The sequence below is a fragment of the Lactuca sativa genome, chromosome 4, assembly GCF_002870075.4.
Source record: "Lactuca sativa cultivar Salinas chromosome 4, Lsat_Salinas_v11, whole genome shotgun sequence".
Taxonomy (NCBI): Eukaryota; Viridiplantae; Streptophyta; class Magnoliopsida; order Asterales; family Asteraceae; genus Lactuca; species Lactuca sativa.
In genome coordinates this window covers 319,715,450-319,787,538 of record NC_056626.2, presented here as the reverse complement: position 1 = coordinate 319,787,538, position 72,089 = coordinate 319,715,450, and positions in this window count along the sequence as shown.

Here is a 72,089-nt window from a genome sequence, read left to right as displayed (position 1 = left end):
CTCCTTTTGAAGATTCTCCAGTGGCTTTCTCTTTTCCCTTATCACCATTCTTTTTGTGTTCTTCGAGAGTCTGTCGAATAACACCGGTAAGTTTACCCAAGATTCGCTCCTCGCGAGGAGATACTGGAGTATTCAATTCCTCGGGTTGAGTACCTCCACCAACCTCAGGGGAATGGCTACTAACCAGTTCAGCCATTGCTCTGCAATACGGAGTAACATTGTATTTTAGAATATTAGGGTTTATTATAACCTAATACTTTTACTTATATATGTCCTATGGTTTGTATCCCTAAACTTACAATGATTAAGTTCATATATTGAGCTTCCAATAGTTTAAGTCTAAATACCAATCTGTGGAATTTAGCTCAATCAAACTACTGCTCTCATACTATAATTGAAAGACCCTCACATTCGTATTTATGAAAGACCCAAACTTTCATACTTGACAATATAGTTACTCCAAAACATGCTACTTACATATTCATAAAAACAATATTTTACATTGATAAAGAGGTTACAAACTACTGGATACAAACCGACTATTTTAAAGTGTTATATATTACATAACTTCCCAGGATTCTATAGTTTTATACATATGCGAGTGCAAAATACAATAGTTTCAAACTATTCTTAAGCTTCTATCAATACAATAGTTCAAACTATTCAAAAATCTTCTACCAGTATATAACTATACTGGATGCTTGTCTCCTGCAATTTGTTAAACATTGAGAGGGTAAGAGGTGACGCTTAGTGAGTTCAATAATAGATACAATATAGCTTTATGCCATATATATACTTCAATATGGCAGAAGCAAAGAGGAACAAGGAACAACAAGGGCATATGTGAATCATGGGACAAACTTTCCATAACAATCATTGATTTGATTCAATGATATACAATCAATGAGACATAACAATTTCCATAATTGATATACATCAATAAAGCTTTGGCCCAAATGGCACAAAAAAACATACAACTTCGGATTTAACATTTTGGTAGATTTTAGGCTTATAGCCCTGTCTAACCTTCTGCCAATACCATAGAATAGAAATCATTCTCTTACGGAGACATGTTCTACATAGCCAGAGGCTACATACCAGTACCAACGTGAATCTAAGTCCTTTCACTGATCACATGGTCAAAGGTATTGCTTTGCTATTAAAAATAGTGAATAAAAATAACACGGGAAAGTAACCCGGAATAATAACACTAAAAAGCACGTGGCACATATAACACATAACATACAATTATTTCTATATATTAAACTCACCGTGAAATAACCGGGGGCTAAAATATTAATTTGGGCAGCACTTCGGCTCTAAATATCACTTTCTTCGTTGAAAACCGGGAGTTTTCTTGAAAACCAAGCGCTGCGAAGGTGGAGCTTCAAAACCGAAAAGATAAATTTTTCGGGCTTCTCGTGAGTCTCGGGGCGTGTTTCAGGCTTTGGAATCAGTACCGGGGCTTTGGGGGAAGTGGAAGTATAAAAAATAAAAGTTTAGAGGTAAAAAGTGGCAAATTTCTAGCATTTACCCGGGAGGTCTCGCACCCTTATATAGGGCCGAGGTTCGGATCCGAAGCGAGGGGAAGAGGGAAGGTGGATGCGAGGCTCGGACCAGCTAGCAACAGGGCGAGGCCCGGACAGACAGGTGCTCGCTTCGCATTGATCGGATGGCGCGGGTCGGAACAGCAGGCTCGCAGACGGCAGCTTCGGATTGGACCCAACTTCGGTCCAATGGGTAGGCTCCACGTTGGTGCGAGGGTCATCCGAGGGGTGTCTCATGCGAAGGTGTCCGAAGCTTCGTGGACCTCGGACTTGGTCCAATCAGAAGGCGACAAAGCAACCTCAGTCCTATCAGAAGGCGACACGTGGAGGCTGTATGCGAGGGATGACGTGGCAGCACTATTCATGCGAAATTTCTCGAAAAATGTGCCAAATCTTGTAAAATCCATAACTTTCTCATACGGGCTCCGTTTTTGATGTTCTTTATATGCACGCGTAGGTAGAATTCTGTTCTACAACTTTCGTTTAGACTTCGTCGGCTAATTTTGAATTTAATTTTTATATTATTATTTTTAACAGACCGGGACAGGAAAATCCGGTAAAAATTCATAACTTCTTCATCCGACCTCCGTTTACGTCAGACTTTTTACCGTTGTACTACCAATGACGATACCTTCAATTCTCGTTTAGGTTGTGTCGGCTAAAAATCACTCGATCTAAAATTTGAGTTTATAGCTGTCTACTGCTAAGCTGAAACTTCGAAAAATTATAACTTCCTCATACGAAGTCAGATTTTGGCGTTCTTTTAATCGAACTTATCGGTTTAACGAATACTATGACTTTCATTTAGATTACTAAGGCTAAAAAGTAGTTTATCAAAAACTCATTTTTTACGTCATTCGGCGTCGTGCCGGTTTTGTCGCGAATCTTCGATTGGTCATAACTTCTTCGTTATAACTCGGATTTCGATGAGGTTTTCGCCTAAATTTTTCTAACGAGATTATCTACAACTCTCAATAATAAAATTTTACTTATTCAAAATTTTATATTTTCATTAAATTTCACTATTTGACATTTGATTGGAATCTCAAAAGACTTCCAATACTTTCTAAATGATTCTAAGCATAGTTTTACTTCAGTTCTAGTAAAAACTACATGTTAGAACTCAACATTCAAATTCACATAATATTTCATAATATTATTTACTTAAAACATGATTTCAAAACGTGTATGTTACATTTTCCCCGATAGACTGAACGCGCTACAACTTGGTGAATTGATGAGAAAAATCGACGAGTTGAGTTGGAGTTTTCTCGATTTTCTAAGAACAAGAGGAACTCGACGACCCACATAGGTGCACTCGACGAGTTCAGTCAACATGGACTGTTGACTTGAGCGTTGACCTTCGTTGACTTTTAGGGTTGGTCAACTGTGGACCTTGGAGACCATGAAGGGGTAAAATGGTCTTTTCACCCTTTTTGAGATTTAATGGAGGAGTTAGCTTAGCATCTCGAAGTGGTTTTTATGAATTGCTTAGTAGAGATAATTATATTATGTAGGCGGAGTCTAGACTGTTCGTGGGGTACTAGATCTAATTGCTTACTTTCGAGGTGAGTCTTCTCATTATACTTACCTGAGTGGTAATATTGTGAGACTGGAGGGTCTTATGTGCTTACATTGAGTATGTGATATCATGCATTAGTCTCTGTGATTTATGTTGTATATTATTTTGTGCTTTATTGGTCAGGACCGGAGTGTCCAACCTGAGTTGTGAGACCGGAGGGTCCTCACTGAGACACATGGATTGGAGGGTCCTTATTAAGACATAGCCATGAGAGTCTAATTATTTTTATGTGGTATTTTGGAGAACTCACTAAGCTTCGTGCTTACCATGTTGTGTGTTATGTGTTTCAGGTACTTCTCAGGATCGCGGGAAGGCGTCGGCTTGATTGTACACACCTGTTCGAGATTTTGTTTGAGGATTCTGGGATATTATTAGTTGTTTTGTTGATTTGTGGTTTCTGACAAATGATACATTGTGGTTTTGAGAAAATATGATATCGAGTCTTATGTGATTTAAAAACGAAAATTTTGTTTGAAAATTTACGTCGTTACAAGTTGGTATTTGAGCCTTGGTTTGAGGGATTCAGATGTACTCTTGGGTATGTCTGGACTCAAGTTGAGGATTTGAGAAATTTTTTCTAAAATGAAATGATCTTCTAAAACGAGTAAGAGTTTTAAAGAGAAAACGAGGCGGAGCAGTGTGTACAATCAGCCAGAGCCCGAACGGTGATTTCCCAAAATACCATTATTGTTTATATTATGAGATATTAGAGTTGCATGCTAGAGGATGGGCTAGGTACTTACGAAATTAGGGTTAGAGTTACCTAATTCATGATGCCTTAGTCTAGGGTATGTTATTGATTGATCTTATGGGCTATTTGCTCTGTGTGTGTACTGAGTAAGGAGAAACATAGCAAGAATCTTTTAGAGAGAGTTCTAAGTAATCTAGGAGAGATACCTAGATGAGCATTGAGAAATCTACCGAGAGAGTAGTTTGATATTCGTGAGGGATAAAGTAATGTGAATTAGGATCCTAGGAGGACGACTTAGGACGACCATAGACTGGTGTGGAAGGTAGTATTGGGCCCGTACTATTGAAAACACCGGATCTGTATGCGACTCAAGTAAGAATCTTAGGATGCTATGGAGCATGTAGGGGTGGGTAATAGAGTGTGTGAGTGTTTGAGCTAGCCTCTGATGATTTTGTGTTTGCATTTCAGAGACACTATGGTGATTACCTGCAACAACCCTAGGAGTAGTGATACCAGTGACGAGGAGATCCGCAGGATCATTCATGAGGAGGTGACCTCAACTATGAGAGAGGATATACCAGATTTTTTTGGGTATATTAAGACCACACTCATTGAGACTTTTGATGAGCAATACGCTGTTGTCACCGAGGCTGCTGCTGCTGCAGACACCGCAGCTTTAGCTGCTGCGAGGCCACAAGGAGGTGACTCGTTGTTGTTCTGTGAGTTCAGAAACACAAAGCCACCATAGTTTGATGGGACATAGGATCTGATCGTTGCTATGAGATGGATCTCCGACATTGAGGTATGTTTTTATACTTGTTCATTTCTAGAGCATTTGAGAGTTCGATTCGCGCTGAACCAGTTTTGCTTGGAAGCGAAGGACTGGTGGAAGTTTGTGACGACTGATTTTACCCCTGCAGATCATGCTGCAGTGACTTGGCAGAGGTTCACCAAGTTATTCAGAGATGAGTATGTTCCTAAGGTGGAAAAGGATCGTTTGGTATAGGAGTTTCTATCTCTCAAGTAGAAGACATAGTCAGTGATAGAGATTACGAGGATGTTTCATGAGAGGGCGTTGTTCTGCCTTGAGCATGTGTCCACTGAGTAGGCACGTATGAGCCGATACTTAAGCATACTGAGGTGGGATATTCGGGAGTTCATGGAAAACTCTTCATATTAGACATTGGCTGAGCTACAGACCAATGCTAGGAGGAGGGAGATTGAGCTAGAGTTTCAGACTAGAGAAGAGGAGGAGTCTTAATATAGAGACAAGAGACCAGTACAGTCGTAGCCGACAACCAAGCGGGCTAAGCCCGCTGATACGAGAGCTGGGGGGCTAGAAGGGTCGCACTTGTGGCAAGTGCGGAAAGAGTCATGAGGGATCTTGCTGATCAGGGATTTGCTACAAATGTGGCAAGCCAGGGCACATGGCGAAGGATTACCCCCAAGGGATATGCGGTTTGCTTTCATTGCAACCAGACCGGCCATCAGAAGTCCGAATATCCTCAGATCACTCAGGGATCAGCCCAGACTTCTACTCCTACTGCTTTGCGTGTTAGTGATGGACAGTCGGTGAAGGCCGAGGCTCTGAGGGCTCGTGGGAGAGCTTTCCAGTTGACCGCGAAGGAGGTCCACGCAACACTTGACGTTGTTGCTGGTACGTATCTTTTCACTTATGTTATTTTGAGATTTGTTTATGCTTATATTGTGTTGTATGTGGGTACTTTTCTTATGAGTTATGTGCCTGCTTTGGTGCTATTTGACTCGAGTGCGAGTCGATCTTTCGTGTCTTTATCCTTTAGTCGTCACATTAATGTCAGACGCGAGGCGTTAAGTCGACCACTGAGGGTTTCTATAGCTGACGAGCGTGCAGTTTTTGCCACCGATGTATTCCAGGGATGTGTATTAGAAATTTTTGGTGTGGAGTTCCCGATAGATCTGGTGCCAATAGCGATGGGTGATGTCTGTGTCATAGTGGGCATGGACTGGTTGAGCCAGTTTGGAGCCGTGACTGACTGTGAGCATCAAATGGTGACCATACGAGACCTTAGTGGGGGAGTGCTTACTGTGTATGGCGAAGGGACCAAATCTGGATCAACTTTCTGTTCTGCTGCCAGGGTGAGACAAAGTTTACAGCAGGGATGTATGGGCTTTCTAGCATATGTGATGGATATGAAATTTGCCACCAAGAGGCCAAGTTATATCTCCTATGTTCCAGCTGTGTGTGGTTTCCTAGATGTTTTCCCCGAGGAGTTACCGGGTGTCCCTCCCAAGAGGCAGGTGGAGTTCCGGATCGATTTGATTCTGGGTGCAGTGCCTATTGCCAAGGCACCCTATCGCCTTGCGCCGCCCGAGATGCAGGAGTTATCCTCGCAGCTCCAGGAGCTGCTGGGGAAGGGTTTTATTAGACCGAGTAACTCTCCGTGGGGAGCGCCAATCCTTTTTGTCAAGAAGAAGGATGGTTCACACCGGATGTGTATCGACTACTGGGAGTTGAACAAGCTGACGGTCAAGAACCATTATCCACTACCAAGGATCAACGATTTATTCGATCAGTTACAGGGGGCGTCTTGGTTTTCCAAGATTGATTTGAGATTTGGGTATCATCATATGAGAGTCTGTGAGGATGATATTTAGAAGAAAACTTTCCGCACTTGTTACGGGCACTACGAGTTTGTGGTGATGCCTTTCGGACTCACCAACGCACTGGCGGCGTTCATGGATCTAATGAACCGGGTGTACAAGCCCATGTTGGACCGGTCGGTGATCGTGTTCATCTAAGACATTTTGGTATACTCGAGGTCCAGGGAGCAGTACGAGGAGCATCTTCGGGAGATTCTTAGAGTATTGAGGATGGAGAGTCTTTATGCCAAATTCTCCAAGTGTGATTTCTGGTTATGAGAGGTCCGGTTCTTAGGACACCTCGTTAACCAAAATGGGATTTTGGTCGACTTGACCAAGATTGAGGCAGTTATGTGATGGGAGGTGCCGAGGTCCCCATCCGAGATCAGGAGTTTTCTTGCCCTGACAGGCTACTACTGAAGATTTATTATGTATTTCTCCAAAATTTCCGTTCCTTTTACCAGATTGACCAGGAATGGTGTTACTTTTGATTGGGGGCCCGAGCAGCACACTCGAATTCGAGATTCTTCGCCGGAGATTGTGCAAGGCTCTAGTGTTAGCCATTCCCTGGGAGTGGAGGACTTCGTAATTTACTGTGATGCCTCTATATCAGGGATGAGTACGGTGTTGATGCAAAGGGGACACGTGATAGCATATGCATCGAGGCATTTGTCATTGTTATTGGACGAGCTAACATATAATGTTAAGAACATAACTATTTGAAATTAAAGATGTAATATAATGTCGAATTTTAGGAATTAGCTATGCAATTTCACCTTCTTGTATATATAAATTTTGACTATCTCATAACAATTTTCAAAATTATAGTTTTGCTAACCTAAATGATTCTTTAGGTTTTTGTTTGAAAAATGTAGTTAGCAAACCTACAAGTGTTTCATAGTCCTATTACGAAGCACCTTTACAATTAATTTTTTTAACCAAAAAATCTAATTTATTTGTACAAACTACTCTTAATTTCATCATTTATGTTTCAAATGAGATTTAAATCCTTAACCTGAAAAGAAAAGACAACACCTAACACCTAATACCGTTTGATTAAAAAAATATTATAATTATTAAGTAGATTCAGCTGGATTATTATTATTATTATTATTATTATTCCATTTAATTTAAATTTCAAATGAATCGAATATTTGCCAAATCACGAATAGCCACCCCAAAGGACTTTCCCTCCATGTGCCATGTGTTAGACATCGGCCAAACTTTAGGTCTTAGACGGGACCCAACTAACCCACTTCAATTCACACATTTATGTGTGGCAGATGATTTTAGATTCTTGTCCACTTATTTTTTGTCATAACCAATTTTTCTTTTAATAATAATATATTTTTTATTCTAAGCTTTATAAGCACTATAGGCTTCTTAAGCTATACATATACATATAAATATCATATTTACATGTAAAATCCATAATAATATATATTGTATTCAATCGTAAATATGTTAAATAGGCCACGTAAACCTTCAACAAATGAACATGTCTCTGATACAACCATAAGTCCATAACAACGTATTCCGTCTTCCACTAGAGAGTGTTTACTCTCGATTATATTCATATAAGATCAGTCTACTAATATATCGTTCTTTGTCACTAATCTGTCATTATTCATCACAATCCATTGCCAGCCATTGTTAATCCGAAATTTTAGGGGTTTATTTTTTTACTTTTCACATAGAGACTTCAAAATCAACATAAAACAACTCGAATAAATATAAATTAGTAATATCAAATATTTCTAATATAAACAACCCAACAAAGCATATACATATGATATTATATCTCAATTGTGATTTGTTAAATACACATGTATCAATAGACAAAACATATGTACATGACAATATAACTCCAACGATGGTTGTTGTTTTCGTATTGCTTGTTGACCACTATTATTAACAAATATGGGACTAAGTACTCCCGTATTGTTTTGTGTTCCTCTTATGCATCGATGGGGGCGTTTGTAGAAATGCAATATTATGAGAGTTTCTTTTATGTATTAATTTTGATATTTCTTTAGTTTTTTTAACCTAACTATCACCCAACCTATATATCTTATATGATAACAATCATCAACTAACATAAATCCATCAAAAGTGAAAATTGAATAATGAATGATAGTTTAAATGGAAGATGAGTGAAGAGTGATGCGTCTTTTATAATTTGGTAAAATTTAGGTAAAAAGTTCAAAAAAATAAAATTACATAATGTATTATCTTAAATCAACTATTTCTTTTTATTAAATAAATGCTAACCAACACAACATGTGTGGGTATGTAAAATAATATGTAATCATTTAGGTTATCTCTATAGAAGTTATAATATTTTTATTATAATAAAATAATAGTTTTATTTTCCTTTTCATATGTGTCATCATATTAGGCTTTATAATTAATGCATATTTTATTTTTTTTTTGTCATGTATCGCTTTATTATGTCTCTTAATTACTGCATGCTACTTGTCAATCTATTGATTTTTCATTTCAAATTTTAAATTTTAAATTTTTCATTCTAATTACATTAAATTAATAACATTAGAATAAAAAGTAAAATAAAATTAACACAAATTATAATGTGATATAATTTTACATATTTATTTAAAGCAATGATTATAATTTTATATAACTAAAAAAATCTCTTAATTAATATTTTATTTAAAATAAGTGACTGATAATTTTGAATTTTATTATTAAAATTTAATTAATTTTGTTATCATGGTTCCTACGGGTTATAAACTAATTTGTTAATAATATGATTATCTTTAGAAACGCCAAGACTTTGATTAGATTATCAAGGAAAAAAAAACAAGAAACCAGGTGAAATGGCAAAACTGGACAAAAAAAAATGGTTTTTCCAAAACTTCACCCAGTGTCCTATCATTTTCTGTAAAAAAAAAAAAATAGGGTTTCTTTTCGTTAATTAGACCAAAATTTTATGAATATTCTAATAATAACCAAGAGAAGAAAAGACAATGTTTGAATTTAAGAAAAGGGGAAGAAAATAATGGTGGTAACAAGTTAGTGGTGAATCCACAGTAAAGATACAAACTTTAAAATGAACTAACTTAATGTGATAAAAATAATAAGTAAATAATTAGAATATATAGCCGATAGACAAATATGCATTTTCTATCATTTTTTTAAAAGCGATTCATTATATTCTTTGAAATATTACTTTGCATTTAGGGTTTTTGTTTGATATTGATGTGTTTTTAAATTCACCAAAAACTTTAAGTTCACAATCCTACCTAATTTTACCGGTTAAAATATAATTAAGCAGTGTACCTAGTCACATAGTAGTATAGTATAGTAAGTAAGAAGTCAAACACATGGAACATAATTTCTAAACAGAAAATAAATTATATTAATTCAACTAAAAAAAATAACTTTAAATAAGGGTTTTTATAGATTTTTGCAAGTTTAGAAAAACTTAAATCAAACAATCAATTATTAACACTTAAAATAAAACGAGTAACTAGAAAACGATTTTTAATCAAAGATAAAATATACTTTCGTTTAGCTTCGAATCATCTATTTTCCCATGGTTGATTTCTTAGATAATATATTAACTATTTTGGTTACCAGTTTATCAGTTACTAGTTATCATGATATGATTCTTTGTATTTACCATTTCATGAACTATTATGTAATGGTCAAACACAAATGGTCACTAAATTGATATTAATGTTAATTGGACTATGAATCATAAATTTATGAATTACCTATCTATGATCAATACAAGCAATATAAACACATATTATGAATTACTATCGCTCTCTAGCACAATTAAAACAACTAACTTTTACCACCTAATTCTAGGATTTATTCAAGGGAAAACCTCAGAAAACCCCAACATATTTTCATCAAATGTTTAAAAAAACCACTATATTATTTTTTAGTGCAATAAAACCCTTACATTTTCGGAAATTCTTATTTAAGGCTTTCTGATCTTAGAAAAACCTAATATATTTTCATGAAAGGATTAAAAAAACCATTATATTATTTTTTTAGTGCATTTAAACGCTTATATTTTTTTAATTTTTTTAATCTAAAAAATTGTAACAATCAAAATGTTGAGAATCGATTACCTATCATTTTCGGCTATCTAGGATATACCGAGCTCGATGTCTTAAATGATACATTTTAAAAAATATAAGGGTTTTAACGTACAAATAAATAATATAGTGGTTTTTTTTTAAGATTTTGATAAAAATATGTTGGGTTTTATAAAGTTTTCTCTTTATTCAATCACTAGATCTAGCAATTCAATAATCATAAACAACTAAACAACAAGTTTATACAACAAGAGTTATCATCTAATTACAAAAAACTTGTTGGAAAAGTAATAAAGACCGAAACTTTAACATGATAAAATGACGATTTATCAAACATAAGTTAAAACCAACTTCATAAATTCATAAAAGAGCGAAATCAACACATAGTATTACGCTTCTTCTACATTAAACAATTTCATAATATCAAGAAAAAATTTATTGTTTACTTAAATCTAACAAAAAGTTAAACAAACATAGTATATATATATATATATATATATATATATATATATATATATATATATATATATATATATATATAGGTTATTCTATTCAAAGTAATTATTGTGTTATTGAATTAAATATAATTGAAAATATCATCTTAATTAATTACAAAGGTAATTTAGTCAATTAAAATAGATTTAATAAAGGAAAATTGTATTTTTTTAAGGGATCATAGATTCTATTAATTTTAAAAATCCGATTTTACATATTATAATTTTTTTAATTCGGACATTCTGAAAGAATATGTTTATGAGTATATTCAAAAATAAAAATATTCTTGAATCATAAATAACAAAAAACTTCTTGAACCTATTTCTTGATCATGAATTTAAAAACTTCTTGTAGAATAACAAATCCTTGAACAATCAATTGAATAATAAAAATAAAAAATACATTATTTCTTATAGAATATGGGTAACAATTGTTAAGAATTACATCAAAATCTAACAACAACTAATACATTCTTAAAAAATAATGTGATCCGTAAAGCATCAACTTCTATGATTCCAACAGAATTAGAATTCATGATTCCATTCCAACAGAATTGGAATTCATGATTTCATTCCAATAGAATTGGTATCTCACCAATATCAACCATCGAATCATCTATAAAAACAAACTTGATACCTTTTTAGAATTTAACCTTGTCAAGATCCTGCACGTCCACATAAATGAAGTGTTAAATCAAAAAGAATGTAACAAATTAAAGAAACTAGAGATGAATGAAGAAACAAATTCAAGTTACCAAGAGTTCAAGAAACTAGAGATGAATGAAGGGTTGTAGTCTTGTTGCAGTTGCAATGTATGAAAACAAGAAGTTGAACAAAAATCAAAATCTTGGAACTTCAACTGTATGTATGGTAAAGCTTTCAACTTATGAGAAATTGAATTAATCTTAATGGATTCATGAAAAACCTGCCATGGTAGGTTACCCACGTAGATCTTGAAAGAAGTCCCCACCACTCGTTTTTCTGGTTGTGAACCTCTTGGTGCAACCTTATTTATAGTAAGAGCCCTTCCATTCAAATCATGTTTTTGTTCATAACAAATATTACAGATTAATGTGAATATGTAGTAATTAAGATGGATAGATGGAGAAGAAGATTAAGTTTACATAGCCATTGAACTTCTCCACAGCTTTCTCAGCTTCTTCTACTGTGCTCATTGTCACAAACCCCAATCCTCTACTTTGTTCTGTATCCCTGTTGTATATAACCTAAAACCAGACATCAAATCGGCCATTGTAAACACACGATGCAACATACAAAATTAATTAAGAAATTACTGAAAAGTAAATCGATTAATACCTCGGCGATATCTACTACTCCGGCAGAATTGAAGAGATAAGCCAATTTCTCGCTGTCAAAATCGTAGGGTAAGTTACCGACAAAAAGCTTTGCCTCTTCAGGTGGTTCTGAATATGATTCTGCTTCCTCTTCTTCTTCTTCGTTAGTTGCATCTTCTTCATGTACTGGTTCAGTTTCTTGTGTCAATTGTTGTAACCAATCTGAGGTGTTGGTCACGAATTGGAGTGACCAATCGAGAAATCGGGATTTTGATCTTGGCTCTGGGTAGAAGTCAATTGGAAAATTGAAACCCTAAAATTATTGTCTATAAATATATGTGATTAATATCAAATTACCATAATTATAGGATATTATTTGTGGAAACTAATTATCAAATTACCTATTTACCCTTATTTATTAATTTAATTATTTATTTTTATTTTAAAATTTGATTGACCCACATTTATGTATACAATAACATAATAATTACTTTAAACAAATGAACCTAGCTCTCTCTCTCTCTCTCTATATATATATATATATATATATATATATATATATATATATATATATATATATATATATATACACACACACACGATATTAGGTCATAAAACCAGACATTTATTGAAAAATGATGACATTAATCGTTTCATAATGAACATTTCAGACATAAGAATAGAAATTTCTTTGACAAAAATAAAATAAAATAAGAACCACAAAATTTAAAGATCAAATATGAAATGGGAGATTGACAAAAAAAGTTTAAAAAAAAAAACTCATTTTAATGGTTAGTTTACTTAATTTCTCTATTTATCTTGGTTTGTTTTTTATTTACGAAATAAAAATAAGAATTGAACTTCTGTAAACTATAGAGCATGTTAGAACGAGTAGGTTGTTGGTGATTTTATATCACTAATATTATTTAAGTTTAATGGGGTTAATTTGTTGATCAATGTCACTTTGACAATTATTGAACAAATCGGTATGGGGTGGGAGTGCACATTTGTTTAATTTTGTTTTTTGTTGAAAGTATACTGCTATTTAGGGGCGAAGACCCTAAACCTACGGGGGTCCGGGGGCAGCATCCCTGGGAGCGGGGTCCAAGGGGCGGCAGCCCCTGGCGGGGTCCAAGGGGCGGAGTTTTTTATATATGTTATGTTACTATATTAAAATTGAATCAGAAATCTGGATTTTTGATAAATGTACCCAATTTTGTGATCCATATTTTAGACCCGGATTTAAGGTTGTTTATGACCGTTTGTGGACAGTTTTAGGACATAAAACTGTCATGTGGCAGTTTTAAGACAGGAAGTTTTTTCTGTTATATGATCATATCCGAATCTGTGGTTGGTATACTTCTTCTTCATAACATCAAAATATTATCTCTTCTGTTTTCTCTCAATTCTGAGTCTTATCCGATTAAAGATTGGGAGTACCACCCAAATACTTTAATCTGAAAGTGAAAGCCACAATTCTCTGAATTTACAAGTTTTCTATACCCCAATTCTAACATAGGTGACACGTTAGAGTATTGTACCTAAGACAACCGATCATCAAATATTTTAGGATATTTTTCGAAATGATTTTTAGACTTCACTATCTATTCAAAATTCGAAAAAAATATATATATATAATAAAAAAACTCGGATTCCTTTTGTTGTTGTGGACATATTAGCTATTTTAACATTTATTTAATGCATTTTAGTTGTATGATGCATCATAGTGTTATAATAGATATAGGATCCATATGGATAAATGTTTTTCTGTTAGTGAAAATGGTTTCAACATTTCATTAGTGAAAATGCTCTTCAACATGTTCGATAATCATGTGTTCAAAAAATTAGGGTAAACATGTTTTTTGTTTGATTTGTGCTTTACCATATGCAAAACTCGATACTTTATATTGTTGTTGGTCATAGTGTTGCGTTATTTCTATTATTTTTTGACTTTGATAAAGCAGTTTGAATATCATGTTGGCTTTAGATTGTGAAATACATGCTAGATTTTTGAAATCGTTAGTATAGTGTGAATACTTGTATTATTTTAGGATAAGAGTGATGAGTATAGACAACATATTAAGGAATGTTATAACATCATTTTAGCATCATCTCATATGTCATATCATCCTTGGTGTTGTAATACCAATTGAAGGAATGATCAACATGTTATAACATGTTATAACACCCAATTTTCATGTTATCATTTATTTCTTTTTTTTTTTTGATTTATATTTTAATATATATAAAAAAATTAATTTAATAAAACATGTTATTTAAATAAACATAATTTTTTAATTAACCATAACATTTAAAAACTAAAAAAATATATTACAACAAAGAAAAATTTAACATTTAATAATTAAAAAAAGACATTAGAAGATGAAAAAAATACATTTTCCCCCTAAATTCAATATTCATCATCTTCATTATCATCGTACATATAATTTTTCAAGTCTTATCGAAGTTGCATGTGTTTTCATGCGTCTTGAATATCAACGAATCTATGAAAATATTTCGATATCCCTTGTTGAAATTTCATGTGTCTGGTTTCCGTAGGCAAATAATTTGCAATGTTTCGTCCTTTATCTTTGATCGTCATGTTATGCATTATGATACATGCATATAGAATATATTGTTTAGTTTTTGACTGATATAGTCATGTCGTATGTTTAACTATGTGTCATTTTGACTTTAGAACTCCAAAAACACATTTTACATCCTTATGTGCTTTTTCTTGTCTCCTCTTGAAAAAAACTGTCTCTTGGTTCTACTGGGTGTCGAAATGTCTTCACAAATGTGAAATATACATAATATATTACATTTGTAAGGTAATACACACATTTATATTAATTTCCATTCACTGTGAAAGAAGCATTCCTTGCCTTTCCTGACAAAATATCGTCGAATATTGGTAACGGATCAAGAACGCTGATGTCGTTGTTTGAACCCGTAACCCCGAAAAAAACATGCAAAATCCATAGATCTTGGGAAGCAACAACCTTTAATACCAACGAAGGTGCTCCATGATGATTATTGCATACTGACCTTTTTGTAACACATGACAATTTCTCCATTTCTAGTGTGTGCAATCAATACTTACAAGCTTACCCAGAAAACCATGTCTTTCTTCATGTGACACACATATAGTTGTTGCATATTATTCAATGAAAGTTTCCGCAAATAAACGACATCGATGGTTTTAATTCAACACATAGTATTACGCTTCTTCTACATTAAACAATTTCATAATTTCAAGAAAAAATTTATTGTTTACTTAAATCTAACAAAAAGTAAAACAAACATAGTGTGTGTGTGTATCTTTACTATCTTATAAAAGAAATCTAACTATTTCTAAAAATAGATTGATTATAATAATAATATTTTTTTAAGACGTCCAAATAATAAAGCTGAAAGTACAAGTAACCATTAATAAAATAATATTAAATTTTAACCACATTTTGAATTCAAATATTTATCATCAAATCTCCTTATATTTCTCAGCAATTTGATATGGTTCCCTCAAATCCCGGATTCATTCAAATTTTGAACCCTTTTAGATATCCTTAAATTTAGCATGTTGATTCAAATATCCCTCCAATCACATATACCTTTTTGTTCCCTCATCTGCTATAAAGCCCACCGTCCAGGAACAAAAAATAACTTTATCTCCCAAATAACACCATAGTTTGATTATTTTGTTTTCGACATGTACTTTCTTTTGTAACATAATATTTTTGTAGAGTAAACATATCACCGAAAGAATTTACACATCCCGCCGCTTTGCGCGGGTACACTGCTAGTATGTATATATATATATATATATATATATATATATATATATATATATATATATATATATATATATATCACAACACCTACTGTCAATCTATAAAAACTTTTTTCTTGCAGTTCTCTCAAACATTCTCATAGAGTCGTCAATAGAATCAAGCAACCCCCCCCCCCCCCCCCCCCCCAAAGTTATCAGCTTAATTGTTGCAACACATTTCTACAACCCTATGGATCCTTTCTTATCTCTTAACATCATATCTCATTTGGAAAAATTCATACATAAACATATATTTATTAGATAAAAAATGTATTTATTTTATCTTAAAGCTTCATTTATGAATTACAAACTTGAAAGAAATGATACATGCTTTCCAAGAGGTTGGTTATCCGTACAAACATATTTTTTCGCAAACGAAACATTCTTTTGAAATCGTTCGAATGATATCCACAAAATAATTGTGAACTAGACGTTGGTGTCCTTCTTCGCAATTTATGTTTAACATCGTACATCTTGTTGGTAGAGGAGCTGGATCTGGTTGTAGTAGCACGTTCGTGCAATACTCATACATCATAGTGACCAGAATATCATTATCATAATCATCATCATTAGATGGGTCGAACGGATCCATTTTTTAGAAGAATTGAAATTTATAAAATATAAAGAAACAAAAAATGATGTGAGTGAGTTTGAGATAGAACTTATGTATTTATAGGTAATAAAAGTTATTATTATTATTATTATAATATGACTGTTAATAAGGTCAAAGTGGACCAAATCAATTTTAAGTACATGTTGCTAGGCATGGGCGTTACAACAAGAGATCCCATAACAATATGAAGGTCAGGGTTCAAGTCGTGGTAACGAAGTTACGCCTTGTCCATGTCAGCCATAACGCCCAATAACAATCCTATACCCTCCAATCTAAACAAGAAAATCAACTTTCCTTAATACCATAGTTTTGAAAACTGAATCGAACCGGTCAGTTGAACTGGTTCAACCAAGAACCGATTAGGGCACCGGTTTTATAAAGCCTGAAAACCTCTTGTAATCAAACCGGTTAAGAACCGGCGGTTCAACCAAAAACCGGTAATAACTAGGTTGGTTACACCGAAAAACAAACCAGTCAATTTTTTTTATTATAAAATTTACACTACAAAATGGTTCAAGAGACTCACCCCTTAATAAGGTACATCCGATTGTTTGCGTTTTGAAAACCCTATCATCCCTTTTGTTTTATAACGCCCCCTAAAGCCTCAACTTTCGTTTTTTGTCGATGTGGGATACCTAAAGGATCAATTTGAGGACTCCTCTTCTACATTCATCAAATGCTAATATTTTTTTTTACTTTTTTTCATTACGCTTAATTACAAAATTTTGAGAAAGAGTTAGCATATAAATTATTAGATTTAGAATTTTGGAAGGTGTTATTTCATTTTAAAAGTTAAAAAATAATGTTATTATATATATATATATATATATATATATATATATATATATATATATATATATATATATATATATATATATATGACGTCGTCCGGTTCATTCGGTTTTTAGGACCGGCCCGACCGGTCAAACAAATTGAACCATCAACCCATTAAGCCGACCGATTCAATAACCGGTCCGGTTTTCAAAACATTGCTTAATAGCATAGGTTGCTTGAGCCGATATCATGTACGGAAGAAGGGGGCGGATGTAAGAAGGGAGTAAGGGAACACATGCCCCCAATGCTTTAAATTTTTTTATACAGATATATATTTTTTTTTCCCATTTTTTTTACGTGGATATATATATTTTCTTCCTTGAAGTGTTTCTTTGACAAAAAATGCCCTCAACGTATTAAAATTCTAAATCCAACCCTGTACGAATGTACGATAAGGTGGAAAAGTGAGCTCACCCCGCCAAATCTATATTTCATCATTATTCACTGGACTTGAAAATAATATAAAATAAATTCCAGTTTCTTCTTTCTTCTTTATAATTTAAAAGGGATGGATAATAACTTTATTCTGTTGTCATTCATTGTTTTTTCTCCCATTTGGAAATAATACCTGTAACAAAAGCTAAATGACGCGGGAAGCACAAGTGCCGAAACTTGCGGAGTTAAAGTGGGTGGAAGAAGACTGCAATGGTCAAAGATATCAGCTTTTGAACTTAACTCCTTGGTTTTCTCTCCATGTATCACTCCACTGATCCACTATTAATTTGTTTTAACTAAAAAGGCATTACTTTTAATTTTTGAATTTGCTAACCATGTATTGAAGAGTTGACCTTATTATTTTATAAACATGAATATGAACATGTATAATTAGATGTCTTCTAGTGGCTATCTAGAGTATATCATATTCAAATTCCAATACATAAATAAAGACGGTTCAAATGATTTTTTAATATAAAAAATAATAAATCGTATTATTTAAACGGCTCACATTAATATTCTAAAAATAATATGAGATGTTAATAGCTGAACACTAAGGATATTTTGATATGTCAACTTGAGCGTTTGACCTGTTGTATAGAAATTCATTCATCAACCTTAGGCTCCCATTGTGGGATACGAGTTTTATATAATGATCAACAAGATTGGTTCATATATCTATCTTACCGGTATCTTACCGGAGGCAAGATTAATAACAATGTCAATCTGTTCATAATGACAATGCACCACACACATATATACCAAAATTGTATTAATCAAAAGTGAATTAGAATTTTCAATTAAAAAAACTACAGTAATACAAATTAAAATTTGTAAAATTCACCGAAGGGTTTTTTGACACTGTAGCACAACAATGTTTTGGTAATTTGCACATTTAGTCATTTATGTTTTTTTTTGGCACCCTTATTCACCCGGTAAACGGAGCAACCGGTTGTATTTCTTACGCGACATTATATTAAATAATATTTTCTATCTTACCTCATCCATGTATGAAATCGAAGTCAAAATAATCACATTTATCCAAACACCACTACACTCTTCTTCTTCGTTCTTCATTTTTCTCATTTCTTAGTGACCAAGAGTGAAAAAAAACTAGGGTTCCAACACGTTTTCTCCGATCGAAGTCAGTGATCAGGCAACTAACCGACAATGTCATCCTCGACGCCAAACCCTAACGGACTATGCCATGTAGTGGAGCTCAACTTCAAAGGTGTATTTCTTCGAAATCATTTCTCGTATAAACTTGGTATGAAATTCACATTCAATGATCATGATTTTTCTGGAATGACATACTATGAATGTATCACCTTTCTCAAACGGTTCATGCAAGAACGTATAAAGAAGTTATACTACTATGAGACAGGTAAGCCCTTATTATTTGGGATAGTTGTTATTGCTAATGATGGAGACTATGTTTCTTTCATTTTTGATGCTTATGGGTCTGATGGTATAATTCCCCTTTGTGTGAATTGTGATGGTCAAGGAATAGAGAACTGGTTTGGCTTTGAGATAGAAGAGGAAGAATATGGTGGCGATTCATGCATTGATGGTGGTGAAAATGAAGACGAAATTGAAAACCTTAGAGATGTGGAGATGGACTTTAATGATGATGAAGTCACTATGAACATAACAAAGGGTGATGATTTTGTCTAAATTATGTGGTGAAGAGGAAGAAGGAAATAATAACAACATAGGTGATGATGTTGTGGGGGTAAAGATGAGGCAAATGTAACTCAACAACATTCGATTTTTAATGAGTCGACTCCATGAAAAAAACAGTACCCAATACTTGGTATGAGATTCAGAGATCCAAATCAATTAAAATCTATGTTATGCAACTATGTTGTTGCCAATGGGTACCAACTTTGCTTTGAGAAAAATGATAGGAAAAGATTGTTGGCTAACTGTTGCAAGGGTGAGTGCACATTCAGGTTGTGGGCATCTTGGATGAGTGATGAATCAAGCTTCCAAATTAAATTTTTAAAGCCAGATCACAAATGTGTAAGGAACTATAAGTTAGGGTCCATGGTCACTTATGCTTGGATAGGGAGTCATTATACAAGAGAATTCTTACTTACACAAAAGATGAGTGTTAGAAAGTTTAGAACAGCTGTGTCATAGAAGTTTGGTATTCATGTAAGTATTGGTCAATGCAGGAGAGATAATAAACATGCACTCCCACTAATAGATGGTACCCTAGTTGAACATTATGCAAAGTTGTGGTCATATGCAAAAGAGATTAGGAGATCAAATTTAGGTAGCACTATGAAGCTTGACGTAAATCATATGCCAGATGGGAAGAACTACTTTAGTAAGTTCTATGTTTTCTTTGATGCATTGAAGAAAGGGTGGAAGTAGGGATGCAGGAAGATAATAGGTTTAGATGGTTGTTTCCTTAAAGGGTTATGCAAATGGGAGTTGTTATGTGCTGTTGGAAGGGATGCAAACAATAGGATTTATCCCATTACATGAGCAGTAGTATGTGTGGAGGATAAAGAAAATTAGAAGTATAGTAGTATGTGTGGAGGATAAAGAAAATTGGAAGTATAGTGGTGCCTAATATGAAAGCATATTATGGAAGGCCTGTAAAGCAACTACAAAGGTAGGTTTTAAGGCTGTCATGAAATGACTTGAACTGCTAGACCCAAATGCTCATAAGTATTTGATGGAAAAAGACCTTAAGACATGGTCAAGAGCCTACTTCGAACTAGGAAGATGTTGTGATGTTGTAGAGAATGGAATGTGAAAAAGTTTTAATGTTGTGATAGTTGATGTTAGGAAGAAGCCAATTATCACCATGTTGGAGGAGTTGAGGATGTATATGATGGGGATGGTGTTCAACATGAAAGCCAAGGGTCAAGTATGGGGCAACCAAATTTGTCCAACAATTAGAGAACTAGTTAATGAAATTAAGAAATTGCAAAAACATTACCAAGTGTTACCTAGTGGATTAAATCGGTTTGAAGTAAGAGGAACTAGAGATGCTTATGAGGTAGATCTTGAAAGGAGAACTTGCTCTTGTATGATATGGCAGCTTAATGGAATGGGTTGGGTCCATTCTATTTGTGACATCCCCATTTTCACGGCCAGAAAAGACCGATTTTGTTTATGCTTTATAAAAATCAGAGTACTTCTTTTAATAAAAATGTTGTGGAATTTGTTCCCAGAAAAACATGATAAATACGTTATCAGAACATTTTCGAAGAAATGTATTTTTATTCATTTAAAACATTAGGGATGTCATCGTCAATACAGAAACATAAGCATAAACAGAACTTACATTCATTTACACTAGTGATCTACATCTCTTTTAAATCTCTCAGTGCAAAGTAGCTTCGTATCGACACTTGTGATACAAATAAGCTGGAGTGGGTCAGGTTGGGAAACCTGGTGAGTACATAGGGTTTTCAACCCACAATAATATAATTATTATATTTAAACATCAAACAATCAATCTGATTACCCATCCCTATTATCTTCTTTGATATTCCTTAAAGAATTATCTTAAGGGTCATCTCTTATATCATATTTACCTCTCATCTTTTTACCTCACATTTCCTTATATGCTTGATCCTAAGGCATGAATAGGTAGTTACAACGTCGCATGAACTCGTAATTCATAGTAAGGGTTTGAGTATCATCACATGTATATACAGTCACAACATCACCTAGACTCGTAATTCATCACCTACAGGTTATAAGTCTGCTGGTGTTTCCACGGGTTGTCTAGAATAGTCCGTGGTCGCCATCTATACTCTAGTAGATGACTACATCTCCAAATTGCCAGACAAGGTTATAGTATTTTTCATCCTACATCACCGATTCATCATCACCTATCCATCACCTAATTATCATCACCTATCTCTCATCATTTTATTTCATCACAAACCAACTATTTCATCTACCCATGTTTTATCCCAACGTATTTGTAGATATAAAATACATATATATTTAAATCATTTAAAACATGTATAAAATCATTCATCCATCATAGACAGCAAGTATTCCGATAATATGCACACATAGCGCATAATTTATATAAATACTTCATATCTATGTGTAAGATGAAAGCGACCATGCACTCACTTGAAAATGGTGAATCCGAACTCAGACAGCGCTTCGCTTCTTAAAAATAATTTCCTTCGACGAAACCTAGTATTATTACCAATAGAGTTTAGTCTATTATTCGCCGAGACTAATTAATAGTCTAGCTATTATTACTATTATATAATCGTTAAACAATACTTATATAACCCATAATAATAGCCCAAGTACTTATTATAAGTTCCTAATAACGTTATTATAAATAAATAAACGATATATTAAAAATAGCGTAGGCATAGCTCACTTACAGCGAGTTTTATAGAAAACCGGGCTTTGCTTGGAGCAGCGTTCCCGAGCCGAAAAACTCTTCTTCTCGGAGCCGTCGAGCACTCTGAGGATTTTGCCTCGTGATAGGGAGGTTCCCTAGGCTTTTCGGGGGGTTTCAGGGCTAGAGAGAGGTTCTAGAGAGAGAGAGAGAGAGTAAAGAGAAGAAAGAATGAGAAATGTGTGAAAAAAATGAGGGTGGGAGAGGTTCTATTTATAGGGTGGAAATGGCTGAACTTGGTGCCACATGTCACCATCTAGTGGCAAGACTTGGGGAGAAAGCAATTGCCAAGATTGTGTCACATCACCCATTTTCGCACAGCACACTTCCGACTTCTAAAATCCGTAACTTTCACATAAAAGCTCTGTTTTTTATGTTCTTTATATCCACGCGTAGGTAAAAATAAGATATACAACTTTCATTTTGACTCCATCGGCTAATTCTCGACCGATCTTAAATTTAATAGTATGAGGAGATTATACTGTTAAATGTCCGCGTAAAATTCATAACTTCTGCATACAGAATTTGTTTTCGTCTGTCTTTTTACCTTTGAGTTTCTATTAATGAGATCTTCTATTATCATCTAGGTCACGTAGGCCAAAAACCGCTCGAACTAAAATTCGAGTTTCGGGCCGTGCACTGCTATGCCAAATCTTAGAAAATTCATAACTTCCTCATACGAAATCAGATTTGGCCATTCTGTTTTTTGTATGTTCTCGGTTTAATGTATACTACAACTTTCATTTAGATCACTAAGTCTAAATTCCTTTATCAAAAATTCACTATTTACGTCTCTTGGTGTCGTGCCGGTTTTGCCGTAAAACTTCGACAGGCCATAACTTCTTCGTTATAACTCGGATTTCGGCGTTCTTTATATGTACGGAACCCTTGAGACATATTCTACAACCTGGTTAAGATTATTTATTCTAAATAATCTTTTGTATTATCTCTAAATTGACTAGCCCAGATCTACGGGCGTTACACTATTGAAGCCAAAAGTTATATAAATAGAGATGTAGAGTCATATGTGGACAAGAGCTTTAATAGAATCACTTACATGAAGACATACTAGTTTAGGTTAGCACCTATGATTGGAAGTAACTTGTGGCCTACAAGTGAGTACACCCCACCTTTACCTCATATTCATAGAATTATGCTTGGGAGACCTACAACTAAAAGGAAAAGGGATTCAACAGAAAACTGGTCAAGTAACAACTTGTTTGGCTATATTTAGCGATTTATGCTTTGTTTTGAATGTATTATGTTGTTCTCGGTGGGCTTAGGTTCTTTTCGGTCGGCTTATTATGTATGGGATTTAGGTTATTGATATAATATATTTGGTCTGTACATAGCCTTTTAAGGCTAATTCGTTTTTGGTGATTTTAGTGATTCACGACCAAAGATAGATTGAATGTACTTGACAATTATTCAATAGAATTGTGTGCATTCATATTATTGAAACGTGTTCTTGATATATTGAGTTGATTGTTTCGTATCATTGTTTGATTAAGATTCCGCATTAAATCAAACAATTGCATTGATACTTTGATAGATCTGAGTTCAGGTACTTACAAGTGGTATCAGAGCCTTAAAATCGAATTAAGGATATATTGGTATCAATTGCTTTCGAAACAATAATTTACTTGTGGTGTTTTTGGGTTGTGTTGGGAAAAAGAATTTTGCTATTCATCGTGTTGTTGTTCTTTGTGTTCATCATCTTCTTAGTGTTCTTCACTGATTTTGGAGGATATTGCGTTAGAGATCGTTTTTAGTAATTTACCAAATTTGGAATTCATTAGATAAGGAAAGACGATCAAAACCTCGATTTTGGCTAGGTTTCAGCATTTTCGGCGGCTACTTGTTGTTTTCGGTAAAAAGATATAGGGTTCTCGGTTTGGAAGAGTTCTCAGCCAAGATATATCGTTTTCGGTCAACCAAATGACTTTCACGGATTTCTGTCAAACTGGTTGACTTTCAAGGTTTTCGGCCAAAGGGCATTTATCTTGGTACTCGGTCAAGTTCAAATTGCATAATTAGATTTTTACCGTTGGTAAGTAATGAGCTCTTACAACAGTTAAATCACCAATGAGGTAAGTGAAAACTCATGCTGTCAGTCTTCTGAAGATAAATTAAATAAATATCGTGAACAAAATGAATTATTAATTAGAGAGGTTTTTACCTTAAAAATGAAATATATGAAATTAAGAAAGTAAATAAACCCCTTAAGAAAGTAAACACAATTCATTGCTTTAGATATTACAAAATCATAATGCACAATTTATAAATTAGAAACGAGTCATTACTCAATACTCGTTTCATAAATTCAAAAAGCACAAATCACAAAAGTCATAAACATATTTCAAAATCAAAATTTTAAAAACAAAATTCACAAATTAGAAATTTAGAAACACTATTCATAAATCATATATCTAGTCATTGGATGTTCAAATTCCATAAAGGGAAGAACAATCTTACGCAGATTAGGTGACTTTATCCTAGAGTTCTCAAATAAGAAATCAGCGATTTCAATCAGTCATAAATTCAAAAATCATTTGCGGCCTCATCGATCATCTCAATACAAAATAAATGATTGATTATGAAATACTGGAAATCAAAAAGATATTAGAAAGAAATTATTAACTATGAAGGATTTATAGTCCTAGAGACAATTTAGATATAACGGTAAATGGCATATGAATTTTTATTTTTAAATTAACAAAAACTAACATCCATTCATTCTACTAAAAATGATAATCAGAGTATGATAATGTATTCTCAAAACAAAATTTATAAAACAAAAGATGATGTGGAATAAAACTTTGGGGTATGCAATGCGATCATATCGAGTTCTTTCCTTTGGAACCAAAAGTACCTTCAAAATATTTGGATACAAAACTATAAGCACAAAGCTTAGTCTGTTCCCCCAAGATACCACATATCCATACAGGCCCCACCCAATCATATAAACAGGTCCCACCCACGTGCCTCACCCAACATATAAACGGGTCCCACCCATGGGCCTCGCCCAACATATAAATGGGCCTTGCCCAGTAAACAAATCGGTCCCATCCACAGGCCTCACCCAACATATAAACGGGTCTAAATAGTATCTTATACAGTATAGTGAGAAGACTATCCTCACAATGAAGTCGAAAGGCAACAGATCAAACAATCGGGAAATAGGTGCTAAACGCCACCTAGATAACCATATAAGATAAACCCATAGTCTACCTACCAAAACTAGAATTTTTACCAAAATTCAAAAAGTCCAAATTTAACCCTCAAAGTCAGCGGTCAAAGTCAAAGTCAATATCAGGCAACCTCCATGTCGTGGCTATCCTTCGGCCACGTCGTGGCCTACGGGTCTAAACCCGATCAGAATCCAAATCAGACAATTCAAGATGGCCTTAGCCAATATCAATGTCGTGGCCTCCCATTAGCCACACCGTAGCGTAATAAGGACAAAACAGACGATCCACCTTAGTCACTACGCCGTTGTGACTGAATGTGACGTCGTGGGAATTTGGTTTTAAACAACTTAATGGATTAAGCTATTCTCTTTGACCCCAGAACTTCAAAGCTTAGATTTGGTCCATACTATGGTCTAAATGGATAGAGTTTCCAACTTTCTCCGTTAAGACAACTCAAGAGATCATGTAACAACGTAAATTTCCAAACAATTTTTTTTTCATTTTTAACATACTTAAAAACTCATTTCATAATTCACCAAATCACATATGTCTCAAATGTCAACAAGTAAATCACAATCCCAGAATCATAAAAACAATCTCCCGCCCGTGTGTACAATCATGTCGGTGCCTTGCCACGATCCTCAGAACTACCTGAAACACATAACACATAACACGATAATCATAAAGCTTAGTGAGTTCCCCAAAAATACCACACACATATAATTAGCCACTCGAGTTAAAGCTCAAAGACCCTATGGTCAATGTGTCTCAGTGGGACCCTCCGACCCCATGACTCTAATGGACCCTCTGGCCCCTCAACTCAGCATCTCAATATAATACATAGTAAGCATATCACAAACAAATAGCAGTAACTCTCAATATACAACACATACACATAAGACCCACTGGTCACACATAAGTTACCACTCAAGATAGGTAGTGAGAAGACTCACCTCGTAAGATAGCTAGTAAAAATCTGGTGTCTGAACTCCTCGATCTAGCATCCGACTATTACAAGGATATAATTTCTAATTAATACACTCATTACATTCTCACTCCTAGAAAATGGATAGAAGACCATTCCACACTTTCCTGACCTCTCTTAATCAGTTTGACCAAACCCTAAGGTCAACTGAAGTCAACTCCAGTCAACAGTCCAATATTGACCAGACTCGCCGAGTGCACTCGTGTGACTTGGCGAGTTCAAGCGTATCCTCTGGATCCCTCTAAGGCCTCACATGACTCGTCGAGTTAACCTCCCAACTCGATGGGTCATCACTGGGTTACGAATCACGGGGCAAATCCGATCCGACTCGTCGAGTCATCTAATAGACTTGGCGAGTCGTCTCCATTGCATCACTCATATGACCTTATGAAGTCAGATCCAGAACTCTAACCCATAGATCTGGCCTTCTAGCATCCAAAAGTTACGTAAAGGTCTGAACTTGGGGTTCATGCATGGTGTATATTGCTCTATATACCATTATGACTCCATTAAAGCTTCATAGCTTCAAAGCTCCAAGGTTACTCACTCATGACTTCCTACTTTCTAGTTCTCTGGACGTCACAAGGTCCAGATCTAAAGAGTAACTCGAGAAAGGGTTTGGATGCACCCACAAACCCATCAAAATGATGATACAAGCCCTAACTTATCAACCAAAGGAAAAATCTAACCAAACACAAGGAAGGCAAGAGCTTATACCAGATCTGAAGCTTGAGATGAAGATGAAACTCATCCCCCAACTCTCTTCTGAGATTCTTGCAACACCCTTGATCCTCTTCTCAAAGAAATGACCTCAAATTAGCCTCTTTCCACTCTAGCTCACAAATGACTCTAGGGTTTCTCTCAAGGGACGAAGACACTGATGGGAAGGGGCCAAGGAGGCCATAAGTGCCTTTAAATAGGCCCAAGCCTGGGAAAATTAAGGTTTCTGCCTCCAGTGCTGACTCGTCGAGTCGGCTCTTCGACTCGTCGAGTCCACTCATTTTCCATGTCACCATGTCGCGATCCTACTCGACGAGTTGAGGAGCCAACTCGTCGAGTCACTCCTCATTTCTCAAAATAAATACTCAATTTACCATACCTAGAATTTCGGACGTTACAATTCTCCCCCACTAGGATTAGACTTCTCCCCCAAAGTTATGCTCCTCATATAGCTCTGGATTCTGCTCTCGCATCTCGGACTCCGGCTCCCAAGTCATCTCGGACCCTTTCCGATGTTGCCACTGAACCTAAACCTGGGGCACTTCTTTATTCTCAAAACCTTCACCTTTCGATACATAATCGCGATTGGTCTCTCGATATTATTCAGGCTCGCATCCACCTGAATGTCCTCCAGTGGTACCACTGCCGTCTCATCGGCTGCACACTTCCTCAACTGAGATACATGGAAGGTGTTATAGATCTGACTCAACTCCGCAGGTAGCTCCAAGCGGTATGCTACCTTACCCACTCTAGACGTCACCCTGAAAGGTCCGATGTATCGGGGTCTCAGCTTGGCCCTCTTCCTAAACCGTATTACCCCTTTCCATGGGGATACCTTCAGGAGAACGAGATCTCCAACCTGGAACTCAAGTTCGGATCGTCGCCTGTTCGCATAACTCTTCTAGCGACTCTGAGTCGTTAGTAATCTCTGTCTGACCTGTTAAATCTGCACAGATGTCTTAAGCACTATCTCCGTGCCACCCATCACTCGCTGCCCTACCTTTCCCCAATGGATGGGGGTCCGACACCTCCTCCCATAAAGAAGCTCAAACGGAGGCATACAAATACTGTAATGGTGGCTGTTGTTGTAAGAAAACTCCGCCATGGGTAGGTATGTGTCCCAACTTCCACCGAAGTCCATAACACATGCTCGAAGCATGTCCTCGAGCGTCTGAATCGTCCGTTCACTCTGTTCGTCTGTCTGGGGGTGGTAGGCTGTGCTGAAATGCAATTGTGTTCTTAATTCCTCATGAAACTTCTCCCAGAACCTGGAAGTAAAATGAACATCCCGATCGGACACTATAGATGTCGGCACCCAATGTCGAGCTGCCGCCTCTCTCACATATATCTCTGCCAACCTCTCAGCAGAAGAGCTCTCACTAATAGCAAGAAAGTGAGCGCTCTTCGTCAACCGGTCCACAATCACCCAAATCGCATCGACACCCGCGTGGTCCTCGGCAACTTGGTGATAAAATCCATAGAAATTTGTTCCCATTTCCACTGGGGAACCTCCAGTGGCTGTAACTTGCCATGAGGATGCTGGTGCTCGGCCTTAACCCAGCGACATGTCAAACACCTCTCGACTACCCACGCAACATCTCTCTTCATGCAGGGCCACCAATAATCCCTATTCAGGTCCAAATACATCTTAGTGGCCTCGGGGTGGATAGAGAATCTCGCTCTATGCGCCTCCTCCATTAATGTACACCGCGCTCCGACCGTATAGGGAACCCAAATCCTTCCTTTGAAGGTCGAAAGTCCTCTGTTGTTTGCCACAAACTCGGACACCTGACCAATCACCCGCTCCCTCTTGCGGTTCTCTGGTCTCACGGCCTCCACCCGGGCCTCTTCGAATGATGTCTAAGACTGGAGTCATCACTGTCATCCTCATACTCACGTCTCAAATCGGGGTACTATCTGCTCTACGGATCAGGGTGTCGGCTACCACATTAGCCTTGCGCGGATGATACAAGATCTCGCTGTCGTATTCTTTCACCACATCCAACCATCTCCTCTGTCACATGTTAAGGTTGGGCTGATCCATCAGATACTTCAAACTCTTGTGGTCCGTTTATATGGTACACCGAACCCCATACAGATAGTGACGCGAGATCTTGAGGGAAAATACCACTCCCCCCAGCTCCAGATCGTGGGCGGGATATCTCGTCTCATGAGGCTTCAATTGCCTCGAAGCGTATGCTATCACACACCCTCTCAGCATCAGTACCGTACCCATTCCCATAATAGATGCATCACAGTAAACTACAAAAATCCTCCATTCCCTCTAGGAGGGTCAACACAGGAGCCTCACACAATCTCTGACGAAGGGTCTCAATTGAGGTCTGCTGCTCGGGACCCCAAGTAAACGCAACGCCCTTTCGGGTCAAACTGGTGAGAGGGACGATAATCTTGGAGAAATAGTTGATAAATCTCTGATAGTATCCGACCAGTCCCAGAAAACTCCTGATCTCGGTGGGGGATCTCGGCACTTCCCAGTTCATAAATGCCTCAATCTTGGCCGGATCGACCAAAATACCATTTTGGGTTAACGAGGTGTCCCAGGAACTGGACCTCTCGTAACCAGAAATCACACTTGGAGAACTTGGCATAGAACCTCTCCAATCTCAATACACCCAGAATCTCTCTTAGGTGCTCCTCATGCTGCTCTTTGGACTTCAAATACACCAAAATATCGTCGATGAACACAAACACCGAGCAATTCAACATAGGCCTACACACCCAGTTCATGAGATGCATCAACACTGCCGGTGCATTGGTGAGCCCGAAAGGCATCACCACAAACTCATAATGCCCATAACATGTCCGAAAGGCCGTCTTCTGGACATCCTCCTCGCGGACTCTCATCTTATGATACCCAGACCTCAGATCGATCTTGGAAAACCAAGACGCCCCCTACAACTGATCAAATAAGTCGTCGATCCTCGGAAGTGGGTAACGGTTCGTGACCGTCAACTTGTTCAAGTCCCGGTAATCAATGCACATCCGGTGTGAACCATCCTTTTTCTTGAAAAAAAGGATCGGGGATCCCCACTGTGAGCTACTCGGCCTAATAAAACCCTTCCCCAGCAGCTCCTGCATCTGCGAGGATAACTCATGCATCTCCGGAGGCGCAAGGCGATAAGGTACCTTGGCAATAGGTGCCGCTCTTGGCACCAAATCGATCCGAAACTCTACCTACTCACGGGAGGCACTCCCGGCAACTCCTCGGGAAAAACGTTTGGAAACTCGCACACTATCATAACCTCGGAGATAGAACTTGATCTCTCTACAATAGCCCTTGTATCCATCACATACGCCAAAAATCTCCTACATCCCTACTGAAGACTCTTTCTCGCTCTGGCGGCCGAACAAAATGCCGACCTAGATCGGGTACCCTCGCCATATACTGCAAGCACTCCCCCACTAGGGTCTCGAATGGTCACCAACTGACGCTCACAGTCGATCATAGCTCCAAATTGACTCAATGAGTCCTTGCACACGATAACACAGATTGTCACACCCCCGAACCAGACGGCGGAAACGTCTGAGGGCTGTTGTGACTTAATTGAATACCATAACATTGAATATATATGAAACATAACATCATTCATCACCATGCATTAATATAGTACAACCGGTAAAGTTTACACTGAGTACATTGTTTTAATATTACATTCCCAAAAATAAATTGTTCGATCGTAGATAAACAAACTGCAAGCCATCACTGAATACATTTTCTTCGGTTTACTTGTTACCTGAGAATACAAGTATTTTGAAAAACGTCAACATATGAAATGTTGGTGAGTTCATAAGTGGTATTTGAAAAGCAATGTTTTGTATTATTTTGAAAACCACCAGAAAATCCGATATTTTCTGAAAAGAGTTTCTGAAAAAGTTTGTGAAGATCCATAAGTATGCTTGTTTGTTTCTATAGTTGTAAAAAAAAATGTTCATTATGCTTGTGTACATTTTGAAACTGTATGTATTGTAAAACCCTAGGAAAACCCGATGTTTTCCTAATACTTTGAATTCCATGTAGTTGAAGAACCATCGCGACGTGTGAAGTCATTGATTCCAGACGACGTCGGATTATTGCACATAGTGAATTGTTATAAACACGCGTTACACAAACGGCCAGTTCACAACTTATACTAACGATCCCGTAGGCGTCGTCCATACTATTCACGTAATCCAACCGCCCTGACTTCTTGTAGTCCCACATCCGAAGAGAAAGAGGGCACGAAGACCTCGATAACTCCGTTAGCTGGTTGGGGATAAAAAAAAAGAGTGCGAAGGGACCTTGACCCGACTCGCCTTAAAATAACCGACTTTACTAGCAATACCAAAGGACCCTTGGGGACCAATAGTATAAAAGCCATTGAAAGTCCTTTTACGCTGTGTTAGATCATGTAAGACCCAACAACTCGTAAGGTTGAAGTCTTCGGGCCTAAAGATCAGGTCACCGGGCTAGCTAGGCCCAACAAACAAGATTTTACACTTTTGGGCCCAAAGATGGTGCGTCGACGTCTGTGCACTCTCACGTGTGTATTAAATTCCCAAATGTTACTTGTGTGAATCGAGTTATCGTCGTGTTAGTAGTTTCGGATTGTTATTGATTCGAGACCGAATCAATTCGTTTAACAACGATTTTTGGTATTGTTGTGTATTGTATTTCGTCGGTAGTCGCGGTGCCAATATTTGATCACGATGGGTGTATTGAATTAGCCTTGATAATTTTCTATTTTTAGCCCCTCTTTATTTTGTAAATTTACTTTTTCAACCCTTTGCATAAGTAAATTTCCGGTTTAGTCCTTAAACTATTTTCTTGGCATTTTAACATCAAAACTTATTGGAATTGATATTTTTCAGCACATTTTTAGTTAAAAACAGTTTTAGTCCCTGAAAATACAGTTTTCTCGGTTGTAACCCCTTTTTTTGCAGTTTTTACAATTTTGGCCCAAATTGGAAAATTTTTGCAACTTTGGTCCTTTTTAAATTTGAAAAGCATTTTAAACCTTAGAAAAGGACTTGGAACACTAGTAGTCCACTGTTTTACAGAAAAACACAGTTTTGGCCCTTCAAAACAGAAAATTTCGCATATTGGGCCCTATTTGGCCGAAAATGTCATTTTTAGCCCATTAAGCTTGAAATTTGTGTTTTTCATCCCCCAAAAAAGTATATTTTCAGAAAATACATTATGGAAACTGTTTTGACTCATCTCACCCATCAGAATTCGAAATATTTCATTTTGGGCCCTTTAACTTTATATTTTTAAGATTTTATGTCCAAAAATTGAGTTTTTAGCCCAAAGAAGATGTTATTAAGCCATTTAGCTATTTTTCTTGGAACACTTTGTATGTAGAAATACATTTGATGCTAGTATCATTTAACATAAAGTATGTCTCGATTTTTAGGGGTTTATGGCTAAATCCAACATTATAAACACACAAAAACACACATATAAGCATAGAAATCATACAAGGCATACAAAACACATATAGATCTACACTTTCACTTGTATTCCCCCTCCCCACAAAACTTATAAAACAGAAAAATAGGGGGTATGAAGCTCACCTTAGGGTGTGGTTTCGGTTTTTGAAGAAAAGATGGAAGAAAGCTTGGTGATTTTTGGCCTTAGCACCCTTTTCTTGAAGATCTCGAATTTGAGGTGGTTCTAGGATGCAAGATCATGATTTTTGCATGGATTAGGAAGAGATTTTTATAAAACAAAGAATCTAAGTCATAGATCCAAGCATAACCTAACCTTAGATGAAGAGTTTGTGGAAATATCCTCTTGAAAGCCTCCTAATTTTCGAGATTTTTGAGTGGAGAGGAAGGATGTGTTCTTGAGTATTCTAGAGAGAATTTGTGAGAGATTTGTGTATGTGTGTATGTGTGTGTTTCGGCCGAGAGTGAGAGAGGGAAAGAAGAAGTGATCTTTGAAGTGATATGTTCCTAGAAGTATGAGAGGTGCATGGAAACATGTTGGATATAAGTGAGGTGGCATGCAAATAGTCAACACTTCTCCATTTCTTCTTGGACTTGGGCCTTGGGCCGAGAATCTTGGAGGAAAAAGGAAAATTTGGGCTTTTTGCCCCTAAGCCCAATATTAGAGTTAGTTTGGGTGAGTTTTAACCTAAAAGAATATAGTATGATTTTTACATTTTTGTTGGACTAGTTTAGGTTATTCATGGATCAAAGCTTTTAATTCATTTCATTCTAGGCCCAAAATGGCCCAAAATGTTGAAATAAATGATTGTGGGTCCAATTAGAGCCCAATTAGGGTTCTAAGCCCATGATAGTCAAATTGGAAGCTTATTGGTCCATTTGGGTCCAATAAGGGAGTCCTAGTCCAAAATGGACCTAAACAAGAACTTCTAGGGTTTCCAATTGTTTGATGACTATTTGTAGTACTTGTATGATGTATTTGATTGATGTTTTTGATGTCATAATAATAGGTATCACACATGCTCTTAAATTTTGATTCAACATTTACTTGAGTGTATAGATTACATGACACAAAATTTCTAGTTGTGACACAAACATCCCTCATCGCGATCGGTACCAGATCTATTGGGAACTCCACTCTGAATATCTCAAGCACACATCCACAAATCACTTCCAACGCAAAAACCACATGCTCATTGGCTATGGAGACTCTCAGAGGTCGAATCAACGCCTCTCGCCGGATGCTAATGTGACGACTAAATGCTATAGATACAAAGGATCGACTCGCACCCTAGTCAAATAACACTAAGGCAGGCACAAAACTCACAAGAAAAGTACCTATACATAATCACAATATAAGAAAAAGAAATATCTCAAAAGGGGGTATAATAAGAACACGTACCAGCCACAACATCGGGTGCTACACAGACCTCCTCCGCTGTCAGCTGAAAGGCTCTCCGACAAACCCTCGGTGTCTCGGCCTTCACTGGCCGGCTCTCAGTAGCTCACGTAGATGTAGGTGCAGATCCCTGCATGAGCTGGGGGCACTCGGCCTTTCGGTGGCCGGTCTAGTTGCAATGGAAGCAAACTGAGAATCCCTTGGGGCAATCCTTCACCATGTGCCCCTCCTTGCCACATTTGTAGCAAATCCCCATACGGCAAGAACCCTCGTGACTCTTGTCGTACCTGCTACAAGTGCGGACCTTCTGGCCCCCAAATCTGGTATCAGCGGGCTTGGCCCGCTTTGTCGCCGGCTGCGACTGCACTGGTCTCCGGTCCTTACTCTAGGACTCCTTCTCATCCTACCTGGTCTGCAACTCAAGCTCAATCTCCCTCCTCCTGGCATTGGCCTGAAGCTCGGCCAATGTCTTATATGACGAGTTCACCATGAAATCTCGTATATCCCTCCTCAGTATGCTCTGATATTGACTCACAGGTGCTCAATGGTCACATGCTCGGGACAAAACATCGCCCTCTCGTGGAACATCCTCAAAATCTCAGTCACTGATTATGTATTCTGCTTGAGAGACAGAAACTCCTGTGCCAAATGTTCCCTCTGCACCGGGGGAACATACTCATCTCGGAACATCTATACGAACCTCTCCCATGTCATTGCAGCATGATCTACGGGGGTAAAACCAGCTGTCACAAACTTCCACCAGTCCTTCGCTCCCCTGCAAAAGCTGGTTCAGAGCAAACCGAACTCTCAAGTGGCCGGGACATGAACACGTGTAAAAACACCCCTCAATATCAGAGATCCACCTCATCGCAATAATCGGATCCTGCGTCCCATCAAACTCTGGTGGCTTCGTGTTGCTGAACTCTCGGAACAGCAACGAGTCACCTCCCTGAGGCCTAGTAGCGGCGACAGCCGCAGTGGCCGTGGCAGCAACAGCCTCAGTGATAGCTGTGTATTGCTCATCAAACGTTTGTATCAAGGTAGTCTTGATAGACCCAAACATCTCAGGAATCTCTTCTCGTATAGCTGCAGCCACCTCTTCATGAATCATCCTCCGTATCTCCTCATCACTACTCCCACTACTCCGAGGGTTGTGGCACGTACCCACCATGACGTCTCTGAAACACAACACAAAAATCATCAGAGACTCGCTCGAGCATACTCACACTCGATCACCCGCCCCTACTTGCTCCTTGGCATCCTAAGGATTCTTACTTGGACTGCTCACTGATCCGGTGCTTTCAGTAGTACAGACCCAATACTACCTTCCACACCGCATCAGTTTTCACCCCAAGTCATCCTCCTCAGATTCCAATAACAAGTACTCTATGCCTCACAAGCTACTCTCACAAAATCCTCTCATTGGCTCGCTCCTGCCAGGTACTCATACTTAAACGAAACACTAAAAGTAGAGATCCCTAGGCTAAGGCATCACAAATCAGGCCACCTTAGTCCTAATATATGAATCTCCTAGCCTATTCTCTAGCATGCATTACATCACATAAAATATCTCATGACATAAAATGAGGGTATTTTGGGAAATCACCGCTCGGGCTCTGGCTGATCGTACACACTGCTCCGGTTCGTCTTTTCTTGAACTCCTTCTCATTTTTAAAAAAAAAATTATCTCCTTTGAAAATCTTTCTCAAATCCTCAGTTTGAGTCCAAACACACCTGAGGGTGCATCCGAATCCCTCAAACCAAGGCTCTGATACCAACTTGTAACAACGTAAATTTCCAAACAATTTTTTTTCATTTTTAACATACTTAAAAACTCATTTCATATTTCACCAAATCACATATGTCTCAACTGTCAACAAGTAAATCACAATCCTAGAATCATAAAAACAATCTCCCGCTAGTGTGTACAATCATGCCGGTGCCTTGCCACGATCCTCGGAACTACCTGAAACACATAACACATAACACGGTAAGCATAAAGATTAGTGAGTTCCCCAAAATACCACGCACATATAATTAGCCACTCGAGGCTGAAACTCAAAGACCCTCTGGTCAATGTGTCTTAGTGGGACCCTTCGACTCGACCACTCTGATGGACCCTCTGGCCCCTCAACTCAACATCTCAATATAATACATAGTAAGCATATCACAAACAAATAGCAGTAACTCTCAATACACAACACATACACATAAGACCCACCGGTCACACATAAGTTACCACTCAAGATTGGTATAGTAAGAAGACTCACCTGCTGTAACGCCTGTAGATCCGGGCTAGTCAATTTAGAGGCAATAAGTGTCGAAAATGACTTTTCGGCAAAATATTATTTGGAATAAATAATCTTAACCAAGTTGTAGTATATGTTACAAGGTTTTTGTACATATAAAGACCGCCGAAATCCGAGTTATAACGAAGAAGTTATGACCCGTCGAAGTTTCGCGACGGAACCGCCACGATACCGGGAAACGTAAATAGTGAATTTACGATAGAGAAAGATTTAGCCTTAGCAATCTAAACGAAAGTTGTAGAATATGTTAAACCGAAAGCGTCCATAAAAAGAACGCCCAAATCTGACTTCGTATGAGGAAGTTATGATTTTTCGAAGTTTCGAATTAGCAGTGTACAACCCGAAATTTGAATATTAGATCGAGTGGTTTTTAGCCAACACAACCTAAATGAGAATCAAAGATCTCATTATTAGTAGCGTAATGATAAAAAGACAGACGAAAATGGACATCGGATGAAGAAGTTATGAGATTTTAACGGACCAATCCTGTCCCGGCCTGTTAAAAATATAACTTTAAAAATAAAGTAAAAATTAGCCGACGGAGTCTAAACGAAAGTTGTAGAGTATGTCTCCACCTATGCGTGTATATAAAGAACATCAAAAACGGAGTTCGTATGAACGAGTTACAAATTATAATAGCATATTTACGTATTAAAATAAAGTATAAATCATATATACGTACACATATATACACATATGTATATATCATTAGAAAGGTATTGACGATGCGGTCATTATAAGACTAATGTTGAGTTCTTTTGACATTAGTTTAGTACAAATATCGTTAAATCCATTTAAAATAGTATTATAGAGAGGTGTTTAGTTGTTTATATAACTAAAAGGTCATTAAGTAATTATGGAGGGTAGTTTTTGAAAATTCAATTAGTATAAATAAGAGCCTTGTGCTCTCATATTTCTTGCACCATTCTCTTGATTCAAAAGTTTTTCTCTCCTTATCCCCCGAGCGTTTCGGTCCCTCGTGATTCGACTTCTCTTTATGTAGTTTTAGTATGGTAAGGTGAGCGCTGAAGCGCTGCACAAATCTTTCTTAGAAAGATTCAGCGACGAAGTTTTGCCCCTGCAGAGCCCGACTCCTAGCTAAAATCCCCTTGTAAGTAAGTTATGCTTACCCTATTTTAAATATAGTTTATATTTAAAATTAGTATTGTTATTATAAATTTATAATAAATATTTGAGCTATTATTATGACTTATATAAGTGTCGTTATAATATTTTCTTAACTACTCATGGTACGGGGAATCTGGTTTAAAGGGCCACATAGGGTTGTTGGATTTCAGAAGTGCTATACACCAAAATGGTCCTGCCCTCCGGTGTTTTATGTCTGGCCCTTGTCTGTACATAGTGGTTGGAAAGTATTGTTTAAACGCTTATATAATAATAATAATAAGACTAATAATTAGTCACGGTAAATATTAGACTAAAATCTAGTGGTAATAATATTTGGTTTTGTCGAAGGAAATTATTTTAAAGTAAACGAAGCGCTGTCCGAGTATCGAGTCACCACCTTCTCAGGTGAGTGCATAGTTACTTTCATCTTACACATAAATATGAAGTATTTTATATAAACTACGTGCTATGTGTGCATATTATCTGAATACTTGCTGTCTATGCTGGATGAACGTTTTTTTTATACATGTTTTAAATGATTTGAACTGTATACGTATTTTAAATATACAAGTATGTTGGGTATGAGATGGGTAGATGAATGATGAGAGATAAAAGATGATGTGAGTAAACATTGGCAGCTATAGACTTAGTGCCTAACAAATAACATCGGCAACTATGGACTTAGTGCCTATTGGACAAACACTGGTAGCTATGGACTTAGTACCTATTAGGAATTGGTAGCTATAGACTTAGTACCTATTAGATAAACACTGGTAGCTATGGATTTAGTACCCAACAGCTATGGAATTAGTGCTTTACGAACGAGCATTGGCAGCTATGGATTTAGTGCCAGTCCTATAACTCTGGAAGCAAAGACTTCAGAATGAACGAATGCGGGATAGATGACTCTTAGGATAGATCCTTAAGAGTAAAGAAGATAATGGGGATGGGTAATTGGGTCGATTGTTTGATTGTTTAAACATAATAATTATATTAGTGTGGGTTGAAAACACTATGTACTCACCAGTTTTCCCAACCTGACCCACTCAGTTTATTTATATTACAGGTGTTGAGATGAAGTCACATTACATTGAGAGATTAAAGAGATATATATCACTGGTGTAAATAAATGTAAGTTCTGTTTATGCTTATGTTTCCGTATTGACGATGACATCCCAAATGTTTTAAAACAAATTAAAAATACTTTTCTTTGGAAATGCTTTGATAACGTATTTATCATATTTTACTGGGAACAAATTCCGCAACATTTTTATTAAAAGAGGTACTCTGATTTTTATTAAGCATAAACAAAATCGGTCTTTTCTGGCCGTGAAAATGGGGATGTCACACCTGGTAAGATGGCTAGTAAAAATCTGGTACCCGAACTCCTCGATCTAGCCTTCGACTATTATAAGGATAAAATTTCTAATTAATACACTCCTTACATTCTCATTCCTAGAAAATGGATAGAAGACCATTCCACCCTTTCCTGACCTCTCTTAATCGGTTTGACCAAACCCTAAGGTCAAATGAAGTCAACTCCAATCAACAGTCCAATATTAACCAGACTCGCCGAGTGCACTCGTGTGACTCGGCGAGTCCAATAAAGATTGAGTCTTCAACACTTACAAAGGTCCAGAAGTATGCTAGAAAGAGGTGTGAAAACTTTTTTGTTGGATCTTGTCTCACTTCTTCTTCATTCTTTATTCAAGAACTTCCAAGAAAACAAAATATAACCTCAAAAAGGGTTGGAACGAATTAGGGTTTTCTTCAGAGCTTTCGGAGGTGATGAAGGATGAGGGTGGAGAAAAACCATATCAATCACTTCTTTTAAATAGGGGAAACCCAGAAATTAGGGTTTAAGCCATCAGGTGGCTGCCACATCATGGCCCATATATTGTATTGCCATGTTGTGGCGTCTTAAATTGGAACCTGCAACCAAAAGGACCTCGGCACTTCGTGGTGGTGCCTCCACTACGTCTCGCCAACCCTAAAAGTGCCAAAAATCAAATAAATGAATGTACCTGAAGATCCGAATGTTAAAAATCTCCCCCACTTGAATTAGACTTCGTCCTTGAACTCCGCTATTGCAAATAACTCGGGATAATGCTCCCTCATCTCAACCTCGGGATCCCATGTCCATTCGAAACCCTTCTAGTGCTGTCATTGCACCTTCACCAATCCAACTACCTTGTTGTGCAAGATCTTTGTCCTCTTGTCAAGAATAGAAACTTGTCTATCCACATAGTTAAGACGCTTGTCCAGATAAATATAATCCAATGGGACTACTGCAAAATCATCAGCTAGTTACTTCCGCAGTTGAGAGCCATGGAACGTGCTATGAATCTGGCTAAGTTCGGCTAGTAGATCCAGCTGGTATGCAACCTTGCTAACCTGGGAAATAACCCTAAAAGGACCGATATACATGGGGCCCAAGATTGCCCCACCTTCGGAATTGAATGACACCTTTCCAAGGTGACACCCTCTAAAGTACCATATCTTCGAACTGAAACTCTAAGTCTGAATGACGTCTATCAACATAACTTTTCTAATAGCTCTTCATGGTCTAAAGCCTACCGTACACCTGCTATATCAAGTAAGTGGTATTGAGCACCACTTCAGTACTCCCCATGACTCACTGCCCTACCTCTCCCTAATAAATCAGGTTCTGAAACTTCCTCCCTTAAAGCATCTCAAAGGGAGGTGGGTTGATACTGGCGTAATAACTATTATTGTAGGAGAACTCGGCTAAAGGTAGATACATATCCAAACTCACACCAAGATCCAACACGCATACACGAAGCATATCCTCAAGCATCTGAATTGTCCACTTGCACTGTCCGTCAGTCTGAGTATGGTAAGCGGTAGTGAAATGTAACTGAGTACCAAAACGGACACCTCATCTCGTGCAACCACCTGACGAATGTAGATATCAACCAACTTCCCCGTAAATATGCTCTCTTGAATAGGTATAAAATACACGCTCTTGGTCAATCAATCCATGATGAACCAAATCGATTCCACTCCATGCGACGTCCTTGGTAGTTTGGTAATGAAATCCATGGTTATCTGTTCCCATTTCCATATGGGAATATCCAATGGTTGTAAACTTTCGTGAGGCGTCTGATGTTTGGCCTTGACTTTTCAGCAAGTCAAACACCTCTCCACATACCATGCCACACCTCACTTCATGTGGGGCCACAAATAATCAAGCATGAGATCCCGATACATCTTTGTTGCACCCGGATGAATTGAAAACTTGGATTTATATGCCCTTTCCATCAAAACTTACCGCGAGCCTGCTAAATACGGAACCTAAATCCTCCTATGCAAGGTCAAAAATCTGCAACTTTCATAATCAAAAAATGAGATCTGTCCCACAATCCGCTTACTCTTCTGATGCTCCTCCTTCATAGCCTCAACTTGTGCCTCACGAATCTGCTCCAACAGTAGGGTGACAACCGTCATCCTTAAGCATAGATCTCGAATAGGTGTACTAGTTACCTTGTGACTCAGTGCATCGACCACCACATTGGCTTTCCTGGGGTGATACAAAATATCGCAATCGTAGTCCTTTAATACATCAAGCTACCTGTGATGTATCATGTTCACATTCGGATAATCCAACAAATGCCTCAAACCTTTGTGATCTATTTAGATGGTACAATGAACCCCATACATGTAATGTCGCCAAATATTGAGGGAAAACCCCATGGCCCCCAACTCTAAATAATGTGTAGGATAATTCGCCTCATCAGGCTTCAACTGCCTCGAAGCATAAGTAATCAGATGGCCCATCTACATAAGCATTGAACCCAAACACATGATCAAAGCATCACAATAAACCACGAAGTCATCCACCCCCTTGGCTAAAGTCAAAATCGGAGCCTCACACAACCTCTGCCTCAACGTCTCAAATTCTGCTTGCTGCTGAGGCCCCCAACAGAAAGTGACAATCTTCTTCGTTAATCTAGTTAGTGGAACTACGATCTTGGAGAAATTCTCAATGAACCTCTGGTAATACCCTGCTAAACCAATGAACTCCAAATCTCAGATGGAAATCTCAGAACCTCCCATTTCATCACAGCCTTGACTTAGCCAGATCGACCGATATATATTTCTGGTTGACAAGGTGACCCAAGAACTACACGTCGTGCAACTAGAAATCACACTTGGAGAATTTGGCATAAAGCCTCTTCCTCCCCAGAGTCTGCAGAACCCCTCATAAATGATCCTCATACTACTCCTTAGTCTTAGAATAGACCAAGATATCATTGATAAAGACAATCACAGACTAATCCAACATCAGTCTGTAAACACGATTCATGAGATCCATGAATGTTGTCAGAGCATTGGTGAGCCCGAGGGGCGTCACCACAAACACGTAATGACCATAACGAGTCCTGTAAGATGTCTTCTGCACATCCGCATCCCGAACCCTCACCTGATGGTAACGTGAATGCAAATCAGTCTTGGAGAACCAAGACGCACCATGAAGCTGGTCAAACAAGTCGCTAATACTCGCGAGTGGGTAATGGTTCTTCACCTTCAACTTATTCAACTCCCGATAGTCAACGCACATCCTGTGTAAGCGATACTTTTTATTTACAAACATGATCGATTCTCCCCATGAAGAACTACTCGGTCTTATCAATCCCTTGTCTAACAGCTCCTGCAGCTGCGTAGAAAACTCATGCATCTCAGGTGGTGGTAGGCGATACTGTTCCTTGGCTGTCGGAGTCAACCCCGGAATCAAATCAATCCAGAACCTAACCTATCTCTCAGGAGTAACTCGTAAAAATTCCTCAGGAAACACATTAGGATAATCCTGAACAACTGGAACATCAACAACGGACGTCTTCCCTCACCACGAGTATTCGACACATACGTCGAAAATATAGAACATCCATGCTTAAGGTGTCACCTAGCTTTTGCAGCTAAACATAGATTCGGCCCACACTGAGCATCCTTGCCATGAATAACCAATTCTCCCCGACTTTCAATTCAAATTCCCACTAACTGGTGCTCACAATAAATCATATCCCCATTAGGGCTCAACCAATCGATACCCCTAATCAATTTCTTTTCACATAGCAGGATGGGAACTAAATCAATCGAATACCTTTCACTGAAATCCTCCAAAATACAACCTGATGAACCCTCAAAACCCTCACTGGACGATCATCAACAATCTCTACCTCCAATGGGAAATAACTCTCCAGGATCGTTATCAAACCTCTTTCTAAGCGCAAGAGACACAAAAGATTGGGTAGCACCCGAATCGAAGAGAACTAAGGTTGGTAACCCGCTCACTAGGATCGTCCCTAGATAACATATATAACACATAATGTTACAACCCAAAAAAAAATGTTTTTTCCAGCCAGTCAATCGAGAGTCAGACTCGTTTCTGCTATCTTTTACCATTGTTAAGGATCGTTTTATGAGTTCTAAGCCTAGTACACTTAAGGATTGGGTGTAGGGATATGTTATCTTTAGTTCATCGAGATGTATTCAACCCATACACTCCTTCAAGAGGAGTGTATGGCCGTACACATGGGTGTACGGCCGTACACTCAATGTGGCCGTACACCACTTCCCATATATAAGCCATCCCTTCATTTCTTCAACTTCCAAGCCAAGAACTCGAGTTCTCTCTCAACTATCATCAAACTTTCACCAAGATCTTCAAAGAAAGTAAGCATGCCTTCCATTGTTCAATTGATACATTGCTATATCTAGCAAGGATCCATGATTTCATCCATGAAACATCATCAAAACTCAAGAACATCAAGAGTGTACGGCCGTACACTCTATCTATGGCCGTACACCCTTGTCAAGACCATAACCTAAGGCCTTAAACACTTGCTAGTCACTTGTTACCCCTTAGAACTCTTGAAACCTTGAACCCCTTTAAATCAAGACCCAAAAATGCATCCATATTGGATAGTGTACGGTCGTACACACTTGGTGTGGCCGTACACACCTCAAAACCATCCAAAATGATAGCTTTGCTCATCCTCTTGTTGTGTAATGGTCACCCTAACTTCCCCATGGATCAAGCACCCTCTTTTGCATGTTTTCCATGAGTGTACGGCTGTACACTCTATGGTCGTACACCCCTTGGCCGTACACTCCATGCTATAGCCATAACTCCCCTTTGATCAATCACATGTGATTGTAACACTTAGTCCAAGTGTTTCCTAGTCTTGAAGGGTGTTTCCTTGCATGTTAGTTGTTTAAAACACTAATTTCATGCCTATATATGCCGTTATATGTCGCTTAGGACTCGTTTGTGTCTTGGGAATTCATTTGTGGAACTTCTCATCCATACGCGGATCTTCAGTTGAATCACCCACATAAGGTGAGTTCATACACCTATAATCAATCTTTTAAATGTATTAAATGCTTTTAAGAGGGGAATACAAGTTGAACACAATGATAATTGTGTAAATGTTATTTGTGATAACTATCAAAGGATTTCTTATGCTTTATAAGTGATCAAAACCATTTCAAAAACTGTTTTAAAGTTATGTTACTTTGTTGTTTATAAAACACCGTTTTTAAAGTACAATCATAACTCAGTAGACAAATGAGTCTTTTATTCAAGTCAGTATCAGTTCAAGTAAACATACTAGTAAACTATAATAGGTATAGTTTAGGGATTCAGTACATACTATAAAGAGAAACAAGGAGGAACATACCATAAAGAGAAACAGGGAGGAACATACTATATAAATACAAGAATACTATAACATTAATGTGAGCCACTACTTCACGGCTTAGCGATTAGTTTGTTGAGTCGTGTTTTGTAACCAGAGTCTCCTGGAGGGACATCGCTATTAGTATGGTTACAACCACATCACATTTTTTACCTTAATAATATGAATTGGTTTTAAGGTAGTCAATACTTCAGTAGTCACTTTAAAATACTACTGTATACTTTCATTATTACAAAAGACAAACAGTACAGTCGAGTCTTAGTACATTCACTTAGAAAGGGGGCCTATAATGCTAACTTTATGATTCCTTAGTGCATACATCAGGGATATATATTAATCGGGTCCGGCAGATAGTAGAGTGTATGTTTTCCGCTTCATTTCCTATTCCTTGTTTGGTTGTAGGCTTAGAGCAGATCCACCCAGTCTACTATCTAACCGATCTTAGTTATATATATATATATATATATATATATATATATATATATATATATATATATATATATATATATATTCCGTATACACCAAGTAATCATAAGGAGTCGCATGTATAGGTCAGGTCATAATATACAAATTCAATACATCGTTTTCTAGTACGAAGATACATTTTTCAATTAGAACACTTAGTAGGCTAAACTAGAAACATATCAGAAAAAGGACCTTTGGTGGTTAATTCAATAATACCTTAGTTTATACATCGGGGTTATATATAATTAATATCCAATAGGCAGTTGGATGTGTGTTTTCCGCCTTACTTCCTATTCCTTGTTTGGTTGTGGGCTTAGGGCAGATTCACATAATTAACTATCCGTTCGATATTAGATTATTTATAGCTTGTATAAACTAAGTGATTATTGAAGAAACTATTGTGGTTACTATTTTTACTAAAGGAAATAAGGGTTTTTCTTAAAGAATGTTTTCATCAAATAATAAGGAACTATTACAGTTAACTTTGTGAGTACCAAGTGAATACACCAGGGTTATATAAAACGAAGACCTAACAAACAATGGGATGTGTGACTTCCACCTCATTTCCTGTTCCTTGTTTGGTTGTGGGATTAGGGCAGATTCACACAACCGATTGTTTGTTTACTCTGGGTTTTATATAACTTGTATCCATTTAGTACTCATAGAAAGGATTATAGAGTCATTTTTACTTAACTTTCATAATAGCAGAAGATATAGGATCTTCTGGAGGAATAGGCCAACTTTTCTAAAAGAACTTACAACTTACTTTACACCACTAAAATCTTATGAACTCGCCAGCTTAAATGCTGATCTACTCTTTCAAAATAACTTGTATTCTTAGAAAACTAGTAGACTGGTATGCGCACTGGGATTCAAAAGATGAAGTATAGTAGCTTCATGTCTTATTTTGTTATTTACTTTTGGATTCAATCTTTTGTGAATCACTACTTGCAAACACTTTAATAGTAATACAATGGTTTTTTGTTACTATGATTGCTATGATACATGTGTTGTGATACTAAACATGATATCCTCTGCCCCCGAACGTTTCCCCCGTTCCAGTTTGGGGGTGTGACATATAAGCATAAGCAAAATGAAATCAAATATAATAAATTGAAACATACTTGTGACCATATCACGGTTCATATGTGCTTCCTCGACTGTCAGATGAAAAGCCTTGCTCTTCACCATAGGGGCTGCCACCTTGCCCTCGTGGCCATTAGTGATCCTCAATGTAGCTGAAGTGGGCGTCGCCACGACCACTCTTGCGAACCTCATATAGTCGGCCTTTTGTGGCCCATCCATTTGCAGTGGAAGCATATTAGTAGTCCCAACATGTAATCCCTACTGAAGTGTCCAATCCGTCTGCGTGCAATCCCTTTTTGTGGCAACGTACCTAAACACTCATTGAAGAATATACATAATACCCTCCCTTTTCGCACCGAAGATCATAGGAGTTTTCTTAAGAATACTATGGATAATCTCAGATGTGATGAACTCACGCACCTGCTCATTAATCGGTTGAATACCTGAGCCTGAACTAGAAACTAAACCTCCTCCTCAAGTCATCACCATATTGAAAGGTAACCTCAAAACTATCATAACATGCTCAATGAATTCCATACTCTACAAGCTCCTTAGAATCCCCATGACTTTCCTTGATTCGAATATGGATCCTGTGATTTCAGTAGTACGGGCCCGATACTACATTCCACACCTATCCTTACTTTCCTCAAGAATTGTCTCGAATCCTCTAAGTCACTTCCTTAAAACTACACCTGCAACCCTTGATAAAATCACATTCATCAAGCTAATTTACTTCCTAGGCTCTCCTAGGATCCCCTCTCTCATCTCCTCCATCAACTGAAAATGAAATTTCCACCGACGCCCAATAGCTACCTCACGAATACAATTACATGTGACAAACATTAAACAATCCTTGGACTGTGAGGTATTTCACTACAATGGTTGGACTCAAACAAGATTTGTGCAATAGAGATGAACCTAACATTCTAAGATTATTTAACCCCTGTAGCATGCAACATTACGTATTCGCTTAATAGCCAAATAGACATCAATCAAGATCTCACATAGCACAAAGCAAGAAGCATTCTAGCATTGACATCAAAAAATCAGGCATCACATAATCAGGAAGTCCTATCTTACAAACTTCTAAGGACCTCTAATTACTAGCATGCATCACTACTGGCTCATATAATAGTCATAAAGGTATCTCTCCTAAACAAACATTCTATCATACAAGACATAATCATATATATATATATATATATATATATATATATATATATATATATATATATATATATATATATAATATTACAAGTCATAATCAAAATATATTGTATTTTAGGGAAATGCTTACTTAAGCTCGATTGATTGCATGCATCTGTTGAAACATGAAAAGCGAACCTCTAGCAATCACAAGTATGAAGATCCGAAGTCAACGGTTTCTGAGATTGATCAAGTCTGAAATAGAGATGGATTCTGAAATGAAGATCAGTCTGAGGTGGAGTAAAGATCCAAGATCATATTATCTGTTTGTACATTTATTGTTTCTTGTCTTATTCATGATGTAACGTTTCATAAGACTTATCATTTTGTATCTTTTAGATAATCAGTTGTTAGTAGCTGATTGTTAACCAGTTTTATGATTGCTTCTTAAGTTTTTACAATATACCTCCTTAGTCTATTTAAGGAGTTTTTTGAATGACAAGAAACATGTGAATTGTTACTCCAAAGATAGCAAAAATTCTCTTTAATTCTCTTTTACTTTTCTCTCAAGTCAAGATCTTTCACAACATTCTTCTTGTTCATTTCATGTCTTTACATTAATTATACTCCTAGTTTTACTTCATTTAATATTGAGTACTTTGTTGAATATTTCATTCATGTCTTGACTGGTATTACCAGACTCGACTGGAACCTCTAATTAAGAGCAGACACTGATCTTAAAGATTAACACAATGTTTGAGTTTTCAAACCTTGTCCTTGCGCATTGTTTTTTGTACTCACAGTTGGTATCAGAGCTTGAGTGTTTGTCCTTTGAATCCGTAAGAACAGGCTATAATTGATTCGAAATTACCTTGGTATTTCAATTATTTCTGTGTTCAGGATAAAATTAATTCTATATACCACTTCTGCTCTAATATCTTAATTTCAATGGCTGCTCCTAATTCTCAACAAATGTACTCAATGCAAATAGAAAATAGCATGGGTTGCCCTTCTCATGCCCCATCACTAGTTGCTGAAGAGTATGATCACTGGAAAGTCAGAATGGAAAGGTTTTTACTTGGTAAAGAAAAAGGTGAAGCTATCTAGAGATCTGTAAAAGAAGGTCCACATGTTCTTGTTAGACAAACTATAAGAGATGTTGCTGCAACTCTCATAGGACAGCAATAACAATGTCAAGCACCTCTCACTACTGATGACATTGAGAAATTGCATGCAGATCAAACTGCTTTTTCCGAAATGGTGTTTTATGTTCCTCCTTCTCTCTTTGATACTTTCATCATAACTCTCGATGAATCAGTTGCCTCGGCCTCTAACAGATACCGAATCATCATCAATAACATGACAACTCATGGGATTGTACGAACTCCACTTGAATACAATCTCAAGCTCATCAATAGTCTTGGTAAAGGATATGGAAATGTGAAATCGTGTCTTTAGAGTAATGGATCTCTGAAGAAGTTGAAACTTTACCATTTGTTTGACGAACTTCAAGGGCATGAAACAAATGTTGCACTAAACTTAGAGAACTCTCAGGAGGCCCTCTTGCTCTTGTTAGCTCTTTCGATCCTCATGTCTCGAACCCCTCTGTTTCGGACCCTTTCAAAGCGGTTATCCCAACTATCCCACTTGTTCTATCCTCTTCACCAACTTTACCTGCTCCTACTAGCTCCAACTATCAGTTTGATGGAGACCTCGACCCTGAAGCAATGGAATCTGAAATACATTTTCAACAAGAGTTTGCTTTACTTTCCATGAAATATAGGCGTCCTTTCAATCTTACTCACAAACCATGTCACAGCCGTTTCCAAGCTCCTCATCAAAATAATCCTTAACCATTTCCCAAGCCTTCATAAAATCCACCTGCTTATAAACCCTACATCTGTACACCATACCGTCCCATGGAATCTCACGAGACTCCTAAGTCAGAAAAACCAAAGATAGTTTGTCACAAGTGTGGTCATGAAAATCACTATGCCAAAGAGTGTTTGGCTGAAGCGCCACAAAAACCCAAGATCAAGGACTCTGCATACTATACACGTCGAGACCAAGAAATGTCTGCCACTGAGAAAGCATTTGTTATCATTGTGTCGAGATATGTGGAAGGATACTGGTCATTTGGAGATGAAGATGATGTGACTATTGGGAAAAACATGTGTCTTATGGAAAGACAAACAATTAAATATGATGAAGGCTACTGGTCATCTAGATCAGAGGAAGATTATGATGATGCTGAACCACACTACTGTTACATGGAAACCAGCGACCCACCTGGTAGAAGCATCGTGGAACAGGTAAAATCTATGATTACAGATAATAATTTTGATTTATCTCTTTGTGAACCATATCTAACCCATATCCAATCAAATATGAACATCATTTATAAATCCTATGAGTCTGTGATTGAAGCTAACGAGAAGATGGAGAGTAAATTAACTCGTATTAGATTACGTTTTGAGGATAAGAAGCTTAAGATTAAGTCTTTAGAACATGAACTTGTAATGTTAAAAAGATGAATGTATCATTCTTAAGGACAAATGTGAAATCACTTTTTCTGAAAGAAATGTTTTAATTTCTGATAAAAAAATTTCAATGCCAAAATAGATGCTTAGCATAATGCCTTAGATATTCTTGAAGAAAATCAATGGATGACTCATAATTTTCATCATCCGTGGTCTAAAGCACCTGGTCTCGGAAGCAAGTTTCCGAAACCTATTGCTCGTCCCTTGAAGAATTTACAAAATTTAACTTTTATGGGAGACATTCTGAACTGCAAACATTCGAATACTCCTGTCTCACCATTGTCACCCCTTCCTGAGACTTCAGACCGATTCTCATCCCTGATTCTTGAGTTTTAGCCAATAGTTGTCAAATGTCCTGATTCCACGCCTCTTCCACCTCTGATACCCCTGGACTTGAATCAGACCTCGAAATTTTCCCCTTGCATTCCCAACACTGTAGCTCAAATTCCGAACCACAGTCCTCCTAACAACTGTGTTGTTGAGGAAATTATTTCGAAGACAACTGGACATGACTCGGATAAATCATATTTTATCTGTGCATCTTTTGATAGTGACGTCGAAGAAGAAATCTTAGTAGAATATTCGTCTGATTCATGTATTTCGGATTCTCAAGTGATTTCAAAAACCACCTTAGTGCCAATTAAACCTAAGTTTAACAACCCATCTACTGGTCGAACTGCCAAGTCATCATCTGACTCAAGGAAGAAACCTTCACTGAATAGAAGAGGTGTCGTCGATCCTAAGATAGAAGCCAAAAACGCACTCAAAAAGGAAATTAGGTCCAAACAAGACTCTAAGTTCATTGAGAATTCCAAAAAGAAAGTATCTCAGACTGTAAGCTCAACCACTAGGAACCATAACACATTTGCGCCTGTTAAGATTCTTAAAAGACCATCCATTCCTCTCAGTTCCATAGTTCAAAACATAGTTGTCAGTCCCATTCTGAAAAAGTCTGTTGATACTTGCCCACAAGAAATAACTCTCCTCGGACTATTTCCTCTGTTTTAATTGCTAAATCTGATGGTACGATTTTTAAACCTCAGCAGGTTTCAAAACCAAGTGTATCATCAAAATAAGTAAGCAAATAACGATTTGTTAAAAACTCTGTCACTCAAAAATTTTCAAAGAATTCAAAACAAAAGTTTGAGTAGAGAGATAAAAGTGTTGAAAAATATATTGCACCTTCAAGTAACACTGTGATTGCTACAGATCCAAAAGCAATCGGCCTGAGAAAAGTTATTTCAAAACATCCTATTGTTGAATATGATTTATGGATAAATGAAAAGACTTTGGCATTTTGCTTTTTTCCCAAAGTTTCTCGGAACAAGCCTTCTGAGACACCTGTTGCTCAAAAGTCACAATCCAGGTCCAAAGCCCGTGCCCAACTCCCAAAACCTAAATCGGAGCCTAAAAACTCCAAAATTCACTAATTTTTGCAGGCACTTTGTGCTTTGGAACAAGATACAATATGGTATATTGATAGTGCTTATTCCAGCGCATGACGGGGCAGAAAGATTTTCTACGTGATCTTAAACTTTCACCAGATGTTGGCTATGTGACGTATGGATACAACTCCATCTCTCAGATCCGAGGTTATGGCATCCTTACCAATGGAAACTTCTCTGTCTCAAACGTGGCATACGTAGCTGACCTGAAGCATAACCTAATTAGTGTGGCTCAACTTACTGATGCAAATCATCGAGTTGAATTCTGCAAGAAACACAGCTATGTCATGACTAGAGACCGAAAATAATGTTTGATCAATTCAAACCGCAACAAGAACATTTATCCTCTTGACATCAACATGATCAATGGCAAACCTCAACTCTGTCCTCTCTCAAAGGCAGTTCCTGATGTCAGCTGGTTATGGCATCGAAGGCATGCTCATCTAAATTTCCGACACATGAATGATCTTGTTTCTGATGAAATGTTCAGAGATCTGCCTCTCCTCATGTTTGAAAATGATCATCTGTGTGCTGCCTGTGAATGTGGGAAGCAATCGAAGAAAGGTCATCCTGTCATCATTAAAAAATCAATCTCGGAACCGTTAGAACTACTTCATATAGATCTATGTGGACCCTCCACTGTAGAAAGTCTACATCACAAGAAATACATTCTTGAGATTGTGGATGATTTTACAAGTTTCACAAGGGTTTTCTTCCTTAGGCTCAAGTCAAAAACAACCTTGGAACTTATCAACTTTATCAAAGGAATTGAAGTTCTTGTGAAACTGCCTATTCGGCGAATCTGAAGTGATAATGGCTCAGAATTTACCAATGTCGCCATTGAGAAATTCCTCTTTGAGAAAGGTATTTACCATAATTCTCAGCTAACTACATTCCTCAACAAAATGGTGTGGTCGAAAGATGAAATAGAACCCTCGTTGAAGCTGCTCGACCGATGCTTAACTTTGCAAATCTTCCACTTTATCTTTGGTTGCTTCACTCAAAATTGAAGCATCATCAATCGACGCCTCAATATGACACCGTATGAAGCCCTGAATGGTTGTAAGCCAAATATCTCCTTTCTACATGTTTTTTGGCTGTTAATGCTTTATAAAAAACAATCGTGATCGGCTCATGGATTTTCAGCCTAAAACTGATGAAACAATTTTTCTTGGATACTCAGCAAAATCAAAAGCTTACCGAGTTCTGAATCGTCGAACTCGTGTCCTTGAAGAAAGCTTTGATGTAACCTTCGATGACAACTGATGTGTGTAAAATGCACTAGTTTTAATCCTTCTAACTTAAACACAAAGACAAACTCACGAAAGGCAGTGTACCTATCGTTTAGCAGTTTAGTTCAGGTAAGTAAGGTATCGAACACAGGGAAGGGTAAACAATTAAAACAAATGCTACTATTATCTAAATAAAACAAGTAATAAAAGAGGAGGTTTATCTAGTTTTGCAAGACTAGAAACTTAAATAATCAATTAACACTCTAACAGATACAATTAACAACTAAGAAGAATAAGAAAGGATAACTAGATTCAATGATAAAAGAGACTTCTGATCAGATTTGATTCACTTATTCCTATGGTTGAGTTTGTGGCAAGTGAAATGGATCAATATGTCAATGGTTACTGATTCCTAATGTGATTGGGTTCATGTTCACTATTACCAATCCTTTAGTAGACAAGTTAATTCAAATAGTGTCCAGTTGATTAAACTAACAAGTATCCTAGTGTTTAGTTTGTATCAAGTAAGACTTATAATAATAGCTAATCAAAATTTTTCAATTCAATCAAATCATATGTGGTTGTTCATCACACATGATCACATACTGATTTACATATTTTCTGGTTAACCCTAGTTTAATGTTCACTATTCATAGGCATACAATCTTGTATTCACAAAACTATATGAATCAAGTAATCAAGAAGACGTTCATGCGACTCAATAACTTACTTATTAATAGAAAACATTTATCATCAATACATGAGGATCTTTAACAAGCTTAACAAGATGAATAACCAAATTAATATTAATCCAACTACTCAATCAAACCATGTTCATAAGATTATCTCATCCAAATAGAAGTAAAAAAGCTTTTAGCTCATATCTACAGCAAGTAATAATCTAAAATCAAAATCTAATGATTCAAACATGGTTTATAACAAAGATTAAGAAAAGAAGAATGATTATTTGCCTTTGATTCTCTTCTAAATTGTCTCTTAGGTTGTAATCTCAAAAACTAAAGCTTTAAGAACCCTTCTGATCTTCAATAATCGCAGCTTGCCTCCAGAAAGTGTTAGGTTTCGAATGAGAAGCGTTTCTATATATAAATTCTGAAAACAGGGCCAACTCGACGAGTTTTGTGACTGAACTCGTTGATTTTTTCGATAATCCGCGTATACAGCGTGTACGGCAAGGCAACTTCGAATCTGGAAAATTCTAACCAACTCGTCGAGTTCACTTGGAATCAACATTTTCTCAAAACACGAAAGTCGTCCGAAATTGTGTCTAGTTTTCAGAACATTTTGAATCTCGTCAATCGGAGTTACGGTTCATGAAATATGGCCAAAACACCGACAAGGGGTCAAGTTGTCCAGCAACATCCTTCTTTCTTTAGTCTTCAATCTCCAAGTTACCAATCACTCAATCCTCTTCCTTTTTCACCTGAGCATGTCTTTTATTGCTGAAATTGAAATATTAAGCTAATTAAGTACCTTTTATCCATAAAATGGTATAAAATCAACAATATTTAATAAGATAATGAATAATTTCTATGACTAAATAAGCCCATATCAACAACTATGTTCGGAATTATGGCCCAATCCATGTCACAACTCACATCACGTAGTTCGATGCTCCATTGACAGGATGTACGAATCCTCAAATAATTCACGAAGTCAATTTTGAAACCCTATTCGGACCATCTGAAACAACTCTTGAATCGGAATCTCGATCAAGACAACCCTCATCAATTGTAGCTTCAATATCACAAAATGTTCCAGGTTCGACACCAACATTTCCTCCATTTGATTCTGAACCGATTCATCCTTCTCAGGTTGAGGGGGAGAATGGTTTTCCCTCTCTTGAATCAAATGTTGAAGGATTTCAATATGCAACGGATCAATTTGTTGAATTCGATCCTAATCCGGACAACAACGACGACAACGCTAACCTCTTTGACTTTTCGGAAAAAAATAACGTTGCTATCTTCAGTTTAGAAGTTCAGGGGGATAATCATCCTAAAATTCAAGTTGTTCAGAGGTAGCAACACAATCTTATTGTAATGTCGGATCATCTGCTGCAAAAAAGCTTCCGAGACTACACATCTGGACTAAGGATCATCCTCTAAACCAAGTTATTGGAAATCTAAACTCTGGTATTTAAACTCGGTCTGCCACCAAATTTCCAAATGAATTTCATTTAACGGCATTTATCTCAATGTTTGAACCAAAATTCATCAAGGAAGCACTTGAACATGTTGACAGGATTATAGCCATGAAAGGAGAATTGGCAGAATTTGACCGAAATGAATTATGGACTCTCATTCCTCTTCCTCAGGATCATCCCATTGTAGGTACGAGATGGGTGTTCCAAAATAATCTAGAAGATGTTGGAGTTATCATTCGAAACAAAACAAGATTGGTTACCAAAGCATTCACTCAAATTGAAGGACTTGATTATGACGAGTCCTTTGCTCCTGTTGCCCGTCTGGAAGCCATCATAATCTTTCTAGCTTATGCAGCTCACAAAGGCTTTAAAGTTTACCAAATGGATGTCAAATGTGATTTTCTTAATGGTGAACTAGATGCTGAAGTGTATCTTCAACAACCTCCCGGTTTTGTCAATCCATATTATCAAAATTATTGCTACAAACTCCGAAAAGTTGTTTACGGCCTCAAGCAAGCTCATTACGCCTAGTACGAGACTCTTACCAACTTTCTCAAGCGTTCTGGTTTTCAAAGAGGAATTCTCGATCCTACCCTATTCCAAAGATCAAATAGAAAACATCTCATGTTGGTTCAAATCTATGTGGATGATATTATTTTTGGGTCCACCGATCCATCAATGTTTGCTGATTTTGTTAGGTTAATGGTTAGTCGATTCCAAATGAGTATGAATCATGAACTAATTTTCTTCCTCGATCTCCAAGTAAAACAAACAAACAGAGGAATATTTATTCACCAGGATAAATACTTTTCTAAGCTCCTCAAGATATATTCAATGGACACCTATGCCTCTGCAAAGGTAACTATGGGTTTCGGACACAAGATCTTTTTGGACCCATCAGGTGTTATTGTTGATGAAAGAAGTATAGAGGAATGATTAAATCGCTACTCCACGCTCTATACCTAACAACAAGTCGTCCGGACATCATGTTTTGTACATATTTGTGGGCCAGATTTCAGGTCAATCCAAAGATGTCTCATCTTTTGGCGGTTAAGCAAATATTTCGATACCTCAAAGGTACAAAGAGTCTTGGAATATGTTACCCAACAAATGAGAGTTTCCTTCTACAAGCATACTTCGATTCGAAATATGGCGGTCTTCAATTTGATAGAAAGAGCACCATTGGTGGCTGTCAATTTTTGGGTGGAAGATTGGCTAGCTGGTCATCTAAGAAACATAATTGCATTGCACTTTCAATAGCCGAAGCGGAATACATTGTTGCTTCTAGTTGCACCTCTCAAGTTCTTTGGATGAAATCACAACTTTTAGATTATGGTTACTAGTTCCAAAAAAATCCAATCTACTGTGATTCTCAAAGTGCCATTGTGATTACACACAATCCAACTCAACACAATGATATACGATACTATTTCATTAAAGATCATGTTTTAAAAGGAAACATTGAACTTATTTTTGTTCCATCTGACGATGAACTTGCTGATGTGTTTACTAAGGCATTAGATGAAACCAAATTCAATGGTTTTCTGAAGAAAAAAAAATGGGTATGATGTTGCTTGATTCTCAATTCTTTCAAGAGGCTTGCACTCTCTAATGTTATCATCAGAAAGTGAAACAATTCTGAAGTCAAAATGGTTTTTCATATTGGAATCGTTCCTCTCAGAGCAAATATGAACATTTTATGTATCTTTTTTTTATCTAACCTCTTCTTCTAGTTTAAGTTGTACAATTTACTCAATCTCTTGAAGTTCATGACCAATATAGTCACATTGGTAATTTGTTTGATCTCGCCTCGGAATCTATTCCAAAAAGTGGGTTATGAAACTAATCACGGAGCTCAAGTCCGAAATGGTAATGTGTGTTCACCTCTTACCTTTATCCGAGATCTGTTCCTTATGTCTCGGAATCTCAAATCTGTTTAAAATATGTCCTCTAAGATCTTCCCTCCTTTTACCTCTGATATCCAGCCTGATTCTGTGCAATCTCGAACTCTATATCATGTATAAGTATTTCTATTCTCATATTGGAAGTATCTTATGACAATCCATCTCGAAACGTTCATGCTCCAAGATCTCTATAACAATCCATCTCGGAACTTTCATACTCCGATATCACGTTAACAAATTATCTAGGAACTTCCTTGCTCCGAGATCACTTTCTTTGGTCGAAGTTCAAAAGGTTTTTCATTGTTATTTTTGAAAACGCTTTTCTTAATAATTCAAACGGTTATTTTTTTAATGATGATTATCCTTTAATCCTTGAAAATCACACTTTTTGCACACTTCTCAATAAAGTAAACATCCTTTCAATCAAATGACGGTTTCCAATTCGCATGTCTTGCCATAGTATTCTTTCGTCCTTGTAGGTCAACTAATTCCAAATGTGGCAACACATTAAATGCGCTCCAGAACCATATTCGGGTCTCATCATTACACCTTTTTTAACCCGACCCATTTTCATTCAACCTATAAAAGGCTCACTAAAACCCATTTGATACTTTACGCGCTCTTAACTTTCATCGCTTTCTCTCGACAAACTGTTCTTCAAGCGCTCATAACCTGCAACAATGGCTTCCTCTCAAATCGCCCCCAAAATCACCATAACTGCTCCCAAGAAAAAAAAAAATCCTCCAAGGGTTTTGCCTTATCGTCTTCAACTGAACCGTTCCTCAGAGATACCACAAACCTGTTCTCCTTGGATCCCATGGACTTTGACTAGTCCATCCGGGTTATGATCGAGTTTATATCCCACCATCTCATCTCAGTTCCTCTCACGAAAATCCCTGATCCACCCATTCCACTTCGTCTCCTTCACACTAGGGATGGCAAAAAAACCCGAACCCGACGAGAAAACCCGAACCCCAAAGATTTTGGGGCGGGTCGGGTCACTCTTATCGGATTTCAGGTCGGGTTTCGGGTCATTATCGGGTTTTTAGTTCGGGTTCGGGTCAGGGAGTGGGGTATGCATGCCCCGACCCGCCCCGACCCAAAAAATTATATATGTATATATATATATATATATATATATATATATATATATATATATATATATGTATATATATATATATATAATGAGATTTCATCCCTCTAACCCATTTCAGCCACCCGATGACTCTAACCTTCAATCCCATCATGTATTCCCAATTTCTCACTATTGTGATGAATTTAGTTATGATATTAGACTTTAGTAATTTCTATTTGGTTCACTTATGTTAAGAACTTATTTGTATTTTAAGCATTTGTAAGGTTTTAATTTCTCAATTGTTTCATTGTAGTTTTCCTAATTTTTTCTGCCACCATTTTCGGGTCGGGTTTCGGGGACAAATATAAATATCGGGTTCGGGTATGGGATATGCCGCCCTGCCCCGAACCCGCCCTGTTGCCATTCCTACTTCACACCGCCTTTGATAGAATCAAGATTGAAGATGAAGTCCTTGAGATAAGGATTACAAGAGATTGTATTGTACCAGTCTCAAAGCAAGCATTCTTAAGGGCTATTGGGGTTCCAGAAAACCCTAAGGGTTTCACAGTTCAAGAACCATGCTCTGAAGAGTTTCAGACGTTTCTCAACCACATAGGGTATACTAAAGAGCTCAAAGCAAAAAGTTCATGAAACCTGCAGTTCCTGGGCTATGGACAGTTCTCATGCACCTCATCCTTCGAGGTCTATCTGGGAAACATGGAGGAACGGACACTATGAGCAAAGATTGGCTCTATGTTGTCTATAGTATCTACTCTGGAAAGACGAATGTTGTCGAGTTGACCGAAGTCTTGTGGCAAGAATTTCAGAAATTTGCTATGAAGAGAAAGCCTCTAGAGATATCGAGTCTGAGAGTTTGGGCTCTTACCATTCAACAACTCTACCGAGAGAGGCGTGAACCAATTCCTGTCGACACCATTCAAAAAGAGGTATTTCTGAACTTTAATGCTATTAAGCCTTATCGCCTTCCGAACCAGGCATCTTCCGGACCTATACATAGATTGCCTGAAAACATATTGGTCACTCTACCATCCGAGTCCCTTCATTTGAAACATCATTTGGAGACATCGATTGTATATAGCCCTACACAGTCTACCGTTGTCTCTATTGCGCCCACCTCAGATGTGGCCAAGACAGTCTCAACTGGTGGAAAAAAAGGCTGCCAAAAGAAATACCTCTCCCTATAAACCAAAAGCCAAAAAGAGAGCCAAAGTCGATACTTCCTCTCAACAGGAAACTATCAAATACATTCCGACTGACTCTGGTCATCCTCTCACCCCACCTGCCCACTCTTCCGAAGTACCCTTCGGAGTTTCAAAATGACGTGCACACACTCACGGGGAGTCTCCACATAATCCACCCTCACCTTCCTAACAAGGTGATGTCGGTGTTGAACAAAGTTCCTTGCACCCCCTGGAACACACCCATGAGTCATATCGGATATCCCTCCTTCTTCTTCTGCACATGCACGATTCGAGACCCCTGGCTTGGATCCTAAGCTTTCCGACACTGGGGTAGTCCCTCCAACCTCGGAAGCCACAACTGGTATGATACTTGGCTCAAGTAAAGGATGACAAGGTACTGACGATCTAGATTGGTTAGACTTTGTTAGCAGGGCTTATACAAGGCAGCCAGAGCTCACTCGATATCAAGTGGAATTAACTCTCATTTCTATGAGAAATCGAGAAATCCATAGCAACACACCTTCGGTTCCCCCCATCAGATGACGTCACTAAACAAGAGTTTGCATCAGGAGAAACCCATCAAGACAACATTCCGAAGTCATCCCACCATGATGCACTACATCCAGATCCTGGTGAGGAACATTCATCGGAATTTATGTTAATGATGATTCTGTCTCCATTGATGCCCCTCTAGTAATCTCAACTTTTCACATTTCTCAGAATCCATCTTCATCAAGGCTAATTTATGACTTCGGTATTTCATCCTCTTCATCAGAGCCTGGTGATGAAGAAATCCAACTTGATGACCACATTCAACACACTCTTAGAGGTCAAATAGAAGCCAATCATCCCAAGGATGATCAAACCATCACTGCCAACAATCCCGGCCCTTCCGAATCTCAAGTCCATTAAGAGAGTGATAAATCCAAGTCCAAGAGTTTCACCTTGGACATGAGATCATCAGCTGAAAACTATGGTGATCCCTTTGCCTTGTTGGAACTCCGAGACAATGTGTCTGATGTAGTCTCCAAGGTTGAATCATTAGACAAGTCGATTGCCTAACTTGACTCAAAACTTGATGCTAAAGTGTCTGGTCTCGAAACTAAGCTTGATGCAATTCTCCTCTCCCTCTCAGAAGTCAAGAAACCAGGGCCCTCGGATGACCAAAGGGAACACCAGCTGAATCAACTCATCTCCCTCCGACTCAAGACACCATTGAAGAGGTTGAGGAAAATTACAACTCAAGTCTTGATCACTACCATGACACCATCAATACCATGCTGAAAGTTCTCGATGACACGATCAGTGCCACGAACAGGCTGATCAAACAAACGCATGTCCAGCATGAAAAGCAGATTTAGACAATGGAGAAGGAGATAAAGAAGACAGATGAGTTGAATCCCATTATGCGGCAAGTATTTATCAAAAACCTAAGAGCCTGCTGGAATATAGTGGATGTTCCGAACAATAAGTTCGATGAAATGCTTTCAATCCTTGCCACTTTATTCTACCACCTCAAAGCTCAGGCTCCAACTGGTGAAGCCTATAATTCCCTTACCTTGTAGATGAACACCAGTTTTCAGAAGGTGTTTGATCGATTCCTGGAGTTTCAACATTCAACTTTACTTGCCTTGGTTGCTAGGCCATCCGATGCAAGAGGGGGAGAAGGACCAAGCAAAAGAGATCAATCTATCTCTTGGAAGTCTGCCTCGGAGTTCAAACTCCGAGACGAGTCTAATGATGATTATGTTCAAGTCATTCCCACAGCTACTCCATCTGATTGTGATGATGAAGATGTAAAGTACATCACAAATATTGTGGTAGGTATTAAAGCTCCACAGAAATTTCCGACGAAAGTTCTTTCCGAGGAAGAGAAAAGGATATGGTTTGTTGTCTCATGGCCATCATCCCTAGCTGATGTTCTACAAAGAATCTGTGAAATGGCTAATGCAAAGACCAAGCTGTCAGTTGAACCTTTCCGAGCCACCTAGTCAATGTTACCTCCAATTCCCTCACCAAGAATAGCTCCAATCGATGAAGGTTCTCCACTGCGGAAACCTGCCAATATTCCGGAAGAGCCTCTGATTCCTCCACCTCCATAGTTTACAATTGATGAGAACATGCAACATGTGATTTCTGTTCTTAACAAAAAATAAGACAAAGGCAAAAAAAATCATATCTTGGAATTCCACAGCTCCGAACAGACGACCAAAAAGTCATAAGGTTGGTCCCAAGCTCAATTAGATCAGGCTCTTGAAGAAAGCATTCAAATCCAAGCTCTCAAAGATAATTAATGCTAGTGATTTCCCCACTCTGTCGTGAAGGAATAATCCATGACTTGGACAAAGTTTCATTCATGTATTATGATCTACCAACCCAAGACTTGGACCAACTCGATCTTCCCATCTCTCCATACGACAAGTTCTACACCAAATTTGCTCCTCTCCACCCAGAATATGATCCTCAAATGATCATCAGAACGGAAAGAGAACGATTAAAGACTTTGTACTCCTTCAACGCATGTCCCCAAAAGTAAGTATGGTCTCGGGAGAGAATCACCAAGATATTTGGGTTCGGAAGGAAGGTGTTAACAAAGTTTGACTTATACTGTTTGTCACATCGCTACTACGTCTATCGGAACAAGTCAACACGGCTCACCAACACAGACACCGACTTCCCCTCCATTAATTCAAACGACATCTTGACCATTGCAGCTCATTTCCGAACTCATCAAAACAGTCTGATGAGCATTGTTGCCTACAATGCTGCAATGAATTACTTGAAGGATTATGTCGCTGAGTTTTGCAGATGTAACTTCGAATTGGCTCATTTGTTTGGAACCGAAAAGTTCTTGGCAAAGATAGACTACAAACTGCTTGAAGCTGAAATCTTGGCAGAAGGGCCAATTAATGAACCGATGTTGGGATACATCTACTTGCAAAAGAAGACAAACAAGAAGGAGTTCTTCCGAGTCCTGTAAAAGCATCTCGTTCCCTAAAGAGTTCTTCAGAAGTTTATCCCAAATACATAAAAGTCAAAAGATCCAGAGCATGTGAAGACCAAGTTCACCAGTCAACTTCAATGGTATCTTGAAGTCCGAACCTGGATGTACAGAGCTCACGTGTTCATCCAAGAAAAAGCCAACTGAGCTCACCAAATTGCTAAGTTCACTGAGGGGGAGATTGTTGAAACATGAAAAGTGAACCTCTAGCAATCACAAGTATGAAGATCTGAAGTCAGCAGTTTCTGAGATTGATGAAGTCTGAAATGGAGATGGAGTCCGAAATGGAGATCAGTGTAAGGTGGAGTAAAGATTCGAGATCAGATTAATTTTTTGAACATTTATTGTTTCTTGTCTTATTCATGATGTAACATTTCATATTACTTATCTTTTTGTATCTTTTACATAATCTGTTGCCAGTAGCTAATTATTAACCAGTCCAAGGAATGTTTCTTAAGTTTGTACGATGTACCTCCTTAGTCTGTTTAAGGGCTGTTTTGAATGATAAGAAACATGAGAACTGTTACTCCAATGATAGCAGAAATTTTCTGTAATTCTCTTTCACTTTCTCTCAAGCCAAGATTTTTCACGACATTCTTCTTGTTCATTTAATGTCTTGACATTGATTATAATTTTAGTTTTACTTCATTTAATATTGAGTACTTTGTTGAATATTTCAGTCATGTCTTCATAGTTATTACCAGACTCGACTGGAACCTCTAATTAAGAGTAGACATTAATCTTAAAGATTAACTCAAGGTTTGAGTTTTCAAACCTTACCCTTGTGCATTGTTTTTTGTACTCACAGCATCTCACCCATTTCCTTTTAATAACACCTTTTTAGAAAAATTGTTTTTCTTTTTTTGAATTTTACCATTTCCTTAGTTTGAGTTCAAAGACACTTGAGAATGTGCCCAAATCCCTCAAACCAAGGCTTTGATACCAACTTTTAACATCCCAAAAATGTGGAGTAAAAACTTCAATTTTAAACTAACCAAAACCAACGTCCATTCTTTATAATAAAAATGATAATCAGAGTATGATAATGAATTCTCAAAACATAAGTGATAAATTAAAAGATGTTGCAGATTAAAGCTCTAGGGTATGCAATGCGATCACACTGATCTCTTCCCTTTGGAACCGGAACTACCTACAAAACGTTTAAAGACAAAACCATAAGCACAAACCTTAGTAAGTTCCCCCAAGATACCACATATCCATACGGGCCCTGTCCAATCATATAAACAGGTCCCACCCATGTGTCTCGCCCAACATAAAATGGGTCCCACCCACGGGCCTCGTCCAAAATATAAATGGGCCTAACCCAACATACAAACAGGTCCGACCCATGGACCTCCCCTAACATATAAACGGGCCCCACCTCACCCAACATATAAACACATGTAAGAGTCACATAGACAATCTAACATCCTACACAGTATAGTGTGACGACTCTGTAGGATCCCAATGTAGATGATAAATGTGGAATTAAAGAAATAATACATAATCGATAAGACCCGGTTTAAAGTTTAAGCACAAATTTATATACATAATAAGGAAAGTACAAAAATATAGATGCATGTGCTTGCTTACTACACTACCCTCTCTCTCTCTCTCTAGAACTAGTCTAGAAATCCATACAGTGGGACCTCTCTCAACTTATAAAATGATACTAAGACTAGTATTTACAGGCTAGCTCAACCCAAAAACCCATATCACTAGGGGTAAGCCTAAGACACCATCCAATGGAGAGCTTTGCACCCTAACATTCTGTCACACCTCGAACGAGGCAGCAGAACACACCGGGATGTATGACTAAGTTCATGGATCACAGGTAAACTGAATATATAGCATACATACAACAATAAACAAAATAACATTCGTGTTCCATATTGATATTTCAATAATAGGTTTTTACAAATAACAACAATACATGAATTGCCTTAACTGATAGGAAGATATTACAACAACTAGTAAACTAGCTCACCTATAATCCAGTCCGTCTTTAATGTCTAGCTAGTGATTTCCTAAGAATACATGTAGTTTTGAGGGTCAACAGAAGGTTGGTAAGAGTTACAAGTTTTCTGCTAACAACAGTAATACTTTTAAAAAGTCTAAAAAGTATTTTCTTTGTAAGTTTAACAATACTTAAAATTTATTATTGTAAAGAGTCTTTGAAAGCCAAAATGTATCTTCGTATACGTTAATCCAAGGTTTATTAGGGTTGCATGTACACTTAGGAAGTGTTAGAATGCTCAAAACCCATCAGTGGTATCAGAGCCTAGGCTTGTTTGTTTGATACTTGATGCAAAATAGTGAAAAAAGTCGATATTCTTGCTGTCTGCATGATGAACTCGCCGAGTCCATGGGGGGACTCGCCGAGTTCATGACCAAATTCATCCGACTCGACGAGTAGGATCATGCACTCGACGAGTAGAAGCCTCAGAATGCAGATTTTCGACTTTAGCTGCTGGAAATGGACTAGAAACATTACCCTAAACTGTTTTGGTGTTTTAAAACGTGTTTTAGTTGGTGTAATGGTTGTTCTAATCCATTTACAATAGCTTATATCAAAATTTCATGCTTTGTATGTGTTCATATAATTCTTGAAACTTTGATGATCATGTTCATGTTCTTATGAATTTAGAAGATGATAGGAATTATTTGCTAAATTGTTTAGGATTACTTCTTGATCATTTATGTGTTTTAATGGAGTCCATAATTTGTCCTCAAGTTATGGATATCCAAAGGTCACCTCTTTTAAACACACATTTAAAACACATAAGTTACATAAAATGAAGAGTCTTCATTTTTTATGAACCCTTAATTCATAAGTTATGAAATGAAAAGTTGTGGATGGTTACAAAACGTGTCCTCAAGTTTTGGAATTTGTAAAGTTTCACACACTTTAATAAACTTTAATTCCAACCCTTAGAGTTTTAATAGTTAAAATTCAACACTTATACTATTTTTAACATTAATGGTTAATTATTATTATTATTATTATTATTATTATTATTATTATTATTATTATTATTATTATTATTATTATATATATATATATATATATATATATATGTATAAGAATAAGTCGTTTTACCGTTAGTAGGCCTCATTCACGAAGCCGGTCTATAAGGGGGTATAAGGTTGTTGCCTATAAAATGGCAGCTTAATGGGTGTCCACTCTCACCCACTGCTTCCTTGATCGGTGGAGGGTTGTTAGCCGAACGGGTAGGACAATGACTTTAAATTCTCATTAAAAGTATAATGATTATTATAAAGTAACTAAACATTTTTTTAATTCCCAATCTTAGTTACTTTAGGAAAAGTGAGAACATGGTGCTAGTCCATGGAATTCACACTTTGTACCTTACCAATTCGTTGGTGGAGCGTGTGTGGTTAACTGGCACACCAACTTGGACTAGTAAGGATCACAAAGGGTGACTTAATGTTTGTCATAGATCAATGGAGCGTGTGTGGTTAACCGGCACATTGATTAGGTGACTTAATGTTTGTGATCCTCGGCATCCCAGTCACAAAACTTGAAGGGCACAATCGAGATTGAAACATGCCATTGAAAAGTTCAATGAATCTCAAAATATCTAGGAGTTTCAAATCCAATTAAAACCTAATAAATTATTTTGTTTTTCATGCTGGAAATTGGTGAATCGTCATTCGCCTACCTTCAAATATTTTATAGCTTGGATTACGGCATCCCTCTTCCAAGTTATAAAATATTGTGTTGGGTCCTAGCCTTAATACTTCATATTGGGTGTTATATTAAGGACTTTGAATCAACTAAATTGATTATCTCCCATTATAGATGTCTGGTTCAGACAACTATGATCTTTCCAAATCTCTTGGAGCAAGCTTTCCTCTTGAAGATGATGTTCCTCAACATCATGCTTCTCTTCCTGCACCTCCTCCAATTATTCTCCCTAACCCACAAGTTTAAGGTCACTCAAGCCCTAATGGCAAGAAAGATCTATGTGTGATCACATCTTGGTGATGTAGTCACATATTGACAAGCCGGGAGAGTTGGGTGTCAAAGTCTTGTTAAAGTTGGATGTTCAATCACTTTCTTGGTAACATAGTGAGTCCCTTTGGGACTACTATGAGACAGACTATGGCATGACCCTTAATGATCTTATCTATTTGCTTGGTGTCGCAGAATCAGCAATGATTTGGAACACTAGTAAAGCAAATTTTATTAGAAGATCAACTTCCGAAACCTTAAATGGACATTGACAATGGTAGCATTAGATATCTAGAAAAGGATTTCTCTTCCCAATGGAAAGGGATCGGCCATAGTCAACTCGGTTGACCAAATGGTAAAGAGAAAGGCTAAGTCTGAGATAGTCTCATGTGCCATTACCAAAGGGTCCATATGTTTTAATTGCCAAAGGAAGGGACACTGATTGCGAAGCTGCCATATTTACCTGAAAGATCATAAGGTTGATCAAGTCAAGAAGTTTCACTCTACTCCAGTTAAAGTCCACTGTCTAACTCTATTAAGTTTCTATTTGGAGATTCTTATTACATAATGTGAATGGGTCACATGTTGATGTATTTAAGAATCAAAGAAAAGATAGGAAGCTTAAAGGAAGTATATGCTGATTCTGATTGCGAAGATGGGTTTCGATCGCATGGTTCGGTGATCAGAATTTTGAGTTGTTGCTTAAGAGTTATGATATATTACTTAGGAATAGATAACAACAAGGTTTTCATATGGATTGTAAGGATAAGTTTTTCCGCAAATTTTTTTTAAAATAAAAAAAGGTTTTAATTTTATTTATTTTAAAAATATCCTTACAATTGCATTGGTGAAAAAATGTTGCTTATATGTTTCCAGTAATAGCAATATTGGAAAGTGGATTTGATTCTTTCATTTGTGGTAGTGTCTGAATTTACCAAATAAGGAAACGTTCTCATCACCCAAGTTTCAATTGGACCGAAACTTGGAATCATACAAGCTGTATTGTATGATGGATGAGAATTTTCATCTTTGGAAAATTAAGACTAATTCCTTATGTGAGGAAGGATAGGTCTAAAGGGATCGATTACGCATGCTTGTGCACTGGTCAAGTGCACCACAAAGATTGATAAGACTATTCGTCATGATTTACTAAAGCTTCGTAAATATGGTTATACTTACAAGTTTAAGTATAATTCTGAAGCACTGAAAAGTTTTCAATGTGTGACCGAACGAATGGGAAAGAATCAAATTAGGCAAAAAGATAAAAGTTTCTCAAATCTGAAAAGATGGGAGAGTACTTTAGTATCGTGTTTTATGATCATCTTAGTGATTAAGATACCATATCACAATTGATTCTCTAAGGACATCTTAGTGCATTCTTATGGCTAAGAAGAGGAGTCATGAGTTGTTGGCTTGGTTAAAATCAAGAAGATGAATCATACTTCGTTCCAAAACAATTCTTAGAGTAATACTCCAAGATTATAACCTCGAGTGACATTAAGTAAGGTTTAAAACAGTTATCAAATGTAGTGTAAAATGTTTTCTACTCCTGTACATTTGAAATTGAAAGTTGTGATGTCTTGGATAAGACAAAGACCAACTAAGACCAATTATGTAAAGTGTTTATCTTGACAAGAATCCGCACTATCCCTTGAATATTTGTTTTGTCAAGGAATGGTTCTTCACTGGGGAAACTTATATGTCAAGGGGACAGTGGAAGCCTTAAAAATTCTGAAAGAGTTTCAAGATTTAATCAAGAGTAGAACCTGTATTTTATCACTAGCACACGACTTAAGGTTTGCAACCTATCGTGTTGACATAACTCTTCTTTCTGTGTCTGTTCCTATTAAGTTGACTATGCATATGAGTTCTGTTAGTTCTAAACTGTGTGCATAACAGCTTGGAAGCATTGGTGGGCCTTGTGCTACTAGGTGACAAGAAATTAAGATTGAACAAGTTCAATCCATGTAAGGCTGAATTTGTCACTAACCTTGTCTTGTGATTATGGTTTTGACAAATTCACATGGATAGGAACTCATACACTATAAAATCTAAGTGTCATAAGGTTTCTCTCCGATTCATGAAAATGATGGTGAGGAAACGCTTTCACTAAGTAGATTTTAAGTAGATAGCAATTGTGATATTTGCATTTTCAAAAGTCGTTAGTGGAGCGTGTGTGGTTAACCGGCATACTAACTCGAACTTGTGATAAATAGAAAATGTCTAAGCAATTGAGACTATGATTACAGCATCCCTTTTCATAGTTCTGGAAATTGTTTAGACACACAAGTGAGCTATCTAAGGAAAGGTGTATGAATCAAAATTTCAGAAGTCCAGCTGATTTCTGGAGACATGTCAAAGCTAGTGGGAGCATAAGTGTTATGCTAATAATCATCATGTTAGTGGGAGCATGATAATTATGATTATTATTATTGCAAGTAGTAATGTTAATTATAGAAAACAAAAGTTTCAATTCGTGAAGTTGCAGGTGTTGAAAAATTGTTTTGCTATAATTAAGGGAGAGGAATTATACTTCAACTCAATTCTAAAAGTTTAGATTGAGATTTTAATCATCTTTAGTCAAGGATATATATATATATATATATATATATATATATATATATATATATATATATATATATATATATATATATATATATATATATATGTATTTTATATTTGAATGGTTCAACTTAAGGAAATTCTATATATATTGCATTATCAAAATTCGATTATGGTTACGACATCCCTCTTCATAGTTAAATTTTGAAAACATAGCAAATAAAAATATTGTAGCAAAAGACTTGTCTAGTATCATGTCTTTATGTGAGACATCATGAATCATGTCCCATGTGCTTCGGATATAGGATCGATTTCATGTGCTATAATATTCATCCTTTCTAAATTTTCCAAATGCTCATGGCATTTAGAAGGGAAAAGTCTAGAACTAGATATGACTAAAGTGATTAAGCAATTGTCGAGGACAATCTGAGGTTTGCCAAAGATTGGTTGCTCAGGGACATTTGGAAGTATAGTGTTAATTTTGGCAGGACCATATTGACATTTTCTGAAAAGAGGCAACTCTTGTTCAGAAGTGATAGTCAAAATGGGACTATGGAAATGTCTCCATAGGTGGAAGTTATTCAATCTATGTAAGATTAGAAAACCTTAATGCAAGAAGGATGTCCAAAGCAATGTACTTTGAATATGAGACTTCGTTTCCATAGAGTTGATCTTCTTTGGAATACTCTGTAATGACTAGTGACAAGGTTTTGGTGACTTTATGCATAATCATTACAAGAGGAACATTGCATATAAGTTCAAAATCTAACCAGTTTCGATGAATGGTGAGAATTAGGAATTCTTATATTTACAATAAGGATTTGGGATTATGAAATGAGCATCATTGGAATCATGTTCAACTAATCTATTTCACAAAAGTAAAGATCATAGACAAACATAGTGTGCATACTTGGAGTATGGCATAGCTATTGATTAGAAAACAAAGTGTACATGCTAGGAGCATGGGAAAACTGTTGTTTTATTCAAGTATTAAGTTGATTATTTGAAACATTATACAATGAATAATGTGTAATCAATATGGTGATAAATAAAAGGTGGTTCTATTTCTATTCAAAAGGGTTATGAGACCATATTGGATTCGATTATTATTGTGTTTCACTTTGCATGTTTTGACTTCCAGAATAGCTAGGTTATTCTTTCCGATTGACTAAGTTATTTAAACACTCCACAGTCATTCATATGTTCGAAGTAGGTATGAATTAAGTCTGTCATGAATCGAGGTTGTAGATGGCTAAATGTGTTTAGACATAGCAATGGTTGCTACAACATTCATGAGTACTCATAAGTTATGAGTATTGGAATTAACCCACGCTCACTTATATCACTTCATGGAATTTATCTCGAATGATCATGAGACGATAATATCATATAAGTCTTCAAACCTAGAGATATGAGTTGTTACCTATGAGTTGGTTGTGCATTGATTGCACGTAAACACATCAGTAACTTGACGTTATAAAACGTGCCTTTGTGTACAATTCAACAAGTAGTAGAACAAGCATATGAGTCGAAATTTATCTGTTCCTTCTAGAAATAGAAGCGATATCTGGGCCCCTTGATGATTTTGTGTTGACCCATGTACCGGGCCCGGTCAGAACTAAATTGATGTGTTCAGTTCAGTTCTTTGTCAAACAAATCGGAAATCGAGAAACAACTGCCAGACAATAAGTAAGACATTGTTCCATGTATTTGTCCGGCTGATATCATGAGAACAGAGAACTATATGATCACTTATCTAAAATGGCGCTTCATAGTTCAATAAAGTTTTCGAGAGCTACGATTGCTGGTTGGTTCCTGAAGTAACATACGCAAATACAGTTATTAGACTTATCCAAGTGGGAGATTGTTGGATAAGGTGTCTAAGTCGATAACTTATTTGGTATATACTTGACCCGACCCGACATGGTCCATTTGGGTTGCACTTCACCCAAACTATTTGTGGATAATTTTATGAGAATTGTATACTTACGATTTATTAATATATTATAAGTTATAATATATTAATATAAAGTCATGTTATTTAATTAGTTTTAATCTTGAATTAATTATGAATTAATTTAGTGATTAGAAGGAAGACTAATTAAATCATGGGCTATTATATGGTGTGGGCTAATAATCATTTCTTAATGGGCTAAGCTTATATGGAAGTCCATGGATGATCCATGTAGCTTTTAACCCATGGATCCTTGGAAAGGAAAAGACATGGGTTATTAGGGTTTCACCCTAACCATGCACACTATATAAACAAGCTTATGTAGCATGAAATAGCACTCTAGTGTGTGTGTGTGTGTGTGTGTGTTTAAGGTGTGGCTGAATTCTAAGAGTTAGGATACTCTCTTATATATTTTCCAAGTTTGTGGTGATTTGTGATTTCCACTTGAGGCATTCACATTATTGGTGCTTGGCTCTCAAACTCCAAGGAATCAATAATCAACAAAAGGTATGTAATTCATCTAGTTCTTTTATGTTTAAAAGTACCCCATGTCATGCTAGATAGGTTATAAACCTTGGAAAAATAATATTTTGCATGTACCTTAGACAAACATAGATCCAAGGTTTATTAGGGTTGCATGTACACTTAGGAAGTGTTAGAATGCTCAAAACCCATCATAATGTACTTGCTTTTATAAATAGGTAAGTTTCGAAGTAGTGAACATATGTATATGTATAAATTTTATGTATTTAAACATATAAATATAAGTGCATAGTAATAACTTGAATCCTTGAAATACTACCAAGTTTTATGACGTGCTATTTATGATATATAATGTCACAAAAAACCATATATTTTTGTATCATGTAGCATTTATTGTGCGGACTAGTTATTTCATGATAAAATAAGCATAAATCGTATAAAAAAAGTTTATATTAGTTTATTTATAACAATATGTTAAATTGTTATATAACACTTTTATAAAAAAGAGGTTGTAAGCACACACCCGTGAAGCGTGAGTTCGATTTGTATGGAATCAGTTTATTTTGAGAAGCTTGACGTGAGAAACCACAAAGTCACGATTCTTAAACTTTGAAATACTTTCTGGACCGTTTCATAACGAATTTAAACTATTGGGGGTTGTTTGGTAATTTAATTAACCAAATGAGGATTACTTTGGTTAAAATAAATCCAATGAGGGAGTGAAATGGTTTAAATGGAATTTAAGTTAGGGAATTGGACTGATTTTGTTAAGAAATCTCCATGGGAGAGGCAAAATGCTTTATTTAAATCAAAATTGGAATATTCAGATTTATTTTGCTAAAAATAACCAAAGGAGGGGTTTTTTTTGTTTTAAATAAACCAAAATTTTGGGGAAAGTACTTATGTTAAAATGTATGTTGCAGCAGAGGGTTATTAGGTTATTTTGACAAAATCAAATGATCAGGGCTTTTTACCCCCGCCATTTGTTGAGGGATGAAGGAACGAACGTGAGCGGGTAGAACGAATGCTTGCAGTCAAGAAGGGGTGCACGAAGGCAACGGCTAATCAGTCGTTTTGGTCAATCGATCGCGAGAAGGAGGCGTCTCTGGGGTCGAAAAGACCGAAGAAACGAAGGGACGAAGGAGTGAGCTTGTACTCCATATCGTTCGACTGTGGGGTGTGAAGGGGAGGAGGTCAAAAGAAGGTTCGGGAGGAGATAAGAAGCAACAACGGTTGATGGGAAAGGAAAGGAGGGTGCGAGGGGAAAGACGATCAATGACAACAACTCCGGTGAGGATGTTCGGCGGCAGTTGCTCAATGGAAGAAAGATAGGAGGTGCGATGGGTGTACTTTGTGTGTAAATTTGGGTAACTTGAAGTTTGAAAGTAACACTTCAATTTTGGTTGTTAATTAAATTATATGATTGGTGTACTTTGAATGAAATTTGCAGCAATGAATTAGTTTAATCAATCATGTATTTGTGTAATGTATTGATTTAATTATTTATGTATTTGTGTGGAGGCATTATTGAGAAATTATACTGGTTCATTATG